Source organism: Alligator mississippiensis, chromosome 1, assembly GCF_030867095.1.
Source record: "Alligator mississippiensis isolate rAllMis1 chromosome 1, rAllMis1, whole genome shotgun sequence".
Taxonomy (NCBI): domain Eukaryota; kingdom Metazoa; phylum Chordata; order Crocodylia; family Alligatoridae; genus Alligator; species Alligator mississippiensis.
Window position 1 is genome coordinate 346,239,206 of NC_081824.1, and position 72,089 is coordinate 346,311,294.

At 40.5% G+C, this 72,089-nt stretch overlaps 2 long non-coding RNA genes across 2 annotated transcripts; one reads left to right on the forward strand and one right to left on the reverse strand.

The window, feature by feature from the left end:
• The first annotated feature begins 9,767 nt into the window (after nt 1-9,767).
• Nucleotides 9,768-44,703, forward strand: LOC132250181 (uncharacterized). The gene is made up of 3 exons (XR_009461812.1): nt 9,768-9,844; nt 11,071-11,167; nt 44,565-44,703. It is a non-coding gene; the product is annotated as an uncharacterized LOC132250181 (long non-coding RNA).
• LOC132250177 (uncharacterized) lies at nt 40,837-49,987 on the reverse strand. Its single transcript, XR_009461807.1, has 3 exons — nt 49,592-49,987; nt 44,437-44,597; nt 40,837-42,737 (listed from the first exon to the last, which is right to left on the reverse strand). It is a non-coding gene; the product is annotated as an uncharacterized LOC132250177 (long non-coding RNA).
• Between the last annotated feature and the right edge of the window lie 22,102 nt (nt 49,988-72,089).

The following is a 72,089-nucleotide window of genomic DNA, read 5'->3' on the forward strand; positions in this document are numbered from 1 at the left end:
TAACTTTTGTCAAGACAGATGTTCCAAAATATCACAGATTAGTTTTATTGGCAGACTAAAGACCTTGTTACATGGTAATTATAGGTAGCTCTTGAAACTCTTAACCCCCAGTTTGTCCACCATTAACACCTTAAAGTGGTTTTAAGTACTTGTTATGCAGCTCAAAGTTATATCACTCCAGTGCAGGACATCTCTGATCCGTACTACTCAGTTCCTGTTCCATTAAGGTGTGGCCACTCCCTACAGATGTGCCGCCCAAGTTGAAATCCTCCAGTAGTCCGGGATCTCTCGCACCCCCACCCTTAGAGCAGGGATATAAGCTTGCCCTGGCTCACCAGCCTTCTAGTGGCAGGTCACAGCTACAGCTGTCCTGCACAGCTGTGACTCCCCAGGCCTCTAGTGGTGAGTCACAGCTGTGCAGGCAGGTGACACTCAGAGAAGGTTTTTAGACTAAGGGTATGACTGCTCCAAACTCCAAGCTAGCATTTACACCCATCAACATTTGCGCAGCACATGGTGTAAGGTGGGACAAGGTCCTAAAGCCTTTACTATATTTAGAAAAACCATTTACAAAATGTTGCAGTGAAGAAATATGGGGTCTGATTCTGCATTAATCGATGCCATTTTTACACTAGGCTACCTCTACTGATTTCACAGTTACTCTTTTTGTGCAAGAAAAACCAGGCCCGTTCTGTTAAACTCTGATTCTCTTTACTCCACTGAAACCTATGAAGTTACTTCAGATTTACACTGCTGTACCTGAGAGAAGCTGTGGATGTTTATACATACACTCTAGGGCTCAGATTCTGAGATGTGGCCATACATTTAGCTTGTGTAAATTGGTTAAGTTACATTAATGTCAGTGGAACTGAGAAGTTGTATACCAGCTATGAATTTGTCTCATGGCTCCATAGTGGTGTAACCTGGACTATCTGCACAAAGAGACTGTAACTCCCAAAAGGAAATCTGAGGCCTGGCTGGACATTAGACTATATGACCAGACTGTTGCTGAGCTGCTGGTCATAGACTGTAGAGGGCCATTACAGCTAAGTTAGAGCAGCCCTAAGGGTGCTTTAATTTATGCTGGGAGTTTACACTAGTCTTCTTAATAAGGGAAGAGTATAGACTTATTACTATGAAGTCTACCCCCTTTCAGATATCTTTGGTCAAGCACAGTGCAGGCAAGACTAAACTATTGGAACCTACATTATTTTTACACTAATTTTAATGTATTTGCTTTGAAGGCATTGCACCTTATCTATTTGAGTCTAACTAAGCTCAAAAGCAGGACCTTTATATGGAAAGTGTTCTGAGCAAGAGTTTTCATACTAGGGCGGAAAACAATGCTGCTTTTTAATTAATGAATGGGGAGATTTTCAGTGGCACAAATGGAGCTGCCCTTTGTGCATTTCAAAAAGTCCTTCCATGTAGCATTTGATGTGAGAGAAAAGGAAAGAGAAAAAATGGAAATTTTCTTAATTTATATACTAACATTGTAGCAAGCTTACTAAATCAGTATGCAGTTAACTAAACAGATGTAGTTAAATCACTGCACTTATTTTGTAGGGACACCATTCATTCAATCAAAGGTGCTTGATAACATTTTAGCTTTCAGATTGCTTCTCTTCTGGTTTAAGATAGCTCAAATGGGGGTCTTGATTGACCACAAGATGAACATGAACCACCAGTGTGATGATGTGGCTGGCAAAGCAAACCAAACTCTGCCATGCATCCACTAATGCATCTCAAGCAAAACCAGGGATGTCAGCCTCCCACTTTACTTAACCTTGGTGAGGCCACAACTGGAGTACTGTGTCCAGTTTTGGGCCCCCCACTTCAGGAGGGATGTGGATAAGCTCAAGAGAGTCCAGAGGAGAGCCATTCATATGATCAAAGGCCAAGAGAGCAAGCCTTACGAGGAGAGGCTGAGGAACATGGGATTTTTCAGCCAGGTGAAGAGAAGGTTCAGGGGGAACTTGGTGGCTGCCTATAAGTATATAGGGGGGTGCATCAAGATCTGGGAGAACAGTTGTTCACTAGGGCTCCGCATGAGATAACTAGGTCTAATGGCCACAAACGTCTAGAAGGCCGATTCAGACTTGATATAAGGAAAAACTTCTTCACAGTTCAAGTGTCCAAGGTCTGGGACAGACTCCCCACCAGAGGTGGTGCAAACATCTACTCTGGACTCATTCAAAAGGCATTTGGAAGTTTATCTTTCTGGGATCACTTGATCCCAGCTGACTTCCTACCTCTGGCAGGGGGGGTGGATTCGATGATCTCATAAGATCCCTTCCAGCTCCTAATGTCTATTAAATCTATGAAATTTAGACAGAAAAAGGTGGCAACAATTTAATGACATCAGTTTTTAAAGCAACTTAGTTAAATGCTTCAACTTTAATGTGTAGTCAAGGAGAGACAAAAAGAAACTCCACTCTGGAAAAGTCATGGAAAAACTGGCAGTGGCCTACCTAACTTAACCCTACAGCAGAGTTTATTTTACTTCGCTGGGGGCACAGCAAAGTTGTATCTTGTAGTGGAATTCTCCAGTTGCATTGTATCGTCAATCCAGACCTGACTCAACAATTGATTGATCAATCGATCAAATCTACTGGAGTGTGGGAATTACTGCACTCCAGCAGCCTCCTGCATCTCGCGTATCAGCATCCCCATGCTTCAAAATGGTGGCAGAGGTGCTTGCATTGAAGTTCATTTAATGAGCTTTAGGTCAAGCACCCCCACCACCATTTTGAAGGGTGGGGACACTGATACATGAGATGCTGCAGCGCTTTAATTAGAGCAGCTCTTGGAGCCATTCTAATTAACGGGCTACCCCCCCCCCCCCGCCCCTGGAGCACATGTAAAAGTGTCCTCTGTCTCTAGTATACTTGAAAGCTTCAACTGGAAGAGCCCAAAGCATTGCTTTAGTGCTTCATTTCTGGGTGTAGCATGTGCAAATTTGGAGCAGGTAGGGGGAGGAGTACTTGACAGTAAGGCCCTCAGGGATTGAGGAAAGTAGTATGTACCCTAATACATGTCTTTTTATTAACAAAACAAATTTGCAGGAAATTCTTTATTTTGGTTTATGACAAAGTAGGCTAACAACATTGGATCAGAAATTAATGTTGAAGAATGGGAGATCATCTGGAACAATGGTCCTTACACATCTATCTTCACAATAATAAAGGAAAATTATTTTGAAATCCTATATTGATAGTATCTCACCTCACTTAAAATTAATTTATGGTATAGGAACAGGCAAATGTTGGAGGGAACATGGTCAGCTGGGAGGATTCTACTACATGTGGTGGGCGTATCCCAGTATTAAACTATTTTGGAAGAAGGTTGGAGACATAGTGAGGGAAATAACAGGATGCCAATTATCAGACAACTCTTTAGCATAAAGGAATTGTCAGAGACTGAAAGGAAAAAAAGCCTCATTTTGACACAAAGTGGAGCTGAGTAGTTTTGTTCTATTTGTGGATATATATTCCCTGGAAAGGAAACTCTTTTGTGTAAGCATTATGTGAAACTTTCATGAATAGAACTTTAAAGGATAGAATATGTAATATTGTCTGTATTCTAGAATCTAAAGATAATTAAATAAAATAATTAAATAATTAAAATTAAAATAATAAATAAATAATTAAATAATGGAGTTAAATAAGTATGATGAACCTGTACTGGTATGTAGAACTAGGCACACTTTGGTTTGGTTTGGTTTGAAGGTGAATAACTTAGAAACTTACAGTATTTTCTAAATGAAACATTTTTCACTCCTTATTTGAAAAGAACAGTTTCATTTTGGAATTTACCTATATTTAACTATGACGAGTTTAAAAGCCAGAATGTTTCATTTTGGTTTGAACAAAATATTTCAGTATGTTAAAAGAATGTTTTTTTTCCCTAGTTTTTTATTTCACTGGAAAAATTTTGTTTCAGGTCAACCTTAAACTTTTTTTTTTTTCTTTTTCAGTTGAGCCAGTGAACTGAAAAATCAATTATTCACACAGCTCGAGTTGTATGCTACACTTTCTATCCTGCCCCTCAATTTCCTTTTTGCTTCATCTTGACAGAAAATTATTTTGCAGTCCCTAAAGACTGAAAACTGTGAAATATATTTTAGTTCTTGCCACAGAATCTGATCTTTTGCATAATATCTTGTGTTAACAAAGGAAACAGATTGATAAAAGTTGCCTTAAAGCAAGTGAACATTTTTGTGTTTTTGAGATTAAGCTTATTACTAATATTTTATATAAATTACTGGAAACTGTAAAATGTAAGGAGCCTTCTATAACTGCAATTGTAACAAAGTATTATTTATTTATAGACTTTCCCATGGCACTCAGCACTGTGTGTGTTTGAGTACTGTCAGTAAGGTCACCTCTTAATTAGCGACTTAAATTTAAAAACCAGGGAGTGAAACCCTCAAAACATTCTTAGGTAAATCCAGGAATCTTCAGATCCAATTACTTTAAAAAGGGAAAGCAATATTTAAGGAATCGTTAGTTAAATATAAAAGTTCACCTCTAAAGCTTACTTAAAGTTAAATAATGAAACACTTACCTGATTAACTGTTACTTTGAATCATTTCCCCCCTATCTCTTGAGGTAGAGGTCATTATGAAAGTATCCTGGAGAGGAAGAACAGAAATCTGAGGTTAGCTGCACTTTCATTCCTAGATATCTGATTATACTTTGATATTCAAGTGGCTGGCATTAAGAATTATCACCTAATGTAACAGAAAATGGTTGGGTATGACCCAAACTGCATGGGCAAGCAAGGTCAAACTAATTAGTGCATGGGGGGTGAAATCCTGGCACTTGAAATCAGTGACACAGCTTAGGTTCACTCCAGTAGGACCAGCTTCCCATCTATGGTGTGCAACTGAAAAAGTCAGTACAATACCACCCCATGCCATAAGCATAGGCACATGTTCCTCAGTCATCCAGGTGAGCAGTTTGTCTTGTCAAACAGAAACACTACAAGTTTCCATTAGATAGAAAGGAGAAACTTTTTATGAGGGAAAGAGGGCAGAGAAAAGCATGAAAATGTTTAGAAGCCAAGGCCTTTGGAAAAAGTATATAGTGTTTGGAACTGGAGGCAGATAAAGAAATGAAGAAGAAAAGTGAGAATCATAGAAAAATATAGGTGGTATGAACCTCAAGAGGTCATCTAAATCAACCCACTGCTTCAAACAGGATTATCCCTATCTAAACCATCCAAAACCAGTATTTGTACATCCTGCTCTTCAAACTTACAAGGATGCAAATTCTAAATCCTAGCTTGGTAATATCTTCCATTGCTTAACTGTCCTCATAGTTGAAAATATTTTCTAATATCCACTTTGATTTATTTTTTTGCAATTTAAGACCATTACTTTGAGTCCTGTCCCCTACAGTCACAGAGAATAATTCTATCACCATCTTCTTTATAACAGCCTTCAGGTTTTTGAAAACTGTTATCAAATCCCTCCCTCAATCATCTCTTCTCTAGACTAAATAATTCTATTTTAAGATTAGTGGTCTCCAATTTTGACCAAAAATTAATATAATTATTTTAGAAAGCATCTATTCTAAATATTGGAATGAATATATAATATCCCCAACCTTTTAAAATGGTAACAAGAGAGATCCTGCAGCATATCATCCCATTAGTTGTATGTGTATTCCAGCCAGAATATTTGGGAGAGACTTTTTCATCTACAAACACGTATCACTGAAAATAATGTTCTCTGAGAAGAGTGGGCTGGTTTCAGAGAAGACATTTCTCATATGGACCACTGCTTAGTGTTGTATTGTCTGGCATCAAATATGTGAAAAGGCAAAAGCATTTATATGTAGCTTTTGTAGATTTAAAGGGAGCCTTTGATTCCACAGAACTATTAAAATTGTGGAAGGAACTGGCAGTAACTTCAAGGGACAAAGCTCTTCTACAGTTAATCATTGCTTATTATCAAATAGTGTTCAAATAGTAGCTTCACTACTTTTTAATATATTCTCTAATGATCTAAAACACGGGCTAACAGGATATCAGTTCCATGAAATCACAGTTTTTTCTGATTCTATCCCTGCCTTGCTTTATGTAGATGATTCACTATTAATGTCACTAAATAATTCAGGTTCTTCCAACTTTTTCTCAGAGGTGATGTTTACAAAACCTCTAATCTTTCTTACCCTTCCTCTGAACTTTTTCCAGTGGATCTATGTCTTTCCTAATGCGTGGTGCCCAAACTGGATAGTGATCTTGCTACTTCTAAACAGAGCAGAAAAATCACTTCCCCTGGCCTGCAGGGCACACTCCTGTTGATACAACCCATTATGCTCTTGGCATTTTTTTGCAACAAGAGCACACTGATCGTTCATGTGCACCTTGCAGTCCACTACACCCCCCCCCCCCAATCCTTTTCTGTAGTACTGTAACCTAGCTGTCCATTTCCAAATCTGTATTTGTGTATGGGATTCTTCAAAGTGTAAGATTTGCACTCCTTTAATTAATCTCATTAGATTGATGTTTGGACAATTTTTCCAGTATGTCAAGTTCTGAAACTTTCTGAAACCCGTGGAAAGAAAAAGGAATATAAGAGAGGCCTGTTATCATTCTAGGTGTAAGTTTATTGTTGGAAATGTCAAGCACTTTATCAGGTGCATAATCAAATGCTTTAGTAAAGTTTTTGCTGAACTGTTCTGAACTGTTTTTTTAACATTTGCAGTGGCAAATCTAAACAAATCACCTGACTTCTAATAGAAATTGCCATCATGTCAATCTGTGCTTTGTTTTGAATGTTCGCATTAGTTCCTCAATCAATAAACAAAGACAATGTTTTCAAATGCATTGTTAGGAATAAGATCCAACAAATATCTATCCAAATTCTCTAAACGGGTCAATACAGTGACATTTTAAAAACCAGATGTAACAATTTTAATATTAAGGAGTATCTCTACTCTGTGCATAGTATTTTCATGCCAATACAATATACAGTTTAGAGTTCAAACTGATCATGAGGACTGTGGTTCCTGCAGACAACTGCTGGAGTTTGGAAATAGCTATCTCACATCAAGTCCCTACACAACTACAGTTTTAGATAGAAACAGACATCAAATAGGAATGATTTGGCTAAAGGAGATTTTGAGTATCGACTATGAGAAACTAGAACAAAGAACTAGCCCACCTTGGAAGCTATTTGAACTCACTTATTTTGTGCTTAATTCACCTCTGAAATAAGTTCCTAAAATATGTACCCAAACTATGCTTTTGAGGGAAAAGGCATAACAAGATGGGAAGCACACATTTGTAAAAACATTCCCAATCACAGTGGAGGCTTCACCATAAAATGCCAAGCATTTTCAATGAAAATGAAAGCTGATTGCTAGGGAAATCATGCTTTTAAATTTATTTGTGGTTTGGTGCAACCTGAGGCTTCCATAAAATACATTTGTCATAATTCTTATACTTCATTCCATGGCACCTATTTCATGCCTTCCTGGACTAATTTTAGGAAGAGGATTTAGGAACGCCTGAAATGGCGACCTCTTGGTCAGACAGAAGAAAATGGGTATACGTAGTCTCCAGCTTGGAGGAAGGGCAGACAGTAGCAGAGTCCTCATTTCAATTCTCATATCACTTTCAGTGTACCAGTTGTACAGCATACTCTAAGGAAAGCCTTGTCTATCTTATAAGTCCTCAATGCCCCTTGGCTATCAGCCAGAACTACACTTTGCACAAGCAGGAAGGAATGAAATTTCAGAAGCATTAGGTTCCAGATGGGTGCCTTGTGATGCATAGTAGCAGGAGCAACAGTGGCTAACAATGGATACTATCTTTGCTAAAGGTAGAAGCAGCTTGAGGAAGGGTGGCCTGTTTGCATTCCCAGTTCATTAATATGTATCTATATCCACAGTTAGTAGAGCATCATACTCCAGTCAATACAAGTCGCAGGTAAACATCATCATCTCTTGGTGCAATACAGACCTACATCATGACCAGTCTGGCCTATATTTGGACTAGCGATCAAGAGGTGAAAAGCCACTTATTCCATTACTATTCTCTTGAGTCATCCAGTCTCCAACCAAAACATGCATTCAAAACAATACTTACTCAACTTCTTTTTACCTTCATAAATGCTCTGACCTTTCTCTATTTTGTAAAATATCCCCAAGTGTAATTTACTGTACATTGATTTTAATAAGCATTCTCTACAGACCAATATGTATAATGTTGGAAATTGTATAATACAATTTTTCACTACTAAAATGCTATAGAAAATTGCACATTTTATACTGACATGTGCCACATCAATAATACAGTTTTTATATCTTATTTGTAGCTATTGATCTCAACAACATAATGAAAAATTGATTGCAATGAAGTTCACCACTTCTTAAGTGTAAATTTCAGTGTCAAATTATTTTTATCTATGCTTCCCAATTATGGATGAAACTTATACATTTATATATGTTTGCTTTTACAAAACTCTGCTTCAGTAAATTAGATATGACAAGAATCCAGTGGGTCAATAGAAACCTTGTTGCTTTTGCTAAAATATGATTCCAAAATTAAATACACTAGTTCCACTTCTTCATTATAAAGAGAATTAAAGTCCCTCTATGTGGTATCACCTTCCTGGGCAATTTAACAATTTGAAATAGGGTCTTAAATCTTAAGGGGATATGGGCACACAAAGTATTTTATTGTACAGGAAACCACTGAAATTCATACACTCATCCTGGAACCTACATGACAATGTAAACAAGGAACAGCCTATTCTTTGTTATCTCTTGAGACCTTATTATTTTAGTAGGAAAAAAATCTGTGCTGGGGAAAACCTGTTATTAGAACCGACAAAGTGTGAGAATGGCTTCCATATTTACTCAGCAATGGGATGCGTCAAGCCCAGTTTTTCCTATTCCTATAAGTAAAGATGAGCTGACTAAATTTCTGTATCTCCTATACTACCTGGTTAGACACCTACATACAGTGTTTGGCAGTTCAGATGACTTTCCCACAGATGAAATACAAGACATGGAGACTGCATGAGGGGAGACAGAGCCCCCTCATTATATTTTAGTTTGGTAAGCTATGAACGTGGAAATGCTCGCTTTTGAACTACTTATGAAGCTGCTTTTAAAAAAGTGAAAAGAAATACTGAGGACCTAACCAATCCATGGATTTAATAATCAACACAAAACATGTATACTTCCCACCACTTCTCAGTAAAGATCAATGGGTGAAATCTCATTAAAGTGATAGGCACTTTGCCATTATTTTCATTCAGGCCAGAATTTCACTTCATATTGCTAAAGCTTCATTATTGGTACAAACTATGTTACATGAACTTGATTAACACAATGTGACATGTTACTTTAATAATTAAACTTGACCCTAACTGTTCACATACACATGGCTAAAATATAACTTTTGATACTTTAGCACCATTTGGCTCCCGGTTACTCGTTTGCAAAATCTGTAATTTGTCCCACTGTCATTAGTGTGAATTTTGCAAGCTTTCATTGAATGTAACAGATGTATGTTGCTTATTGAGATGACTTTGAGGTAGGTGGCTTCTTTTGTGGATGTTCTATAGAATCCACTTGGATATTTGACAACAAAATCCCCTATCCTCAGTTTCTGGATAGTAAAAGAAAATTATTATCCTCTCTGAGCCCTTTGGCAAGTCATTTATCTTGTCTCTCTCTCAGTCTTCATCTGTAAAACAATAATAATATTAACCTACTACATAGAAGTGCTGCAAGGGTTATTTCATTAGATTGTTACTTGCCTCTGCACAGGTATGGGAAGAGAAGAATGAACAAACAATGGCATGAACACCAACATGCAGGCACAGGTACAGCTACTGAATATTTATGGAGTGCAACTACAGCTTATTGTCCAGAGTGGGGGCTGGCTTATCTGCTGATATTCATGTAGGGATCAGCTTCTCCCTCGGTTGTATCAGTAAAGATGGGCAGGTGCCTAGGGAAGCACATGCTGAATGTTGTAACGAGATTGTTGTAACTAACAAGTTTTGCACCTGGGGCAAAACCCTGCCAGAAAGCAAGGTGGGGGGGGGGGGGGGGAACAAGGGCACAGATTCCCCAGGGGACAGCCACTCTGAAGCCCCCTTTAAGTTGGCTAGTGCCACAGCTACTTACCCTTTGTTACATTACTTCTAAGAGTTCAAATCTGCCTCTAAGGTAATAACTACTTGGGAGCATGGTGAAAGGGCATCACCCTTACGCCTTCCAATGAAGCTACTCCAGAAAACCTAAGTGTAATACTTCTTTTCATTCTGTCCATGTCATCTTGTTACAACATTCAGCATGTGCTCCCCAGGCATACATTTATATCTATATCTATATCTATAGAAAGAGATATAGATATATGTACATATTAGTGGCATTTCAATTTAATCATGGAAAAATGTGGATTTGGGGCTACTTTTTTAACCCCCAAAATTGGGATTTTTTTTTTTAATCAGAGAAAACCAGGATCCCTGATTACTATTTTCTGTAGGCAATCAGTAAGGGTCAGCACATGAGCTGAGCTGTATGGACATGAAGCAAATAAATAGGATTGCTTCCCCAAGCACAGTTGTGTACTACTTCTGACTAGATCTAGATGCAGAGGAATAAACAAGCACAGTGTACCTAGGACTCTTTTTTTCCCAGGCCCCCTTGAACTGGATGCTGCTTAACTTTGCTTCTACTAACTCTCATGCCAAGCAAAAGAGCTAAGCCAGTGCAAAGGTGAAAAGTAAAACCAAACCCTCAATGACTAAGCAGTGAAATATAAAATTATTTCTTTGTGCATCTTTGAAACCAAAGTGCATTTCATTAAGACCACGGCTGAATTACTGTTTGACCACCCCAATTTGTTTACTGAGGTGTCGAAGACATGAATGCTTCAACACAAATCTATGATGAGATGTGCATAAATGAACTGTATAATGAAATGTAAAATATTAAAAGCAAGGAATGCTAGGTGGACACTGAAATGCTAGAGAAGATGCATGTCAGAAAACTAGCAAATTTGACTGAAGAAGTATTATTTGCAACATGTTTCTATTGACAGATGGAGGTCCAGAAGGTAACTCAAAGTAAAAATGGAACACAAAGCACGGAAATAACTGCTGAAATAATAGATGTGATGAAATTATGTTTTTAAAAAGGTAATTACTGAAATAGATGCCCCTCAATTAAGGAAGGTTAAGAACAGCAATTGTATTTAACAATATGGTTAACTTGTACACTAAGCTTTGAGAGAGACAGTGTCAATTTTCTCAACGTTAGTAGTCCAGCTGAGAACAACAAAAACAACCACAGTATCATGAAACTGTTCCTGAGAATGACTGTCTATTATGTGAAAGGTGAGAAAATGAAGAGGAGGTAATTATTGACATCCTGGAGCTGTTGAACTTATAGGGTGCAGAATACACTGTCAGAACCCACAAATACTGGGATTCGATTGTAATCAGTTAGAGAAAGGAACTACAGATTTGTGCTTTTAGGAGAAAAAGGCATTTCTTTGATTCTCTTCTAACAGAAGACAGTATTCCCCTGGCTCTTACAATGTAACTGCTTATCACATGTCTCTTACTATAACCCCAAAACTTCTGGTTTATGCTAACAGTTTTCACAGAGCTGTCAGAAGCAGGTGGGGAAACTTTAACCAGCTCATCTCCAACTTATATAAAATATATTGGTGCATTTATTCTCTTTTCATTGATTGTTAACACCAAAAGTATGTCATTAAACTAGCAATGGGCAAATTACAACAGTTTCAGGGGGTTGTGACAGATGCATTAGGGTGGCAAGTACAATATTTGAAAAGTTTGCAGTATAATTTGTTGAATTGTGATAAAGGCAATGTGTATAAATTTAGGGGCTGACAAAAGAAAAGTAGTAGGCTAACATTTTCAAGTCATGACTTAGTTCAAAAAGATTTCTGGGTTATGGTGTTTATCTGCATTTTTCTATAATATTTCTACTATTCCATAAGGTGTCCTGCAACTAGTGAGTACCCTAACCAGTCAGATAGTGGACCTAAATTAACGGGGGTGGGGGGCTGCTCTGAGTTCTTGCTGGGCAGAATTATGTGAGTTATATACAATCCAGCATGAACTGCATACCTGCCTGGCCAGTGCATAGCCTACCCAGAAGCCACGTGGATACTTACACAACCACATTGCATGAGTAATAGAATCATGAACTGTGTGCAGGTGCCAAAAATGCCTCTTACATGACAAGAAACGTGCTACTTGGGCTCATACAATGAATTAGAATTCTGTTGCATGTATGTTCTCTTGCCTAAAGAGACCAGAATTTTACTCAGTAAAAATTGTTTTGAGCCATTATTTTTATGTAAATTGTATCTTCCTGAAAAACATTCAGCTTGATTTGAGGAAATTAAGAGATGCGGAATCCAGCATTTCCCTTGGCAGTTGGAATTCTTACTGCATCTGCTCCTGGAAGAGGAGGGCCAGCCTCCATTGTGCTGGGGCTATGGAGTGAAAAAGCCAGAAGAGAGGGTGGCCCAATTGTGTAAGCACAATAGAATCTTCAGCAAAAAAACCTTCCTACCCTGTTCCTTTTCTGAAAGTATGGTCTAAGAAAAGCTACTTGTTCATGTAATACCACTCATCTCTCCTTAAACAAGTAAGAGTATCACTCCACTGACATTGTGGAATAGAACAGAGCTCAGAATTACCCCTGATTAAGATTTAGGAAAACACTTTCAGGCAATTTTGCATAGTACTTTCATTCAATTTGTTTTGCATGTTGTACAAACCCTTATAACTATTCTCCATGAGATATTCGAACCATCCATACAAAATGGAAAATCCATTCCTTTTCCCCACTTTAAATAAAAAGATGTGGCTTGACAAAATGGCAGCAACAAGCTCCTTCAGGCTCCATACACAATGAAACTACTCCAAGATCTTTCCCAGTGAACATTCTTAAATAGGCCAAAACTGAGATCTCAAGAATGGCTCTAGAGGGACACCACAGAGATGCCTCACTGGCACACTTTGGAGTTTGGATGATATGGGCAAGCTGTAGTGGGAATGTCCTGACCAGAACACCCTGCTGTTACAGAGCATACATGCCAAGAAAGGATGCCCTCTTGCTGGTTTCCATCCTTTGTTTTAGTGCAGCATAGGATCAATGCTATCTTAATCCCCATTATAATAACAAGACACCTGAGGATGCCACCTCCATCTCAGCAGCATAGAGACTTAACTGTGACATGGTATTCCTAGATTGTTAAATGGGAAATGTGCCATTGCATACACTGACCTTGCATTACCACTTGCTTTTGCTTTTTTGTAAATTAGTAAATGTTGACTGTACTGTCTCATACATCATTGGTGCCTAGTGAAAACTTCTGGCTGTTGTAATGCTGAAGAACTTTGTTTTATCCTGGCTTTTTATTTAAATCAGGCAGCAGTGCCTCAAAGATATATACCTGTATCTCTGCTGCATTATCTTCCCACATCCCCAAAGATAGCAAGTTGGCAGGTCTGGGAAAATATATAATCTAGTGATCTGAGATCAGACTGGGGAGGCTGGACCTCCTGAGTTCTTGCATTAACTTGCAGTGTTGCTTTTTACCAATCTCTTAGCCTTATTTTCTTCAATTGTAAAATGGGAGACAATAACATTATATTTCTTAAAGGCTTGTTATAAAGATTAATTCATATTTTACAGTGCTTTTTGCCAAAGTCTTAGTTTCACTACTACAACTATCATATAGTTGGCTGTATATTATTATCTTTGTCTTGCAGAACAAATATATGGCCAAAAACAACAGCACTTTATAAGCTGTGTTGCTGCAGAATGTTTTAGGCCTCTTTTAACTTAAGGTTCTCATGTATTTCAATGTAGCAAATCTCATGTAAATAACAGAAAATGTGCCTTTCATGCAGATTATCCAAGAGTATGATCTGCTACTTACTGGAGCCGCACCTGGGATTTTCAAAAACCTCCAGGAACTCAAAACCCACTTTTTCTCCCTTTGGGAATCCTCTTTAGCACCATTTTGTTTAATTTGTATATGTTTAAGTTCCATCAAAGTACTATTTATTTATGTAAAACTATACACCAGATGTTCACAACCATGAAGTCTATACACTTTTTTCTTGCCAATGTGACCCTGGTGGTTTCAACAATTATAAACTGAAAGCAGGGCTGTTTATGTAAGGCTTTAATGTTAAACTGTATGCAAACATGAGTATATGGACTCATGGGTCCAAAAGATAGACACATTCAATTTCACAAATATCCCAGCAATAGAAATTTTAGAACTTGTAAATTGCTAAGTATAGTACAAAGAACATGAAAAACACAATGCAATAGTACTTAGCACTTATATATATAGCATTTTGCATCTTCAAAGCACTGTGCTAACAATATCTAATTAATCCTCCTTAACTAATTAATCTTTTTCAGATCAGGAAGCTAAGCCACATTAATCACTATTATTATTTATGTACTTATGTAGCACCATAGGTGTTCATGGCACTTTACAGACTTACAGACTGGTCTTTCCTCATTATAATCAGTTGAAGTTTGTCATTATCTTCAATAAGATCAGGCTCCATAATATGTGAAAAAACGGTACCTGCACTGAAGAATTTACAACTGAGCCCCAGATTCTGCTTTGTCTGTATGCAGATGCATGGGATGGGTAAGGAAGTTTCCCTTTTTCATATATATAAACAATAGATCTATTATGTGCAGCTGTATGCTGTTTTGCTTCAGTGTTTGGCCTGGACCATTGGAACAAGACTCTAAGCACATGGGCTAATGAAGCAACACTACTACTACACTACTACAAGATGGTGGGAATAGGCTGATCTCTCCTGTGAATCAGATACTGGGGAAAAAGCAAAATAACCTGAAGTAATAAGTAGCACCATCCTGCAGCTGGCATAGACAGGGGGTTATATTTGGCAGATTCTTCCTGACACAGTGTTGCTAGGTAGCTGCTTTAGGTCTGTTTTATCAGAGCGCTTCTCCCAATGTGTCCCACTGAATATGAGCTCTATTCACTTCCCCCATAACATACATGACATGTTTTGGGTTCAGCCTGCAAGGCTATACTTAACCCTTCTTTCTGAAGATCCTTACATCAGGAACATGGGATACAATTCTGTTGTCCTAACTCATTTTTTTCCTGGTTTCTGGAAGGCTGGAAAGGGTAAATGGTAATGAGGGAAAAAATTATAGGAAAGGTATAATTTAAAAAATGTGTCCTTTTCAGTGTGTGACTTGTCTGTGAACAGCTTATGATTTCCTTATATGTATTCAATACTCTAAACTATTCACTACAATTCTTGGCCTGTCAACTATTCATAGACAGTTTATTGCAAATATTTGATATCTGACACTCATCATTTGAGCCTTCTTGGTTATCTCTGAATGGGGGACTTGGGTCCTACATAACAGTTTAGGACCAGAAGTGAAGAATTCTTTTTTCCCCAGCTGAAACTGTAGGGGTTATTTAGGTAGGCAGGATATAATTTCCTGAGTTGGCATTTTTCCAGGATATGTGGTTTGACCGCCTTCTAATGGAGATCTGTTCATTTAAAGTAGCAAGTCACAATCAAAGAGCAAGTGTATTTTCAGGGAAGGAAAAGAGGAAGTTAAATCAGGGAGTATTGGTAAAGAATTCTAATCAGGAATGAAACACCTCGAAGTGGACTGAAACAATGGTCTATAGTACTTTGATTAATCCCAGGCTACTTTAAGTTGTGCAACTAGTACTTACATAAGAAATAATATGAGGTGACTCCAACCAGTATCATATTTTCCTTAGGATAAATTATTATTCCACAGCACTTAAGATGCATTCAGTGCCATTAAGATGCATTCAGTGCCATTAAATTCCCCTTTTCACCCTCCCAAGAAGTCCATTCTGTGTTTCTGTGCCCACCAGTTTCCAAACTGCAGCCTCAAGATCCTTGCATGAAAACTATCTTCCTGCAATCAAGAGGGGCTGTTCAGGATCTCTTTCACAAACCAGTAACGAACACTTTGACAAAAATTAAATTTCTGAATAGACAAAGCAAACACTGCAGAACAGTGAAGGAGTGGACTGTCTTTTTAGCGCCACCAGATGCATTTACCTTCATCACCAGAAATCAGTGACTGTATTTTCTATTTTCTTAATTGTAACAATATATATGCTGCTCACAAGCAAAATCACATTTTCCATGAATATGGATATCATATCTATCATGCCCTATCATGGAGCTATGTGTGAATGCAGGAACTTATTTTCTACCAGTCCTAATCACAGAGGAGAAAAATCAGGCCATGGAGTTACTCTTAGTTTGACTTCTAACTCTTCAGGGAAAAAATTCATTAATTTTAATAATGGGTTCCATTTTTAAAACATTAACAGAGGAAAAGCTGATGATGAGTCAGAAGTATGGAGCTAGGGTAGCATCTCTTAAGCCTTGTCTGGCTTCAGCCAACTGCTTTCATGGGTTTGGTGTGTGGTGTGAAGTAGAATGTGCAAAAGGAAAGGGTGCTATTAACCATGGCATCGTAAAGTCAGTTGCTGTCCAGAGTTTTTAGGAAGACTTGGATTACAAAAAGGGAATTTTGGGGTGAACTATGTAACTGAAAATGATATGGGGGAGCCACTGGGGAGGCTAACAAATATCTTCAAGGTGATATGGGTTAGATGGAACTCTTATGTATGAATGAAAGGAAGGGAAGGGAAGGGAATATTCAAGTGTGCTTCTGGCACTACAGGAGAGCCATGTGCAAGAAGGTGATGAATACATATTAGATGACTAGGATCAGGTTAAATGATGGGACAAGTAGAAAAAATGGAGGAGGAATATCTAGGTATGTAGAGTACAGTCTCTTCAGGGCAAGAAGCAACTATAAGATAATTGTGTCTCTGTGATGGATATTTGTTGGGGGCTGGTTTTAGGTTGGCTTTCCTTTGCTTCTGGCATGGGGAAAGAGTGTGAGGAGAGGGATTCTCAGCTATTGCAAATATGGGCAGGAACCTTAATAGGAAGCCTGTTTGAGGGCCAGATCCTTTTGCAAAGGGAGGTGCAAGGAAGAGTGATGTTGAGGAAGAGGTAGCAAACATGAAAAAGAAATTAATCCTAGGTCACAGCTGGCCTTTTTCTCTAATTTGGTTTGTATTCTTACTCACTCATTTTCATATATTGAAAGCCTGTGTCACATTTAAACCTCAACAGATTCAGAGTTGTTTCATAGATTTCATAGACATTAGGGCTGGAAGGGACCTCGGAAGATCATCGAGTCCAGCCCCCCGCCCAAAGGGCAGGAAGTCAGCTGGGGTCATAGGATCCCAGCAAGATAAGCATCCAGTTTCATCTTGAAGGTGTTCAATGAAGGCGCTTGAACAACCTCCGGTGGCAGGCTGTTCCAGACCTTGGGGGCTCGGACGGTAAAGAAATTCTTCCTTATGTCCAGCCTGAAATGGTCTTGAAGTAGTTTATTACCATTCGACCTAGTCGTCATCCCTTGGGGTGCTCTGGTGAACAAACGTTCCCCCAGATACTGGTGGTCACCCCTGATAAACTTATAGGTAGCCATCAGATCACCCCTGAGCCTGCGCTTTTCCAGGCTAAAGAGCCCCAGGGCTCTCAGCCTGTCATCGTAGGGTCTGCTTCCCTGACCTCTGATCATGCGCGTGGCTCTTCTCTGGACTCTCTCAAGCTTCTCCTTTTTGAATTGTGGAGCCCAAAACTGGACGCAGTGCTCCAGCAGCGGCCTCACCAAGGCCGAGTACAGGGGGAGAATGACGTCCTGGGATTTGCTTGAGAAGCATCTATGGATGCAAGCCAGCATTTTGGTCGCTTTACTAGCCGCAGCATCGCAATGCAGGCTCATGTTCATCTTGTGGTCAATGATGACCCCCAAGTCTCTTTCTTCCATAGTGCTAGCCAACATAGCACTGCCGAGCCTATAAGGATGCTGCAGGTTTTTTTTCCCAAGGTGGAGAACCTTGCATTTATCGGCGTTGAACAACATCAGATTCTCATGCGCCCACTTGCTGAGCCTGTCCAGGTCAGTCTGGATCATCCGCCTGTCTTCTGGTGTGGATGCTTTGCCCCAAAGTTTGGTGTCATCTGCGAACATGGCCAGTCCGCTTCTGACTCCAGTGTCCACATCATTAATGAAGATGTTGAACAGTATGGGTCCAAGAACAGAGCCCTGGGGGACCCCACTGGTCACAGGACACCACGATGAGTGACTTCCATCAATTACTACCCTCTGGGTCCGACCCCGGAGCCAATTTTCCAGCCAGTGGATCGTGGAGGACCCAAGGCGACAATTGGCCAGTTTCTCCAAGAGACGATCATGGGACACCAGATCGAAGGCTTTTTTGAAGTCAAGATATATGACATCAATCTCATCTCCCTTGTCCAGGTGATAGGTCACCTGGTCGTAGAAGGAAATGAGATTGGTCAAGCAAGACCTACCCGCAACAAACCCGTGCTGGCTATTCCTTAAGATGTTGGCGTCGGCCAGTCCATTAAGGATGGCCTCTTTAATAAACTTTTCTAAGATCTTCCCCGGGATAGAAGTCAGGCTGATGGGCCTATAGTTAGCCGGATCCACTTTCCTCCCTTTCTTGAAGATAGGCACCACATTGGCCTTCTTCCAGTCTTCGGGCACTACACCAGAGCGCCAAGAGTTTTCAAAGATCCGTGCTAGAGTCTGGGCTATGATGCTCGCCAGCTCCTTGAGTACCCTGGGGTGAAGATTGTCAGGGCCGGCTGACTTGAAGGTATCCAGCTTCTCAAGATGTTCCTTCACGAAGTCAGCATTAATGGAGGGCAGGGGATCACCCTCACCCGGACGTCCCGGCCCTGTAGTGGGCATGGGTGTCCCATGGGGCTGATGAAAGACCGATGCAAAGTACCTATTTAATAGGTTGGCTTTTTCCTGGGCGTCAGTTGTCAGTTGCCCCATCTGGTTCAGCAGGGGTCCAATGTTCCCCCTGCTTTTCCTGCGGCTCCCCACGTATCTGAAAAAGGACTTTTTATTGTCCTTGATGCTCAAAGCTAGCTGGAGTTCAGTTGCAGCCTTGGCTTTCCTGGTCAGCTCCCTACAAGACCGGACCAGTGCAGAATAATCCTCCTTGGAGGTGACTCCCATCCTCCATCCTTTGTAGGCCTTTCTTTTTAGCCTCAGAAGGTCTGCTAGGTCCCTGGAGAGCCAGGGGGGCTGCTGTGCCCTCTTGCTGCCTTTCCTCCGAGATAGAATAGACTTAGTTTGTGCATTGAGGATCGCTCCCTTGAGGAGCAACCACTCTTCTTGAACTCCCCTCTCCCTGCGGTCATAGTCCCTTAGGGCCTCACTGACAAGCCTCCTGAGCTTGTCAAAGTCAGCTTTCCTGAAGTCAAGGACTTCCGTGTTGCTGACTGACTTGCCAGCTTTTCGGCGGATGGTGAAGGTGATCAGCTCGTGGTCGCTGTCACCCAGCTTCCCATCGATCACTAGGTCGCCGACTAGGTCCTCCCCAGTAGCCAGCACCAGGTCGAGCAGCGCTTTGCCTCTCGTTGGCCCATAGACTTCTTGAGTCAGGTAGAGGTCATCCACGCACGAGAGGAAGCTCTGCGACCGCTCAGATTTTGCTGAGCGATCCTCCCACGAGATGTCTGGGTAATTGAAGTCACCCATGACAACCATGGTCCTGGAGCAAGCTGCCTCAGCCAGTTCCTGGGCAAACTCCTGGTCTAGCTCAGGACTTTGGGTGGGAGGTCTGTAATAGACTCCCACCATTGTGTCCGCTGTGCCGTGTTCCCCACGGATTTTAACCCAGAGGGTCTCCAGCCGTCCACCCTGGTCGCCAATATCAGCTTGCAGGGACGCGTAGCTTTCCTTAACATAGAGAGCTACACCCCCGCCCCTTTTCTCTACACGATCCCTCCTGTACAGGGTATAGCCATACCAGTGGTCCAGTCATGGGTGGAGTCCCACCAGGTCTCCGTTATCCCTATGACATCGTAATTGTTTTCACTGAGCAGGAGAATGAGTTCCTCCTGCTTATTCCCCAGGCTCCTGATATTAGTGTACAGGCAGGCAAGTGCCCCCTGGGGGGCTCCTTCCTTGCCCACAGATTTTACCAGGGCTGGGGCTGGGGTGGGCTCCCTTAAGTGCCTTGACCTGCTGGCTTTGCAAGGATTGCTCAGCAGGCCAGCAGTGGCGGTAGTCCCCCCGTCCCCCAACGGGTTTAGTTTAAAGCCTGGTGGAGCAGGTCAGCCAGTCTGGCTGAGAAGAACCTCCTCCCTCGGGGAGAGAGGTGGAGACCATCTCTTCCCAGCATCTCACTGCCTCTCTTGCCAAAGAGCGGGCTGTGGTCATGAAAGCCAAAGCCTTCCTGATGACACCAGCGCCTCAGTCTTTGGTTGACCACATAGATCCTCCTGTCCCTTCTCAGCCCATGGCCTGAGACTGGGAGGATTGATGAGAACACCACCTGTGCCCCCAGACCCTTAAGCCCCGCTCCCAAATCCCTGTAGCACCTCATGATCTGGCTGGGAGTGCTCTGAGCCGTGTCATTGGTGCCCACATGAATAAGGAGCATGAGATAGTGGTCTGTGGGTTTGAGGAGCTTGGGGATCCTCTCCACAATGTCCCAGATGCGGGCCCCTGGGAAGCAGCAGACTTGCCGGGCTAAGGGGTCGGGGTGGCAGATTGGCCCCTCCGTCCCTCTCAGGAGGGAATCTCCCACAACAAACACCTTACGTTTTGTCTTGGGGAGAGCAGGGGTGGGAGCTGCAGTTGGGCCCATGTTGCCTGTGGGGGCCGGCAACTCAACAGGCTCTGCTGGGGCAGCAAGAGGTGCGTACCTGTTGCTCAGTTCTGGTGGGGGAGGGGCCTTGGTGCGGCGGGCCTTAGGGCCCTTGACCACCTTGGTCCATGCCCCTGGCTGGACACAGCAGGAGGTCCCAGAGTCCTCCTTTGGCGTGGAGGGAGACTGTGATCTACCCTCTGCCTCCCGGGGGAGAAGGGCCTGGCAGTAGGAGTCTATCTCCTGCTCGCAGTCCCTGATGGCACACAGTCTCTGGACTGTGGCCTGGAGCTCCTCCAGCTGGTGCACCAGAGACCCCAAAAGGGAGCAGACCCCGCAAGGGGAGGTCGCCATGCTCCCAGGCCCCAGAGCCTGAAAAAGGGACAGGCAGCCCCCGCAGCCGAGAGCCAGGGTCTCCGTCTGCGTGGAGCCCGGAACCAGGGGCTCCGTCTGGGTGGCCGTCTCTGAGGTGCCAGAGGGGGGGGCCGTGGAGCCCGAGGGGACCCTCGGGGTGCGGCGCGTGCCCATCCGTGTCATGCCTCTGGTAGGCTGGCTACGGCTGGGGCTGTCTACCCTGGGGGGTGCGCAGGCAGGGTCCGGCGCCCTCCCGTGCGCCCTCCCACGTGAACTCCGCGCTAACTCACGCGCCGGCAGAGAAGCGCGCCTGTTTGCGCAGCCTGTTCGTGCGGCTCCGGTCGCGTGGCTCCCTGGGGGGCTGGGCGAAGTAGGGGCCTGGGCGGGGCTTGTTAGTTAGGGGGTTTCATTTATTTATTTTATTTTTATACTTTGGGCTCTCAGTATGGAGTTACTTGAGTACAGTGATGACACATAATCAAAAGCAGCAGCATCTGAGATGATGTGGCAGTCATTCCCTTACACTCCCCAACCTGTTCAACAAAACTTACCATTTTTGGGCCACTACTTGTTGACAGAAGCTAGGCCATTGTTGATAAGTAAGAGTCAATATATATAATCAGATTTGTGTTACTCCTTGACATGATCAAAAGAAGGAGATTCTCTCTGCCTTCATTTGTAAAACATACCAAAATACTCAGCTAACCCACCTTTTAAGTACTCTTCCATTTGTTATGTTTCTGGGGATTTTTTTCCTGGATAAAAACTGTAGCCATTGGCTCCCATATGACTTCATTCAGGAACTAAGTAAAAAAGAAGAAACTCATTCTGCATAATTCAAATACTGATGAATACTAAGGCCTAAAGTGCCCTTTCATATTTCAAAAAACATTCAGCGTCCACATTTAAATCGAGATTAGCTCCATCAAGAAGCAGTAAATTCAGCAATAAGATTTAATCTCTGTAGCACTCAAAAGAGAAGATTCAATTATATTCTGTGATCTTAATTGAATTACAAAAAAAACCCCTAAAATAATGATATTATTTTATATTTTCCCCAAGCCCAGCTTACTTGGATTGAAAAGAATTAAACAAACCATGGTCTGAGAAAAATGTGTTTGTTTTTGCTGCCTAATAATTTACAGCTTTGTGGAGAAACTAATATCCTTTAAGTAAAGACTAATATCTATCTATGGAAGTGCTTTTTTTGACCCATCTGGTTTGTCAAAAAAGTCTCCTACCTCTGATATTTATACAATATCATGCAAATGTCAAAATCTGAATGTCATCTTCAAAGACCCTTTTATGTCAGGCAACCCCTTTATAGGGAAAAAATAAACAATTTTATGTATGCATGCTTGATGCCAGTCCAATTAATAAAAGCCTTTTTTGCTATGCTTGGCTACAAGCAAGTTTCTCTTTTGAAAATGAACAGAGGGAGAATGAGATAAAAGGTCTGTATTGTTTCCTTGCAAATTTTACAGTTTCATTTTTAATTTGTGTTTGGATGTGAGGATCTTGGTGCAGATGGTGTGATAGTCCACAGTATGTTCTGAGAACCTGAAATGATAACAAAGATATGCAAATTGAGAGGGTGCTTTGGATGAAAGCCAGGATATCCAATTTCACAATAGCTGAAAACAAATTGATGTGCCCAGCAAACTACTCAGAGTAGCACTAGGAAATGTAACTGTGCCAAAACAAATTATATTAATGACCTGAACAGTTTGTTGAATTCTATTGGCTAACTTAATGTTGGTTACATTTGTCTGCTTTGGCACTTCATTTACCGCACAAAACAACTTTTCTAAATGAAAAAAAAAAAAACACTTAATGAAAAATCAATCTTCGTAATTGCAAAATAAAGTTATACAAGTATTATTTGTGCACCTGAGAAATGTCCGGTATATTTCACTTGAAACAAATTGAAAAATGTATTCTATTGAAATTCAGAAAAAGGAGTTGAAATTATTGTGCAGAGGAAACAGAAACCTAAGCCTCTCTTTAATGTTTCAATCTACTTCAGCATTGCATTTAATATTAACAAAACAAGTGATGACATTTCTATTACTTCCTGAAGAAATCTGGAAAACTTAAGGGCAAAGCCATACTCTGAGATAATTCCAAATCAATGATGCTATTCACATTTACACCACTATTGGAGAGAGAAGAATTTGACCCACTGACTATTATTTCTTCCTTTGTAGGAAAGTTTCCTGTCTTGGGCTGAATCACTTAAAACAGATTCATTGTATTGTTCCTTCCCTAAACTGTATTCACACGGATTGAGGGAAAGAAAAAAGACAAAGATCTGCAAATAATATTTGTAGTTTAAGAATCCTTTTAACATTTTAGATAGTTTTACATGAATAGCTTCTTTTGATTTAGAATGAGAAAATAAGTAACACTTCCATTTTTTACAAAATCATATCAACAATGTTGTACCTTTCAAATGTTTAAGATATCTAACACCTGATATTGGAGAACACAATATAAAACTACAAGATCTGTAGTCTTAACCTATTGAGGAAATGGTCTATTGAAGTTAACAGAAAAAAATCCCAGTGACTGAGGGCATTGTTACATGATAATTTTGGGCAGCTCCTGGAGCTCTCAACACCTGCACTGTCCACACATTAACACCTGAAACTAGTTTTAAGCACTTGTTGGGCGGCTCAAAGTTACACCCCTCCAAGGTAGGATTATTTCTGATCTGTTACCCAGCTCATGTTAAAGTAAGGTGCAGCCTAGAGTAGCTAAGAACCCAACTGACCCCACCCTCACCCCCACCCATGCTGACCTGAATTAGGCCCACTGCCCCAACACCCCAGATCCCCATTCACTGTATAGTTGTGGGTGCTATGCTGTCTGTCTTGCAGTGGGGGGAAAGTAGGGAAGAGTTAACCTGGTATCTTGTCTGCCTGGCCCCCACTGCTGCTGCAGCAGTATGGGAAGCCACAAGTAAATACTGGTGGGAGTCCTAGGGGTGGGGAAACTGAGATTGGAGGGGTGGTCTCTTACCTTTCAGTCCTCCAAGCCCCTGTTGGCCTGAGTATGTGACTGCTCCATACTCTAGCACTAACATGGCAGCTCACAGTATAACATGTAACAAGGCCCTGAAACTGTCAAGACTGGACACAACCAGCAGAGACCATAAATAGAGATTTGATCCTGTTCTCAGAGAGAAATGAGCCAGATTCTCACTTGGATCTTCATTGCTTCACTGACTTCAGTGGAGTTACACCATTTAAATTAATGAAGGATCTGTTCAAATGTGAGGCTTACCATAGTTAATTGTTATGGAAGTGCATTTAAGCCTTTTCTGATTAAAAAACAAACAAACAAACAAGAAAATTTGACTGGACTAAACAACAAAGAAAGAAACAACCACCTCCCACACATACTGTGTAATAATTATCAGCAAAAAAAATAAAATAATGTAAGGCTATATTTTTAAGATGCCTAATGTTTTGTATCTTGGTCACAAGCATCAAATCCTGTTACTTGTAAAATTATTTTAATATGACCTAATGAAAGGAGATACAATCAATTGTTCAGTATTGAAAATTTTCTTAAATACTTTTAAGAAAGGGGGGGTTGGTTGTTGTTTTTTGTTTTGTTTTATATGCTTTGTGGTTCAACTAAATGATGAGTGTGAAAAAAATGACACGCGTTGGGCAGAATTTTATTTCTCTTTATGTGTCTGAAGTTTTCTAGCTGTCTACTTGACTGTTTTCGGACCAAAAAACTGTTCACAGGGGGTTTCTCTCTGGCTACATTTTCACAATTCAGTCACTTACACACAGCTGCACATGTGCCTGACCAATGAATAGCCTACTGTGCATGCCCAGTCTAAAAGCTGACCCTTACACATCCACACTGCAGGGAAAGTAGAATCAGTACCTGTTTGTAGGTTGCTAAAATGCCACTTATCCAGCTACAAATCAGTCATTTGGACACACAAAGGGAAAGAGAATTCTCCCCTTATTTCTATACTTTGAGGGAATTAACCTGCTTGATATAAGATATGCAGTAAAAATACCACACAAATGTATGTGTACAAGACAATACTGCTCAAGTAATTGCAACCAGGATAATTTCATATAGGTTTAAGGTAATTTTGCAAAAACTACAGAAAAATTACTAACCTATGTACATGTCAGTTTTCCATCATATTGGGTTGACAACTTGCTGGTCAGTTTGCATGTAGAAGAGATGTCCTCTACGAATTATGTGTCCTCAGCCTGTACCAAACAAAATCTCAACTCTCTCTGGAGCACCATCGCATAAAAATTCTGGAGAAGGTGAACCATAATAGGGAAGCCTGGTCAAAGGAAGAGGATGGAGACTAAGAGCTTCTCTATACTGTGGCAGTGGCAGGTCTTAAAAGGATGGTACTGAGCACAGCCCATCCGCACCTTGCCCACACAGCTCCACTGATGTGCTGCAAAGTCAGAAGCTCACCAGTGGGGCTGCTTCAGCCTCATACCAGAGCTCATTCTAAGAACAACTAGAGATTTAAGTCTCAAGAAAAAGTGCTGGGGACAAGTCTAGAGCAGCTTTGATGATGGGACTTCTACATCAGGAGAGCATCAGCAGACTGAGGCAGGAAGGGCATGAGTTGGGCATGTTCAGCCCCATCCTCCTGAGACCAGTGACAGATGCAGTATAGATCAGCCTTATGCGACTCAACAAGAGTCACATAAGATAGATTTCATATAGGAGAGAAACAGATATTCTTCTGGCACTATTTGTGCACATGCATTCTGAGTGCCGCTCTAATTCAAGTGCCAGAGTGTCTTGTATATCAGCATCCCTGTGCTTCAAAATGGTGGTAGGGCCACTTGAACTAAAGCTTATTGAGTGGACTTCAGTTCAAGTGCCCCCACCACCATTTTGAAGTGCGGGGACAGTGATACACGAAATGCAGGAGGCTGCAGGAGCACGGTAATTTCCAGGTTATACTTACAGCACATTGGAGCATCCCCCATGCTCATGTACAGCTACCCTCCATTGTGAGGTACTAGGAAAATGCCCATTAGCCTGTCTTAGACTGCATTCACTAAAGAGTATGTTTTTTTAAGTGACGCTTTAACGTGCATTAAAATAGGCTAAAGTGCATTAAAGCACACATATAGACATGGCCTATTTATATCTAGTTTGGTTAGCCTATCAGGTGCAAATCCAACCTTCCTTCTGCTACGGAGCGTATCTGTAAAAAGACAACATAGGTTTTGTAGCTTCTGCTTCTGGAGCTGTTCTGCAAGGGAGCCAAAGGCTGGTGCAAACACCCAGGGTCTCTGGGCAAATGGCCTGAAACTCATGCAAATCCCTGAGAATTCTTGCGGGGTGCATGACTTTTCCCAAATGCCAACCCTCTGGCAGGACAATGCTGAGAATCTCCCTAAAGAGACTGCTAAGGATTTCCTCACTTCAACCCTGAAAATACTCCTGTGGCTATGGTAGCACTCAACAAACCAAATGATTCATCCCAGTCAAAAAAGTGAGTAGGTTCTTGCAAAGTAAAAGTTTTGAGTGTACATTTTTTTGGTATTTCTTTAAAACAGATTTGAGTACTGAAAAGGCATAGCATGTTAGACAATGATACAGGAGGAAGGCAAGTCAGGGTGCCACCTTATAGGCTAGTTCGTTCAGAAATGCATGAGCTTCCTTAGGTAGCAACCTACTTCATCAGATGCTATTAATGGTACAGGAAGAAAAACACTAGTCAGATGAGAAACTCCCTTAAGTTAATGCTTTTCATAGATATCTTTTAGTATTATTTCTTTTTTTTTTTTTTTAAAAGATGGGAATACAAATATATGCTAGTCTGGCCTTTGAGGGTGAGTTTTTTCCTTAAGATCAGCTTCTCCATTTATGCTGCTTTCTCTTCTTATTGTGTTAAATCCTGGTTCCCTCCTGGGTGCATCAGTCCAAGGGAAGCAGTAGAATAAAGCGAATGTAGAGATAAGAAACCTGTGCAGTTTACAAGGTTTTACATTCTCCACTTTTCAGGCAAATCCCAGTTTTTTATAGTGCCTCATATTTTAATCAACTAGGCCCTAAGTGGTAAATCCATTGCTTCCTATTCCAACCAAGACAGTTCCATGGCAGTGGATCCTGGTATATCATTGCAAAAGTGATGGGAGGATTTGTAAGGAGTTACACAAGGAATGTGTGTATTGCCCAGAGATTTGAACTGAGATCACTTCCTGTACTTGAGGCCATCAATCTGGGGTCACAAGAAGCTTCACCTCTTGTGGAAGGTGCATGTTGGGGCCTGGATACCACTAATTAGATGTAGTGGGCATTTGATTAGATCTTGGGGCAACAAGAGCAACCATGAAGTAGCTTTGTGGAGGAACCTTTTTTTTCCACACTGCTAAGCCAAGCTCTTTAAGAGGGATGTCAGGAGTGACTTTCCTTCTAAAATGATTGTGAATTTGGTATGAAACTATTTGGTGTCCTTTTTACCCCAAATGTATAGAACCTGGTTTTCTACATACCTTTTCCAAGATGCTGACTGCTCTCATCTCCCACTGATTTAATCATTATATGTTAAAACCAGACTATCATCACTAGGTTTGTGGTGTGATAGCATTTATATGTTGCATACAGTGCAGCTGGGAGCCAAAGTATATCTTATTTAATTAGGCACTATGCTATTTTTAAAATCCTTTTATACTAAGAATAGAGGTATAGCTGTAAACTTAGTGTACATTTATCAAATAGAAAACCCTTCACAAAACAATGAATAATAGCATTTATTAGCCAGTGCATCTAGGTAACACCAAAATATAGGTTTTAGACAAGCCCAGAAAATGACCCCTGGTAAAAAAACCTTGCTAAAAGGAATACCTTGGAGCTGTCCATCAGTTGCACAGACACACACAAATCCTGAGCAGTGAGGCAATGTACTCTCTGTCTTCATGCATAATACATACAAAATAGGTGAAGTAGTATGTAAAGTGAATTTTAATTGGTTATAATTGTCATTTCATTTAGTAAAGTATTGTCTGGAGACCAGGATATCAATTAGCACTCTATGGACTCTGTTACTTATGAAAATATGCATATATAGAGATGATGTGCTCTAGCAGTAGATATACTTTAATTAAGAAAGTGGTACAGTAAATTAAAGACCTTTAAAGTATTAATTAATTGCTGTATAGATCAGTTTGGAGTATCAACTTAGTAAAGTTAAAATCACTGTATCTGATTTTAATGAGATAAGAAAATACATGTTCTGTGTTGCCACTAGATTCTCATAAGTGTTCCCTGTTAAAGCAACATTAGCTTATGAATCAAAGAATCTATTTTCTGTGCATAGCCAAAGTTTTATTTCAAGTTGGAACAGTTTAAAGTCACCATTTGCTCTTACTTAAATATGAAACAAAAATGCTTTGTCAGTAGCTTTTATGTTGCTCTTTTTATATATGTCCTTCATTTTCTCTGGTATTAATAAACATTCAGGCATGAATAAGGTTAAAAAGAAAGATTGATATATTCCACTTTATTACTGAATTGTTGGTAACCAAGACATTTTTCTCTTTCCCCCCCTTTTTTCCATGGGGGATGAAGAGGGACCTGTCCCTTTTTAACCACTTGCTCTGAATGACTTTTATACCCAATATAAGTGAGAGAAGAGGATGAATGTCACCTCTCTTCTCTTCCTCCTCCTGCCATGCATACTCCTTCCTTTGATTGACAGCTACTAATAACCTTCCTGCCCTAAGTGCCATGGAGACACTTTATTAGGACAAACAGCCAAGGAAATCTAGGAATGAAGCCAAGTCTGCAGTGAGTTATTATCGGGCTTGTATTTATCTCAGCTTTGTAATTTTTTTCAGTGATATGCAAATCCTGAAATAGATCTTCTTCTGTTGAAGGACAGGTCCCTCTGTTAATTGATCCACTGAGATTCAGTCTAACCTCTTTTAGCTATCAGCCAGGGAAACATGCTACATAAAAGAGTCTCAGTGCTGTATACAGCTCACATAAATTCTCTGTGCATTCTACAAGGGGAGCTTCCACACAGAAAATGCATTTTTGGTTCCTGGACGTATTTTACACAGCAGTATTATCTGCATAACAGATCAAACTGATTTGTTTGTTTATTTGCCATGTATAAAAGTATACTCTTACAGTCAAATGGAACTCTCTTTTTTTGTCTGGAATGATATACCAAAAACATGTATTGTAAAAACATATTAAATGGAATTCAGGCATAATGAAAATGGATTTGTGCAAGAAATCCTTGAAAAATATGATACATTACGGAAACCAGTTTATTACTGAGCGATTTGACTATTTTGGAATCAGAAATACAGGTGCATTTTCTACATTTACATGCCTTGAGATTATGCAAGTATACTTTTTTCCTTGTTGCCTTATGGAAATATGCTACAGAGAGGTAACAGTATTGTACATAGATCCTTTAATCATATATTAATAAGATGAGCAGAAATGATTTGGCTTTGCATTACCAGTCTATGCTAAGTGGTCTGTTTAACAAGCAATTTACTTGAAATCGAGCAGGATTGCCAACACACGGAAATAGGCAAATTCAGATAAAAATAATATTCCACAATGGAAAGGGATTTTACAAAATGATATTTGTAATATTTAACATTTATATAGCATATTTCAGGGAGGCCCCAACGTGCTTCATTGACTATGTGGCGGGGGGGTGTGTATGCATGTGTATCAGGGCCATTGAAATGCAACCATGTTGGGAGCAGAAATACTCAGCAGTGAGGAAAATGGATGAAGATTCCAGTACCAAACCTTTCAAGTGTCTCAGTTTGAGAGCCATAACGGTAATGAGGTGTGAGAGAGGAAAGTGTGAGTTCTAATCCCAGTTCTGCTCACTAAATGCCTGTATGGTCTTGGGCAAGTCATTTCACCTTTGCTTCTGTAAAATAAGGATGATAATCCTTACTGGCTCAGCCTCTGATTATTAGTGAACATCTGTGTAATGCTTCTAACATGTAAAGCATTAATAAACAGGCATTAATATTATTACCAGGACTGATTTACTAACAATAGAAAAATGAATGGGAGAATCCTTGAAAGGAGGAATTCAATCAATTCTGCAAGGAAACAAGGATACCTGCATTTCTGTCTAGATCTGAACCTCTCTCTTCCTAGGCTCTGGTGATGGCCAAAGTTATATTCTTGTGGTGTAACTGGTGTCTAGCCCTATAATAATGATGGGAAACTGAAGCTCATCACTACTAAATTGGGGATAAGCTCAGATCCAGAACTCAGGTCCAAATCAGGACACCATTTCATATGCTTAAGTGCTGTCAGATCTGATTACTGTAAGAATGGTGCAAGCTATAAATAGTTGAGCTCCTAAATCCCTCAGACACATTTAAAAAATCAGAACATGTTCCTAAATCACTCCACAGCTGTTGAAAATTTCATTTACCCAGACTGCAGATATTTTCCTGAGTCAGGGTCTTGATTTCATGCTGAACTTAATAACACGAGTACATCTCCACTCCAACTTTGTAATCTTTCCATATTTTTCATGAATTATTTTTTTATGAATTTTTTATGCATGGTAAGGTGTATTCATCACTTTACCATGCAAAACATAACTTTAAAAAGTTCAGTACTGTGTGATTTATAGCCAACATTCAGTGGCATCTCTACGTAAATATTTTAAGGCATGGCATCTTGATGGGGACAATGTTAACTGTATTGCAGTAAAAGTAGTTTTCATCTACTTTTTCTTTCTTCTTCATTTGATAGCTTATGGAGAAGTAATGCATGAGTGATGATACTGAAAAAAGTCACCACTTACGTTCCCCCTTAACTCTTTCTCCTATTTTTTTCTTCTTTTCAGTTTGTCACATTTATTCTCCTTCCAATTCTTCTTAAGTTATTGGCATACTACCATACTGGTTGAAAAGAAATAGCCAACAAATGACATAATGTCAGAAACTAGGACACTGTGCAGGTAGTGAATAAGTCAACATAAAATTTCTAGACCTTTACTGAAATGACAGGCTTGTCTTTTTTTCTTTTTTTTTTCATCAAAAGATGACATTTTGCATATATCATTGTTAAAACTGAGCTTGGTTATAAAAGAATTTTGAAATTGAATACGTCAAAGCTTTAGAGGTTTTTCACTCACTTGCAAGTAGGACCATTTTAAAATTGCAGTGTATAAAACTACAAAACGCACTGCATGGCAAAGACAATAGGAGGATTATAGAGTGCTCATTTTGTGTTGGCCATTAGCATGTGTAGTGGGTCCAATTTCAGTCAAACAAGGTCAAGTTTTCAAATGAAAAAACACACTGAAACTTCACAGGGATTTTGCGGGTGGGAAGATTTTTTTTTGAAACAGAAATGAAATGCAAACCTTAAATTCTGATGATTTTTTAATGATATTAAAATTACTTTTTGATAGATACAATAGAACAAGCAGTCAAGTTAGTTATCTATTGATTAGGGCTTTTTCAGTCCATCTGTACTTCAGCTGAATAGAACAAATAGCAAGAGATGTCCCCAATAAATTACTAGAATTCAGTTCTTATTTTACATAGCTACTACAACGAATTCAGAGTCAACCTTGTGTGCTGGATGCTACGCAAACATTGAGGTAATCATAGTTTGTGCCCCACAGAACTTGCTGTCTGAGAGGATGAAAAAGATACAAAAGGTAAGAGGAGCAAGAGGCAAATATATCGAGTTCTCCAAACATGTTAGAACTAGGCAAGGCCTCCCAGGTCAAAATGCGTAACAGGGAACCTATGGAAGGTTTTAATTATACCAGGTTCTCCATTATCATCCAGTAGAGGGAGATGATTTACTTGGTTCCTGACCCTATGAAAAAGGGTGGGGCATTTTATCATCCTTCTCAATCTGTAAGTAACTATTAACAGCCTGTATAATCTGTGCAATCTCCAAAGCCATAGGCAAGTATCTACTTCTTTCATGTCTCATAGATATAAAACATAGCACATTTTCAGATCCATGTCTGCTTCTACTGAATTTAATATTACAACTCCCACTAATATGAAAAGAACAGGGGAGAGGGCTTCTTGTATAGTTAAACAGGCAAGATGCATTTATTGTGTATGTGTGTGATATATATTACTTTTTCTTTATACAGCATTTATCACAAATGAACACAAGTCTTTGTGAGGCTGCTAGTAATTACCCCAGTGCCAATGCTAATGTTGAATCAAATCTCCTTTTTGAGGTAGGAGTTTTAAAAGTGCTTGGCAAAGTGCTTATGACTTCAGTAGGATCAGAATTAGGCCAAAACTAAGTGCTTTTGAAATTTGTACCTTTAGCTAATTAAAAACTGAAGGAACGATATGGAGAACTGGCATTGCCTTTAGAAAGGTACATAGGAAATGTTAATAAATGAGATGTGCTAATTTTAATTAATCAGATATGCCAGAGGTTATAAACATCCAAAAACTTTCAGAAGTTATAAATATCTGAACCCACCCCCCCCCTACACACACATCTTCTAGAAGCAATAAACACCAGTGATTTCATATTTACATTGGTTGGTATTTGAAGAGATAGAGAGGAACACTGTGTAATGCTTGCATAGTTGGTCTGCAGGGGAAAATAGTTTTATTACTGTTGATTTCAAACCTAAGGCACTGTGGATGAAACAGGTAGGGCAATTTAATCCTAGGGAAGCAAACTAAATTGCAGTGTTTTTATTGATGCAGTCTTTTATTTTGTATCTACCCACCCTAATGTAAGAACAAAGAAAACTGTCAGAAAAGTCTCTTTTAAAAGCAGGGACATCAGAATAAAGCTAGTCAGCTTTCCTTATTGGACAAAGTGAGAGCAAACTGTTCAGATCCTTAAAGAGAGAGGGAGTAAAGGTTTCTCAAAGTCAGGGCAATACAGCAGGTGACAGAGAGCACATAGCCTAGGGGCACTTCTACAGGCCATTGCAGCTTTCCTCACACATACTGTTAAAAGGATGGTTTTATCCTGAGGCAAAGCTACATTGAAGGAGTTAAAAACCACTTTAGAACATCAGATGACATGTCATAATGCTTCAGACACACTGCTGCAGTGTTGCAATGAATATAATCATTTTTCTCCTCTTCACTTACCTTACCTAAAATTTGCATTCAGGGCCTGATCCAAAGCCCATTAAAATCCCTGACCATTTATTTTCTAGTAAAATCAATGAATGTTTGATTAAGCCCTCAAACTGACCTATGTTAAAAATATTATAATAGCCTTCCAGGTTAAAAAAAAATAAGGCCGGTTCTTCAGCTGGTAGAAACTGGCATGGGTCCACAGAAATCAATGAGCTACTATGATTTATACCACTAGACAGCTGGGACCCTTGTTTTCAAAATATATTTAAAAGAAATAATGGAGTCAACAAAATAAAATCAAGTGATGGCCAACTTCTTTTGCAAAACTCTAGTAAATAAAAATTAATGTACCACCGCTTAACAGGATCCACAATAGATGTTAACTAATAAACATCAGTTTAAGAGTTGAAGTGACACAATTGTGGATGGTGCCAACATTAAAAAGTGAATGAAAAATATTTGCATATTTCAAGGTAATTTGGCCTAAAACATTTAATTGTCCTTGGAGACTATCTTTTTGTCATAGCCAGTTGGGAAACAGGTTAAGAGGGGAAGTAATGAACAGGCTGGTAATGTAGACCAATGACTTTCACAGATAGGCAGGAAGAAGTTAGGGCTATACAGTAAAATACAGTCACTTTGAAGAAAATTGAGCTTATTCATTGTGTACACAGCCAGTTTCCATTTTCTTAAGGGTTAATGGAAAATAGGGAAAGGAATGTTTATAACAGTACTAGTCTGAGAATAGAGTAGAGCAGGAGTATCAAAGCCATGTTATTAAGCTTGTGTGGGTCTCCATGCTATTGTCCATTTGATCACATTAAAGTCAATCATTCCTACATCTGCATTTTAGTTGCGTGTTAATTCTGCTATTTATACAAACCAGCCATTTTGGAAAATGGCATATTTACAGAGGATATTGTAATTGTAGGGGTAAGTCCTTCAATCTTTGTAATATTTCCATTTCACAGTTTGCGTTGAAGACTTTGGCAGTGAAGTCCTCCAGTTACCTAGAGAAAGAGATGTAGCCTGAACAGTGCCATCTTCAGAAGTTTCTCCACCCTGACACCTATCCAGGAATGACCAAATGTACTGTTAGAGGCTATTTCAATTGATATGCAAATTCAGTAATTGTATTCTCTGTTGAGATTGCCATCAATATTGCTAGTTAATGCCAGGTGTGTTGGTGGTTCCATTTAAGGTGAACACTTTTCTACTAGGACGGGTTACTAAAGTGAGACCATCATGAACAGCACTCACAAACTGCTGATCAGCTATCAACGTTTCATCTCAACTCTTCCCAGGTTGCTTTTAAACTGGTGTTCTACTCAGATATCCAGTCTCTTCAGCCTATCTAGTTCCCAAGAGTATGCCTTCTACATATGACATGCCTTGTTTGCTTTCTACCCTTCAAACGTATGTAGCTCTCTCATTTACTGCTGCACCCCCCACATTCATCTCAGAGGCTGGAAAGAGCACAAACTGAAATACAAGACTGTTTCTACAAAAAGGCTAGAAGTCCTCTGGATAATCTGACACATTCCATGTTGGATCATCCTAGACATCATATACCCAACCTGTCAGAAATCATAATAAGGCCAAATGTGTATAGTAGCAGCTCTTTTGCTGGACCCCCCATCAAGCCATGATTACTGTCACCAAGTGGATGAGTTGTACATGAAAGTAAGGGTTGTTGGCTTTTGTTGCAGATAACATGCCTGTCAATGAAGTAAAAGGCATGCCACATCCAAAAAGTGTTATATGACATGCCTTTCACTTCACTGGGGAAAACAACAACAATACATATTCCTCAAATGCAGCATCATTCCTGTATATTTTGCATGATCAGGTGCCTTTCTATCATCACACATGTAGTATTCTGACCAGCAAAGGAAGGGTATTGAACTTGGATTATTTTTTAAATAAAATACATTATAAATAGTTTGACTGCCACATATGAAAAGGATGTGTGGATGGATATAATCTGATCATATTTCTTATGGGTCCAGAGCCCAATAATGAAGACCACAGCTCTTCATGATGTCTCTGGGCTAGATTCTTGGATGCCCCATGGTCCAGCATCAACAGGAGGGTTGGAAGGTCCTCCTGCCTAATCTATTCTATAGCCTGGGAAGTGGGCTATATGGTTAGAATCCCCTCAGGTTGAGGACAGTGTAGAAATAAGGTCTCTCACTTCCTGAGCAAATGGTATAACCACTAGGCTATAGCACAAATAAGGGTTATACCCTATTTATGCAATGGGACTACCACCATTGTGATTTCAATACCTAAATTCTGCTGAAGTCCTATTGTGGCACCTATGAGAATGATATGGACCTGGCCCTTTGTGTCAAAATTTCTTTACTTATAAAATGAAAATAAAAATAATACTTACCTGCCAGATATACCTCAGAAGTAGAGCTGCTGGGGGTGTAGCTGGGGTGGGGTAATTTGTGCAGCTGTCCCAGGTGCCAACTTGAGGGATGTGGAGGAAAAAAATGACTCTTATTGAATCTGCACTATTGCACTGGTGGAGGTGGAAGCAACTAGACATCACCATTGTCCCTGTGGGTGGCAGCTGCCCCAGGCACCCAGCTGCATCATTATGCCTCTGGGAGATGTTAACTTTTTTCACCATAGCCCAGGACATGCTTGTAAGAAATAACAAGTTAATGTTTTGAAAATGTTTTATAAGCAGAAAATTTCCCCAGAATTCCCCAGAACACCAGGTATGGGATTACCCACCTTTTTTTCAAGTAAAATGTTCATTCATGATCAAGGCATGCCCAGGGTATCATTTCAACTAATCTTTCCCTAAGAAATCCAGCTGCATTCATAGTGGGGACATCTACATATGCCCCTATGGTGATGTTGTTACTGCGCAGTTAACAGTGCTGTCCTGCACCATGCCAGGGGCACATGTTTATTTTTAGCTGCCACACTGCTGTAGCACTGTGCTATAATGAGGGAGCATGCTGCTACAGTGACATAGCTGAGGCATCATGGTTTTTGCCTGCTGATGCTTCGCTGCCGTAGTATGTTGCTACAGCAATGTTGCATCGTGTATATACGTGCCTAATGTTTGCATAGTTCCAGAAGCTAGTTTTATTTGTAGGTAATAACAACAAATACCTTGTTTTTATGCTTTCTCAGAAATGCTAATTCTGGCTGTAGGTAGGAAACTACAATGCAGCAGACGAAGGAGCAGGGTTCAGGTCTCATGTTCATATATTCTCTTTGGTAATTGTATTGCTTGCTTGTTTTGGCAGTGGATTAATTCAGCAAGTGATATAATGGTTTCAAGTTACAGGAAGTTATAAAATGAGCTGCAATATGCAACCACATCATAATAAATGGTGCAAGTTGGTTCCATTATAAGCCACTCTTCCTATGACTTTGAACAGGAAAAGGATTTTATGATTACTTTCAGGGTACAAAGAAAACAAAGATTTTGGAAATATACAGGACATATGTCAAACAATATTTAGGTTATGAATGCTCAAAAAATATGGCAGAAAGGTAGGCTTATAAGGTTCTGAATGTCACAACCCAAGGGTGTGATTTTTGTTTTGTGTGCGCTTTGGCACCACTGAATTATTTTCCCGCCAATTTGTAGCTTTCTTTGCAGTGTGCATTTCTTCTTTGCAGCTAAGAAATGCTTGTTGCAAAGAGTTCCCGCCATTTGTATTCTAATTCGAGCCCCATTATTGGCTTGTGTGAAATTATTCACACGTGGCGGCTAGTGATTGGCTTGCTAGCCGTATAAAAAGCTTGAGTGGTTTCCGCCCAAGTTGGAGGACTCCATGAACACCAGGAGGAGGGATCTTCATGCTGTGTGAAGATCTCTAAGCGCTGCGGAGCCTACCGGACCCAGCGCATTTCAAGCAGGCAGCAGAGGTCTGATCAGCCTCTCGCCTCTCCCCGTCTCCGTTCGCAATCCTCAACGTATCCCTCTCCCTGCGCGCAAAAGGATCCACGGAGCCTCAACCACTCTGTGGGAGAGACCCGAGCTTGTCGTAGTCCTCAAACGAGGATTTAATTGGAGCTGTGCCTGGAAAACTGTCCAGCCTACACCGCGACCATCTTCGGTGTAAGTAAACAATCTTGAATCAACCACTACGCGTCCGTGACTAATTCTAGCATGTCGCCCGTTTTCTCCGATCCAGCGTGCCTGGGCTGTTGGCCACAGCCCGCGCGGTTCGAAAAGGGCCCGGATTGCACCCGGCCCGCACACTGAATACTGCTAAGAAAGTTTTTCCTGATTTGTCAGAGTATGTTTTAACTGATTTTCAAATGGAACTGTTTTAAAGCATATCAACCACCAGGAAACTTCTTATAGCATTATGAATGTTCAATGTACAGAAGATGCAAGTGCTATACATTGACTTTTATATTAATCTCCCAAATAACAGGATACACTCAAGTTTAGGAGCTATTAAAATAAAACAACTTACAAGGTACAGGAAAGATCTCCATCTTCATCAGAGTAGTGTTCACTGTACCTATTCAAGATGGGGAACACAGATATCTTTAGACCAAGGGTATCAAACTAATCTAGCCCTGCTAAATTAGTGGCAAGGGGGCAAGAGAGTCTGCAGGCTGGATCAGGCCCATAGACCTTCCTCTTTCCCCCTGTCCAGCCAGGTTAGGTGCCACATGTAGCCCAATGCAAATCCCAGAGTGCCCATAATGGGTGCTACATGCAGCACATGTTCCAGGCCCTGCCCTTGAGGCTAACCTGGCATGTGCAGGTCATCTTGTACCTAAGGCCAGCACCAGCAGCTGGACAATGAGGCTGTGGGAGCCGGATGGGACACACGGGCTATATGTTTGACACCCCTGTATTAGACTAATTGTTCACCCTTCCATCCCAATTTTGCAGGCTGCTGGCGACCAAACTGATTGCAGTGCAAACTAGAGCAGCTTTATGATTGAGATATTCTGACTTACATGGGTGGGTTCAAAATCATTGCCATACCAGATAAAATAGGCCTACTACACTATACTCTGATTCTGCCAACTCTACCACTAAGAAGTTCACTCACCATGCCAAACCATCCCCTGTGCAAAAGACTGTGGACTGTTCTCTATGTGAAAGAGAACCAGGGACATCTGGCATAGGTTTGTGGGTTTACAATAGAAACTACTGCTGCTGTTGCTCCTTCTTTTTTCTTCTTTCTTTCTTCTTCTTCTTCTTCTTCGTGTCTTTGTCATAGACTAGATGTTTTTCCAGAATCATGTCTAAGAGATGGCTCTTTCCACTGCTGCAGTCAGGTCCTCTTTTGTACAGGTCTCACCACAATGTTGGCAAACAAACAGGTGCTCTATAGTCTGCACTTCAGCGCACACACATGTATTTATGTCATTTGAGTAGCCCCATTTGATCATTTTTGTTTTTGATCTTCCAGTTTGCATGTGCAGGCAGTTCAGGCATCACCATGTTGACCAGTCTGTATCAACCCCTCTAGGAAGGTCCTCCTGGGGTTCCAGGTCTATTAAAGGGCACCTGATTGTGCATAATCTTTCTTTCCATAACCTCAGTTGTGCCCTGTCAACCACTGTGTCCAATGGTACAACGCTGATCACAAAACTCTTTCACACTTTAAGCCATTTGCTTACTTCTGTGTGACCACAGAGTGGATGTATGGGGTCTTCTATCTGCCATTATCTTTCTTGCTGGCTCACTACCTTTCTTCTGATATCAAGTAGTGCAATGCCAGCCAGTAAGTACAGGCTATCCTTTGATGTTGGGTTTAGATATCCTATTATTTTACTATAGCTGTCATTTAAAACTGGGTCTAGTTTCTTGGCATGGACTGATTGTTCCCATATTGGATATACATACTCTGAAATGGAGTGACAAGCACAAAGCAATAGCAGTGGTTTGTAATGTAGCTGGATTCGCTCCCCACTTTGAGGTGACTAACTTTTGAAGCATGTTGTTACAGGCACTGGTTTTCCCTTTCATTTTCTCTACATGTGCTTTGAAGGAAAGTGTTTGGTCCAATGTAACCCTGAAGTACACAGGGTTCAAGTGATTAGTCAGTGGGATTCCATCCCAGGTGATGTTTAATTTCCACTTGGCTTCTCTATGGCATAAATGAAAGGCTGTGACCTACATCTTGGGTTGGTGCAAAAGCTGGTTCTTATTGTAATCTGAGAGATTGCTCAGTGCGTGTCAGTCTGTTCTTGACAGTGGCAAAGTCCTTCTCTTGCAATGTCATGCATAGATCATCAGCATATATGAAGCTTCTCATATTGCTCTGTATGGGCTGATCATTGGTATATATGTTAAAGAGGATTGGTGCAAACACACTGCCCTGTGGAAGATCATTTTGTTGTTGTCTCCAGATGCTCCATTTCTGGTGTAGTTCTACATAAAATTGCCTGTTCTCCAAAAAAAGATTGGATGAGCTGCTCTAAGTGGTATTTGTTTATCATATCATAGACTCTGGCAAATGGTTTCAGTAGTTGACTGTATCATATAGTGCTGATAGATCTACAAACACAGAACCTATTACCATCTCTTTTGCAAATCCATCTTCTGTATACTGGGTTATGTTTAGTATTTGACCAGTGTAAGATTTGCCTAATCTGAATCTGGCTTGTTCTGGTATTCGATATTGTTCGATATGTGGTGAGTAGTGACTGAGAATAAGGTATTTGTAAAGCTTATAAAGATGGTACATGGGTGACACTGAAGTTCTCTGGGCCAGAGGCATCATTCCCTGGCTTACAAGTAGGTAGCAAATTAGGGACTTAATGAGGAGCCAAGGATTGAGTCTTTTGTTTCTGTTCTCTTTTACCATAGCAAGATTTTAACAACCCTACAGAATTCAGGAATTCCCCAAAGTTGCCACACCAGGATAGCTAAAAATCACTCGTGTTCCCCTGCCAGAGGGATAATAAGTAACTGGTGTAGCTCTGATGCCACTCTTAAAAACTGCTGACCGTTTAATGGTGATCTCAAGATTTAAATCTGAATTTCTACTGTGTGCACAGACTATCCCATTCTGGTGTTTATAAGTGATAATGGTTTGAGTATGAAGTGACAGTTTTCTTTCTGAAATCAATGAGAGTTATGCTTATGCATGAAAGGAAGAGGAAGGTGCACTTTAAGCCTTAATTATTAATAAAGGCTAGAAGCCAGATGCTCAGCTGGTGTAATCTGTATTTTATCTCTTCTAAGATTTTGTTCACGATTTTGCGATTTTTGTGGAAACTGTGAATTTTGTAAGTCTGTCATGGAAATTCCCAGACCCCATGAAAAAGCCCCTGGGGACTGTGATAAAGCTAGAAAACAGCTAGCAAGTTGTGGGGGGGAGGGAAGAGAGGGAGTTGCAAAGACAGGCAGGAAGCCTTAGCATCCTGAAGCATGGGGGGCAAAGGAGAAGGTGGGGTGGGGAGCAGTCACTGGAGTACGGAGACATCCCCCCACCACACACACATGCTTCCAATTGGCCAAGGGGCCCTTAAAGTTCCTCCCCTCCCTGGAAACTGGTCATCTCTTACTTTCCAGGAGGACCTCCCATGCCTCTGATTGTCTGAAAAAAAAACAAGGGCAAAAGTAGAGACAAATGCAATATTTTAATTTGCTGATTTAAAGTGAATTTGCATATTCATTTTTGCATTATAATTTTAAATTTTATTTAATCGAAGTAGGTATTACATACATTATCTATGTCAAAATCTTTTATATCTTTTGGGTGTGTTCCAGCACAAAAAAATTACAAAATATGCAGGTTTCCTTCCTATATCAAGGTCATAGTCGCACACCTTCATATCCTTTGCCAAATGGCACTTCCCTGTCTCACAGTTCTAGCAACAATATGACCTAAGATACAGTGCTAAGATTTCCTTCATATGCCACTGCCAGAAAAATCAGTATTGGTGCAGAAAAGACAGAAACACTAGTACAGAATGTCACTAACCTTGTGCTATATGGGAATGAAATCCAAAGGAAGAAATGAATGCAAAAGATCACAGTGGGCACATCTCTATGTGCTATTAATGTACTTTAAGCTTACTGAACAGTAAAATAAGGCATAGTATGCTTGCCCTGGGAATGCATTTACACATGCGCCAGGGAATGCTTCTACACTGTCAGGCTCAGATTGTCTCTCAATCAGAATAGGCAGATCCAAGCCTACTCCTGCCCTGTTCTGCCCCCACTACAGCAGCCAGGGGGCAGCTGCAGGCTCCAGTTACACCTGCTCGAGTGCCAGGGGCTCTAGGGGAAGGCTCAGCCTGGGACAGGGATCTGGGGGCAGGCTCATCCTGGCAGGGGATACTGTCCTGAGAGCCTGTGGCCAGCACACCATGGGCGCTCCCTGCCCTACCCACTGGTAGTGACAGACAGGGCACTGTGTCCATAAGGCACTTGTAGACCACCTCTTTCTCCACCCCCCCTGCACCTGGTTGGCTGGCTTTGGACCCCAGGCCCTCAGGGGAACCCAAGACCATGCGCACTATGGACAGTTTGCAACAAATATCAAACTTTATTTCCCTCCACCACACAATAACAGACTCCCTTCCCTCCTCAACAATAGACTCCCTCCTTCCCTCCTCAACAGCACTTTCCCTCTCTCCCTCCTGGCAACACACTCCTCCCTAACTCCAACGTGCACCAACAATAAAAGTCCTGCTTCCCATGCAACTATGTACAATGCACTTTCTGAACTGTAAGGGAAGTATAGGGGGATGGAGGTGAATATGGCATGGAGCCCAAGGAGAATTACCTTGGAAGCCAGGCAGGCCAGAGGCTCATACTGGGGTGAGGATGGGCACTGTCCAGCATGCTTGGCTTGCTTCCCTTACTTCACCACAGGGCCAGGACCAGCAGTTTTGTAGTTGGCTCAACCATGGGCAGCTGCTGCTCATGGTGGCTGGGCAAGTGGCCCAGGTGACCCAGGTTGGGGACTAGGCTACTGGGGGACCTAACTCAGAAGCAGGGCAGGTGGTGCTGTGCCTTGTCCAAGGCCCACTGAGGGTTTGGCACTGGATCATGAGCAGCTGCCAGGGGGCAGGCAAGGACAGAGCTGGGGACTGGGCTGCCAAGGGCTAGGTGGGATCACGGCTGAGGGTTGGTCACTGTGCAGCATGAAGCTGACCACCAAGGCAAGGATGGTGTCCAGCACCCAGTGGTCCTCCTCCACTGCATCTACAACTCAGGCCACTATGGCAGCCTGCTACTCCTGGGCCTCAAGCATCCTCTCGAGGAGGGTGATGTGCCTCTCCTGGAGGGTGAGGAGCCTGTCCTGGAAGGCACGGTCCTCCTGGTCCTGCTCCTGCATCCACTTTGGGTTCTGGGCTCACCAGGCCCATGAGTCCACAAGCCTCTCCTCAGCCACTGTGACCAGCCTGTCCAGCAGGGGAGTGTGGTCCTGTGTGTCCTGCTGGTGAAGGTGGTGCATGTGAAGGGTGCTGGCCAACAGTGGTGGCATCTTAAAGTTGGATCCCCACTGGTGGCTGGTGTTTCTCCCCTGAGAGCAGCTGCTGGACCTGCAGAGCAAGGATAGAGAGGCTCTTTGTGAGAGTTTGAAACATTTCAGAGATAACATTCACTGTACCGAGGGGTTGTGCACAGCTGAGGGGTCATGTGTGCACAGGTACCCAGGGACCTTGGTAAATTGGTCAGATGGGCCATGCCACAGGTGGCTGCTGGCTCAGCCCTTTGACCCCAATCCCACCCCAGCAGCAGGTGGGCTGCTTGCTGCCTGCAGCAGGCAGCTTGCTTTCCCTATCCCCTACCAAGGCTGGGCCAGGGCTGACTCCTGCCAGCAAGTGCCATGGCAGCTGTTTCCCTGCTTCTCCTCCCTGCAGGCCAGGCAGTTTTTTCCTGTGCCACCAGGCCTGTGGTCAGGGGCTAAGAGGCTCCTACCCAGCTGGGATGTGGAACTGGTAATATCCACCTCATCTCTGTAATGGCCCTTTCTGGAGAGGCATCCTGGGCCAGCGACCTTGCTGTGTGTGGCCTGCACCCCAAACATACCCCTGCTGAAAGGTCTGCTGGGCACACAACAATGAGCCATTTGAGTGCATAGAGGGGTGCCCAACCCACTATGCCCTACTGCTGCTGATCACCATTGTGCCATGAGAGCAGCTGAAAATGTGGTGTGGGGCCCTGATATTTGATGGCACCCCAGGCAAGCCAGTGCTTCACTGCAACATGCACCTCTGCCTGGAGAGGTATCTCTGCCTATACTACTTGCATATACAAGTACTAAATAACTACACAGTACTGGAGTTACTGCACAGTAGTGTCCCTGAATGGCTCTTTGGTCATGCTGACTGCACAGTAACTCATTACTACTATGCGGTAGCTTGTTACTACTGCGCAGTAGCATCACATCATGCTCCATGCCATGCAACACTATTGCACAGTAGTAACAAGCTCTTGCACGCTAGTAATGAGTTACTGCGCTGTTGGTGTCTCATGTCAACACAGACACTGTGAGGTTAATCTAGTATTTGTATCTACAGGTACCAGCTAACCAAGCAGTAGACTAATTCACTGTGAAGAAAATGCTGTATACATGTAGACTATGATGCTTTATTGTGCATTAGATTAGACTAATGCTCAGTACAGCATCTCATTTAGACTTGCTCAGTGTGGAGGATAAATGCCTTAGTATAGCAAGTCCTTTTGAGTACCAAAAGGAAGCAGAGGATTCCTAAGTGCTCCACTGGTCCTTGTAGTATGTTCTCAATAAACATATAGGTGCAATGAAAACCTGCTTTTAATCAAAATGTAACCACCTAATCTGGCTGAGGTTAGCATCAGTTTGTTTTAACACATTAGCTGGTTGGAAAAGTGAATCCAACATGAGCACCTCAAGTTTTCAAAAAAGTTGAATGGGTGTATTTGTTGACAATTCTGAATTGTTAACTGTTTCTCACTTGTGCCATTTTCATATTTTATTTCTTCATTTACAACTCTTTCCTTGTTTGCATTCTCTTTCTTCCCTGCAACAGAGGAGTTTTTCATTTACTGGCTGACACCTGTGGTTTTGAATAGCACCTTTTAATATAAGTTATATGAATGAGATGTGCTGCATGATTTTTCAGTGTATCTTATACAATAATTGACCTCAGATAGACTATCAGTTATTCATGGCCCCTTGCCTCAAAGAGGATCCTAAACAGCCAATCACAATTTAAAGGCATATTATCTTGCCTTAAACACATTTATTCATAGTACCTTTCACAAGTTATTGGCCATTTTCTTTCCCAGAATTAAGGATTATTGAAGCTTGTGCAACAAGAACTTTGTTCTTCATAACTCATCCCCTGTTACTTGCTTATGCAATGAAGCATTATAATTTGCAGAGAGTTGCTTCAGAGGACTTATGACTTCGCTGCCTGTACAAAGAAGAGGACAAAGACAAGTCAAGAGGAAGGAAAACATTTACAACTTAATGAGAAGGTAAATCAACTTACATTTACTGCAAATAGGTTGATAGAAAATACTGCTAATGTTCCCTTTTAACTCAGAAGATGGGGCACCTCTCCAAGTTTCTTTTAAATTATGGAGCAGTATTTTATCCAGCCTTTTATTTAAGATGGAATAACTGAGGAGGTATGTACCTAACCCTTAAATCTGAGATTTGGACTAAGGATAGAGGCTCAAGGATATGAAGTGGCAGAGTGGATTAAATCAGAGCAACTCAGCCTTCTTGATAACTTTTATAAAGCCAGGATAGTCTAATGAAGAGAACTGTGGACTAAGGGCTAGACCAGCTCAGTCATTTGCTGCGTGACCAAAGGCTAGTCAGTGCAATGCTCTATGCCTTATCAGCTGGGGAAATCAGATTTATCTCTTGCAAGATATGAGATATACAGAAGGAAAACAGTAAGAGTGGGTGACTTGTCTTACAGGACAGATCCAAATATCACTGAAGTCAATGGAAGTTTCAATTGCCTGAACAAGCTTCCAGCTCTGAAGTTATCAAAATATTTGTTCCCTCTGTTTACCGCACTGAGGACACGTGCATTTAAAAACAAAACAACAATGAGAGAGGTATCAAAACAAACCTGAACAAAACATCAGCCTCTCTGGTTTCTGATTTTCACTTTCTTGCTTGTTTTTGTTTAAGTGACCCTTGTGTGGTAGGATCAGAAAGAATAATATATGATTAATTTCTGTTCTGAAGCCTTGTTTGAAAGGTGCTTTATTTGCATTAGCATTCATAATTACTTAATGACAAATCAGATATGGTTCATTGCTAGTAAGTGTAGAAACATGTTGTCTGAAGGATGTAGTTTAATTAGTATACTCCTAAAAACACGTCCCTCATGACCATTGGATATAATCATTATTTTATGTATTTAACTGTGAAATTTATATTTACTCAGCAGGCTAGAGAACATCTTTTTTTCTCCAAAGCTATTTTATGCAGCACATTTAGACTTTAGAGAAACCCACAACATTTCCTAAACAGCAGGTACTAAATAAAAAAAATTAAAACAACTATTATTGCAATGATGCAAATGTACTTTTAAAAGATATATATATAACCAACATGATATTGCACCCATAAAACACAGAGGGAGGAATAAATATGTAGGGAAACTCATTTTAATTCCTCAGTTAATAACTTAGATGTAGGAGATGTACATTCTCCTAGATCAATGAGACAATTTGGGTATTCTTTTATTGTTGATTAGTGAATCTGAAGATGACCTTATTTCAAGGGCATCCAGTGATTTCCCTTTTCTTTATGCTGGCATAATTCATGCTTACTTGTGAACACTTTTTACCAGTGCTGCAATGGAATCCATGTCTGCCCTTTCCTCCCTCACACAGTACACATTGAAAGGAATGAAAAATCATCACGACTTCTGGAGGATGATCTCTGTGATGCTAAATGTTCAGAGGTGCATTTTCCAGCCTTTTATGTGGCAAGTCCATCCTCGTTTAAAACTTCTCTCAGATTAAGAGTCCCTTGCTGATTGAGTGTTCCCAGTGAAATCAGTAGAGCTATTCATGGATAAGATGCTGGTCAACCTGTGTAATGGGTGTTAGACCTAATGCTCAATTCCACTGACCTGTTATAAGTTTCCTACACAGAAAAACAAAAGTGATGTGTCAGCATTTTCCTTCTATATTTATTCAATTCACTTTTCTTAAGAACATAAGAGCAAAAGGAGTACAATTTAGTGAGTCAAACCACAGGACCATCTAGCCCAACATTTTGTCTCAAACAGGGTGCATCTACAGAAGACATTTACTGCATAGTTGACCAATTAACTGCACAGTAAACGTCTGGGTGTCTACACATGCTCCCCTATCAGGGCCCATAAAACTAATAAACTCAGCAGCAGAGTAGTATAGCACTTGTATTTACTATTTACAAGTACTACCATGCTGAGGAGTATTTTTGTGCACAGAAGCACATGAAGATGCTGCCCTGGCTGGATGGGGCACAACCTCAGCACAGGGCTAGCAGGTAGGCAGGCAGACAGGCCCCATGCTGAAGTACCCTGCACCCCAGCCGATCAGGGAGCAGCACATGGAGATGGGGAAGCAGGCATCCCAGGGCTGCTCCCCCATCTCTGCATGCTATGGATCCCTTAGGCTGCCTGCTCCCCCATCTCCATGTGTCTCAGTGGGGACTTCACATCACACACAGACTGGGGAGAAGCCAGCCCTGGGCTGGCTGTTCCTCTGTCTTCACATGCTGTTCCCCAGCTGGCTAGCACACAGGGTGCCTCAACATGGGGGCTGCATGCTGGCACAGCCAGCCCCCATTAAGCACAAGGAGACTGGTTGGAGCAGCTCTGGCCTGACAGGTTGACCCCCTGGGTCTGCTGCCAGCGCAGACTGCTCTGACTGGGATCCATATGGTGTGCACGAATAAACTGGGCACGTCTACATGAGCTGCTATGTCATCGGAGCTCATCGCTACAGCGATGTAGCATCAGTGGGCATGAACAGTGATGCTGCTGCTACTGTGCAGTAGCTCTTTGCTACTGTGTAGCAGGGTTGGAAGTGACCCATGCAGTGTCGAGACTGTGCAGTACTGGCGGTTACTGTGGAATATTCCACCCACAGCTCCTTTCCCACTGCACCATTCAAGCTTGCTATAACTAGAATAGGAAGTAGGGTATAATACGCTTGAGAGATTTTTTTTTGTTTGTTTGATATTTCCTTCTCTTTATTCTGCATGTATTTCTGACTTCGGTCATAGGAATTCAGAATGGGTTCTCAGTACCTCTCAGGATCAGGAACTTAGATTTTAAAATCGTTTTTTTATAATGAATATAGCTGTAAGTATACTGTAAAGTGTATTCATGGTGCCATATAAATCATCATCATCTAGATTAATTATACAAAGACTTAAGCACTTAAGCTCTTGATACTGATGATGATGATATCTGTTGTTATTTTGATTTTGTGTGGTGACTGAAGATAAATTTCAACTTCTAAACCCATCATTTCACATGGAAATTACTGGATATCATTTAGTACTGGGCTGTGCAGTTATGATCTAATTCTTTTCTAGAAAATGCTGAGTGACTTCTAATTTTATTTGCTGAGTGGGTCTTGTGTGATACTTCTGTGTGATAATTCTAGAGATTATTTTGCTTCAATAAGTAAACTGACACAATAAATGAAATATAAATTAAAGCTAACACTGCATGTTGAATCAGGTATCTCCTCAAACTATAACCATTTACGGTACCCTTAACCATGCATGGTTATATAATCTTCATAATCCAAGTAAAGATGTCAGTTTATTTCCATAAACATGCAGAATATATATTCCATCACATCCCTTACAATTTACATCTGAGGAACTGTGTATCAAGATATATACACGAGACAGAAAGAAGATTGCAAGTTGCTCTTACACAGATATCCCCAAAGAAACCTCTTCAGGGAACAAGCATTAAGGATACTATATTTGGGATATTTCTTTTTGTTAATACTATAATTATGAATACTATAATTATGATAACAGAAGTTACTATATTATGGGTATGCAAAAATGACATTCACCTAACTGAAAACAGATTTCTCAGGAGCAAGACTGTACGGATGAGGAAATTAGTGAGAGAAAGACTCAGAAATACATAGAGAGCCTGTTGCAGGGGTGGAGGGCAGGTGGTAAGGATTGGCAAGCTTCTTGGGTGTGGGTTGTTAGAAACCTGTACTGGGAATAGTTATGGGGAAAAGAGGAAGTGTTCATGTCACAAAGAACTTGTTGAGGCAGATACTGGGAGTAAAGAAGGAGGAACATCTTAAAAGCTCAGAGAAACATTCTGCATCAAAACTTTTGGTGTTTATCCAAACTGAATCAAACATCAGGATATTTGGATGTTCATCCACCCTCATGTCCTGATTTTAAACTGTTCTGTCTGTTGCAGAGAACAAGAAATAGAAAATGGAACAGCACTGAATGCATCTAACCTTGTTTTGCTGTTACATTCTTCCTTATACTGAATGAAAGAGTACAGATCCCTCCCATAATTTCAAGAAATATGCATTAAAACTAAAATGTCTATGCATGCCCGATGAGTTCATTGGATCTAAACTTGTAATTGGAAAGGTCAGCTTCCTCAACACAGACAGTTTCAGGTTGTTAGAGCTACAGATTTTATGTTGTTAATGGAAAAAAAGGATTGCTTTTCCAGCTTCAAGTACGCCACTTAGAACAAAGACAATATCTAAAACACATAGACCAACACCATTATAATCATTATAACCTAATTTATAAATATATATTAAATGTGTATGTATACGTGTATGCATGCACTCATATGCACCGACTCTCTCATGTGCTGACTCAGAGAGAGAGAGAGATTTTTTCCAAAGAAAAAATGTAACGCTTGTTAAGATTTTGTTAACTATTTTAGAGCTGTGAGTACGTTATCTAAAATGTTCTCTATAAAATAAGTACTATAGTTAGAATTATAATTAATATTACAGGAAAAAATGCCTAAAATTAGGGCTGTGTTCAGCTTCTGGTGGTGATTCAATTTGGAGGAGATTCGGCCCAATTCGGTGGCCGAATCTCTAAATCCGAATTGAATCAGGGGTCCAATTTAAAGGTCCGAATCGATTCAAAGCTCTCCAAATCTTTGGAAAATATTCAAAGAGCTTTGATGATTTGGACAGTCCCTGGTGGCTGCAGCTCCCTGTGGCAGCTGACTTCGAACTGGTAAGTAGTAGGAGTAGCGGAGGGGGGGCTGGGGGAGGGGGAAGGGGGGAGAGGACCATGGGGAGACCCCTGCCAGCCCCCCCCAAGCCCCTCTGCTCCCCCAGCCCCCCTGACCTCCGCCTGCTTCCCCATCCCGCCCCCATGGCCGCCCCACCTGCCCAAGCTCTTTAAAAAAACAGCCCCGGTGCTCACCAGATGCTGCCGGGCGGTGGAAAGGGGGCAATCCCTGGTGCCTCACAGTGGCTCACGCTGTAAAAAAAGCTGAGAAAAGCCCCGGGACTCACCACTCCTGCAGCAGCCTTGGGGCTTTGGGGGCTCGTGCAGACCTCCCACGTGGTGTGGGGCAACGGGGGCAGTGGGAATCGCCTCCCACTGGCAGAAGCAGTGAGTCCTGGGGTTTTTTCGTTCTTTTTTTTTCTTAAAGGGCCGGAGCCAGCCTGGGTGAGGCACCCACGTGGGGGCTGGGGGCACAAGGAGGGAGGTTAGGGGGGGTAGTGGGGGGACAACTGTGTGGGGCAGTGGGGGACAGCAGGGATTGCCCCCTCCCCAGCAGCACCTGGTGAGCACTGGGGCTTTTTTTTAACAAGTGCTGGGAGCTGGGGCAGCCATTGCTGGGCTGGGAGAGGGGAGGGGGATGGGCCTTACTGATTCAGGGATTCAGCCAAATTGAATCAGGACACTGATTCAAATTACCGAATTAAATCACTGTTCCCCAAATTGGCTGAATCTGAATCCGAAGCGAATACTAGCCACTTCACACAGGCCTACCTAAAATTAAACTGCCAGACAGAGGGGACATTACACAAATTAAACATTTGTACCAATATTATTGACCACTGAATATCCTGTCCAATTAAACCAAGACTTTCATTAGACAGTTAACAGCTGTAAAGGAAGCTGCAATGTACCTTTCATTTATGCAGATAAAGAGCTAGATACTCATCACCTTAAGCTAAGAGAGCTATACTCGTTTACATGAATACTGAATCTAGTCTATTGTAGGCACATCTATGCATGCCATTAATGCGCAGCAGTAAACTATTGAGCATAATGCTCTACATTTTATTGCCCCTGGGAAGCTCCTAGGCATGTGGTTTACACATGCACATTGAGCTGGGTCACAGCAGCCTTAGCTGGCAGAGGGCTTGGGGGGTTAGCCTGCCAGCCTGGGGCTCCTCTGACTGGACTCAGTGGGCAGTGACAGACATTTCACATAAACCAGTTAAAGTGACCAGAAATGGGTTTAAACCTGTAACAGAACATAAATTCAGTGCACATAAACTAGTTTCAAAATGGCTGAAACTGGTTTAAGATAAACCTGGTTGAATGTAGTATCAGACTTAACTGATTTGGATCAAACTGACTTATACAATGTCTGTCCCAGACCTCTTCCTAGTTTAAATTAAACCAGAGTCCCCTAGCATCCCAGATGCTTTGCATCCCTGGGCTGGGCTTGGCTGTGCTCTCTGCTCCAGAAAACAGGGCTGGCCCCACCCCTCTGCTTCCTACCTAGAGCTCCGGTGGAGATTGCAGGCACAAGAAGGTCTGCCTAGATCCCTCCCCCTCCCCTTGCTGCTCAAACAGGGATCCTTCCTTCCCTCCCCTTTCCCACAGCATGGATCCCAGCCCCACAGGCCCTAAGCATGTGGTATGCTAACTAATACAGAGAAGTGTCTGTGTCTCCAATTTCACTGGAACAGGCAGACAGAACTGCTTAAGGCTTTTTGGAGCTAATAAACAGGTCAGCTGATAATGTCCTTCTGTTCCTTCCTTGGAAAAAGCTGTTTAAGAAGAGCTTGAACTAATGAGAGAGGCTTTTGTTTTGTTGATGGGCTGATAAATGCTGTCATCAGCTCCCTGCTGGCTTCTTTGCCTGTCAGGTTTGCAAACAGCTTGAAGAAGCAGGGAGAGGGAGATTGAAAAGCTCAGTATTGTCAACAGATGCATGCACTCCACACCCACCATCCCCCTTTGGCTCAGAGTGCTAGCTGGGGGCTGGCAACACTCCCACCCCTTGAGGAGCCAGCAGGGAAATGACTGGGACTGTAGGCAGGGTGGGGGGTTACACCCCTCCCTAATCAGAGGTCCTGCTGGGGCTTGGCTATGCACCCCCTCAGCCAGCTCAGCACTATAGAAGGGAAGGGAGAGCTGCTTTAACCCTGCCTGCCTGCCTGCCTGCCCCCCTGCTTCTGGCCTGAGCCACTGCAGGCATGTGCTGCATTTCTTCAGTTCTGAGGGAACGTCTGTACAGTTGCAAATTTATTTAATCTAGCCAGGTTAGACTAACCTGCAAAGATTGAATCAATTCAGGCTCAGGCTTTTTGAATGTATGTCCCTAGCTGAAGTGCTGCAGAGAGGCTGGCTGGGGCATGAGGGTGCTTCAGTGCAGGGCTAGCCAGCAGGCAGCCCCCACGCTGAAGCACCCTCATGCCCCAGGCAGCCAGAGCAGCATCTACACATGTGCTGCTGCACATGAAAAACTCTGCAGCAGGGTAGTACTTGTACTTATAAATACTACTTTGTTGAGAATTTATAAGTTTTATGCACCCTAATAGGGGCACACATGTAGGTGCTGAGATGTGCAGGTAATTAGACAACTGCACAGTAAACATCTTGTGTAGATGTACCCTGTGGGTAATATATTGTTCCCCTGAACTTAGCAGTTTTCCATTGCTTGGAATGGAGCTACTTTGTCAGAGTCCTATTTCACTTTCTATGTCCAAATAGCAAGTATCTAGCTATGAAATTGCCATGTTTTAAACAGTTTATAATATTACTCCCCATTCAGTGTGGACATATATGCATCCATGTGATACAGAAGATGCAAAGGAGGATTCTAAGTGTTACATCTATGATAAAAAAAATGAAAATATTGGCCAACACTTGTTGCACAAAATGGATAGTGGTATTCACTCTTATCAGTAGCTCTGTTGCCCTGGGTATGCAAAGTCAGTATTCTTAAAAACATACATTTTCTGCCAGCACTACTAGTGTTAACTCATATAAATTATAATGTCTTTTATGCTATCACATACTTATTAGGAAAATAGCACTCTATGCTATTGATCTTCTAGAATAACCTGTGTTATTTATTGTTGGAGTCCTTCATCATGCATTTGTGGGTGCACATCATACGGAACTTCACTCACTTCTGTGGAGCTTCACATGGACAGAAAGATATATCAGTATGGGGTTTTTTGCAGTCAGGGCCTCATATGGTAGACTGCATGATGTAAGGCTTTTCATACAGTAACAAATACTCATCTGGTGCCTAATAACAATAACCAACAATACCCTTCCCTACTCATGATCATATTATGCTCCTAAGGATAAATACTGATATCCATTACAGTCTTATCCTACCTACTGTAACTATAGCTTCTCCTCTTCTTCATATAATTACCTACTCCTTTTTTGAAATTTCCTAAGCAGTTCTCAATTATTACTCAATAATAACATGCAGCAGTTGGTTCAACAGGTTAATTACATGATACATTGCAATAAAAAGTATTTCATTTTTATCACTTCTACATTTGTTGCCTTTTCCTTTCATCATATGCCCTCTGAGTCTTCTTGTAGAACAGGCTAGATAGGAGTGCCCACATAGCCTTCTCTGTACCAATCATTATTACATATATGTCATCTCTTATTCTTTTTCCTTCACACTAAATGATCTGAATCTTTTTAGTTTCTTTTCATGCAATTGTTTCCCACCCAACTAATAAGTTGTGTTGCCCTTCCTTGGACCTTTCTGCTTCTGCTATATCTTTCTGAAATGTGACTAAAACAGAATGCAGTATTCAACATGAGGATGTAACCTCTGTTTATAGAATGGCATTCTAATAATTCCTGTATTATTCTCTATACCCTTAATACAGCCTAACATCTGAGAACCTTATCAAGAAGTGAAATGTGAAGCAATTAAATTTACAGTATATAAATCTGAACCTGACAGTCAGGCTGATAAGAATGATGTTCATTAGGTACAAAAAAACCCAAACACACTCAGAATTAAGGGAGCAAACAAAAGATGATGCATGTGAAATGATAAAGAGGATTAATAACAAGAAACAGCAGCGGGACCTTCATCATAAAATTCCACAAGCCAAATACTACTCTTGATTATACTTGCACAGCCCTGACAGATATCATAAGCAACAGTAACCTACAATTATGTGGCATAAAGGCTGCCCTGTTGTGTTGCAATTAATGTCTTTCAGAGTGACCACAGTAATTTTAAAAGTTACTATTACATGTGTTGTTTGGATGGAAGTGGAAGGTGTTAAATATTTATAGTCACATTGAAGCTCCTGTGCTTTTTTATTTTTATTTTTGCACACCATATTGTGCCAGGCAGGCCACCATGAAAAGTTGTTTTCCCCCAGGAATTTTTAGTCAGTTACAACTTTATTATTATCCACACTGCGTTCTCCAGACTTGAGCAGAAATCTACACCTCCCTTGAATTTTAATTAGTTAGAAGTTTACTAGTTTCCACATTTTTGTGTGGTCTCTGGAAATGTGTGACAATGCTCAACTAAAATTATAGTGACACATAACCATTCTAGTTTTTTGTTTGCAAAACCCCCCAAAACACATAATTAATAGAAAATAAAATTGCTAGGCAGATAGTGGGGACAAGGTTTCATTCCCACTAGCTTTCATGCCCAAATGGACAGTGATAATGACTTGCATTTATATAATTCTCTTCTGATAACAATGCCAATGCATGCTTTGCCAAACTCTCATAAAAGAAAACTAAGTGACAAGTGTCTATTTTCCTCACTGCTCTCCCTCAAGTAACCCAGAAGCTTTTGATTTAGTATTTGTTGATCTGCTTATACTGTTTTCTTCTTTTCCTTCCTTTACTAGCCACCTCTTTCGTTCTTCTTGTAGACAGGAGCTGTGGTTGAACCTTATTGCTTGCTTGTGTGTCATTTTTAGGTAAATGCATCCATGAACTTTGTGAAAACCAGTGAGAAGCAAAGGTTTTTTGTGATATCTTTTATCAGACCAACTATATAGTTCGGGAAACTGTGGGACAACTTTTGGACATCAAGCACATTTTCTCAAGTCTGAAAAAGCTGCCTAACACATTGCTTTACCCATGACATCTCTGCTGTAGTACAGCAAACCGTTACAGGCAGAATTCTGTTTCTATTTGTGCATCTAAATGACAGTTTTTTAGGCTATTTATCCAGCCATTTCTGTCCATGGTTTTGTGCTGTGACCACATACGCAAATGCACATAACGTGAGCATGTATAGTAAGGCTATGAACTGCCTTGGTAGGTACCCAGCCATGTGCACGTGTACCCGAGTATCAGGCCCTTGGAAAACCTTAAAATAATGGCATGATGGGACCTGATTTTCCAGTCCCAACAATCACATCTCCTGTCATGCCATTCATGCATACAAGATGTGCGATTGTTGGAATCAGGGACAAATCCTAATTAAATCATTTGGGGTTAGCAAGGTTCCCATTCAGGGAAGTCCAGGGGCTTCCCCCACTGTGGAATTTAACCTTCCCCTGCAACTCTCAGCTCACCTGGACACAGCTGGTTGGTTGCCTGGCTCCACAGCTCCCTCAGAGCTGCAGAGCAAGCCATGTTCAGGTGCTAGGTCAAGGTGAGCCCAATGGCTTACTCCAACCCAGCACAGTGCTCCTCTTGCCCAACAGCTTCTTCAGGAGCTGGAGAGTAAGGCATATTTAGGTGTTGGGTTGGGATGAATGCTGTAAATTGCCTCAAACCAGCACCCAGGTCCAGCTGATGTGCTCCCCACACCGTGCCACTCTGAAAATTGTGGGTGCAGGGCTGCACCATGAGGCTGCCAGCTTGCCAACACTGAGTGAGCTCATCAGCTGATGGGCTCCCAGCTCCACTCCTAAAGCCACGAGGTGCAGTTCCATGCAAGGCTATACCACATGGATGTAAACCAGGCCCCTCAGTGCAGTGTCATCTTGCCACACATTCAATTTACGGTGTGATAGAAACCAACACCAAAAATGTTCTGCAGATTTTGTGGGACATTTATTGTGGCTGGTTTCTCATTTTGTCATTCCATTAATTCCCTGAACATGTGACAGCATTGCTATTTATGGTGTGATTAAAAGGCTAATCACGTCCTAAGTGTAATATCTGCCCTCAGAGGCATAAGTGGGATTTTGGTACCCTAGAAAGCCTGCTGCTACAGCATAGGCTCCCTAAGAGTTGGCATTGTGGCTCCCTCTTAATTGTTGTCCACTTGTCCACACCTAGTTATGCTACTGCTGAGCAAAAGTTCTGGAGACATGATAAGCATTCACCTATATTTTAGCCCCATTATCTGAGTGATTAGGATACTATTTCCAGGTTACAGAGCCCCTTTAACCAGAGGAACTTTGAACCCACATACTTTTGACTTTCTAGTATAGGGAATCTAATCATCATGCCACAGGCCACACATTACTCAGACTCTCTAACATTCCTTTTGAAGCTGAGCCACTACTCCTTGGATTTAATAGTTATTGGCTAAAAAGCAGTGCTGTGGGGAACTTTCTGCCCAGTGTAAGCAAGAATGCCTATTCAAATTCAGAGCTTGCTCCTAGCCTAGTCAGCAGTTATATCACTGAGCTCAGCACCTTTTGGCTTGTGTTCTTTCTTTTGACCTTGCATATCTCCTAGATGGGAAGGGGGAATACTGAAGATGTGTCAAGCTAATGTCTGACCTGTGGAGGGGTGGTGGTTAGAGCATAGTGTGGGAATGTTAAAATTATACACATTTAAAACCCTCTGGACTAGAGGCACCTAGAACCTGGGTATCTGGCTTTCTAGATTAGTGTCATAACCAATCAAATATTGGGGTTAAAGCATGGGTGGAGCCCTAGATGCATAATAGTGAGTTGGGGAGGTACTGACCATTTCTATGCCTAATGTAAAACAGGTCAGAAAGTGAACACTGTAAAAGGTGGATGAATTGTAGAAAAAAAGAATGTAGCTTTCTGAATTAGCATTTGGCGTGGATACATGGTCTGGTGTTCCAAAGCTTGTAAAAAATACCACTGGACCTTTAATATACTCAGACAGTCAGGAGAACTTTTCAACTTTTGACCCAAACATGAAGCCTTTGTCTAGTTCATTGGCCAGATGAAGGTGAAATTAGGCCACAAAGCACTTAAATGTGTGCTCAGCTCTAAGTAACCCCACTGAAAACGAAACTACTCATAAATCAGTAATCCCAGGCTACAATGCTTTTCTGAATTTGGGCTCTGATTCTGGCTAACTCTCTTGCTTTCCTTCCCAGGTATTTGAAAAGACAGGCGCACACACACACACACACACACACACACACACACACACAATTACTTCCTCTCATTAAAAGAAACAGGATTACTTGTTTATGAACCAAAAGGTTTGTTTACTGCAATGGAATGAGAATGAATCTTTTAGTTTCAAATGAAGGCATAATGCCTTATAGCATTTGAATAAAACTGCTGACATTTTGGATTGATAATGCTTTAAATTAATGGTACATTAAATAAATAGCTAAATTGCAGTGGAATTCCATGTTACATCTACATTAATAATTTCAAATGAATTAGTCATGATTAGTGTTATGAAGAATACCAAATGAATTAATAATGATTGGCTACTTTATTGCAAAATGGGCAACACTTTATAATAAGTGGCAAATCATTCTTACTTCCTTTGGTATTTCTTGCAATAACTTTAATCATGATGAATTCTTTTGGTATTCAGGTGCATGTAATACATGATTCCATAGGAACTCCAGTGTAATTTAACATAATGTTACTGAAATGATTCTCATTTAAAGCCTACCAAAAGATGTGATAGCCATTTCTAAAAACAGGACAGTGGACTGAGAGAAACAAAAAAGACAGTTAGACCCTAAACTAAAACTCTCATGACAACAATTCTTTCATTTGTTTTTTTAATTTGAAAGTTGTAATGCAGTATTCACATAGTGCCTGGTGTATACTTATAGTGTAAATGTGTCCTTCCATTATGGAATCCTATTTTATAGGGTCCCTGCTTTTTTAATTAAAAATATGCCCTACGCTGAAAGCTGGCCTTTGCAGCCATATCATTAGCAGAACATTTTAATACATTTAAAGAATACATGTATAGCCATTAGGACTTGATCCTGTGGTGTACCGCATAGCATAAAATAGGGTGAAAATGGGACTTATTATCTGGGCCTTCTACACATGGGTGAATTTTACTCAATTCAAGAAGTATAAAGTATAAAGGAAACTACGTCAATTATATGCTATATTTTTCTCAATACTAGTGCATGTACAAATGTATTGAAATACAGGTATTACCCATTGTGGAGTGACTATCTCCCATACAGGTGATCCTAGCAAAGAGCCAAACCAACACATGACAAGAGCCTTAAATTACAGAGCTTGCATTTTGTCAGTTCATTCAGTGAGAAATACATCTGTTTCAGCCTTTATAATGCACTCCACATCATGGTCTCCAAGAATCAAAATATACATGCATAAAAAAATATTCAACAGGTACCATCAACATATGAATTGTCATCCATTTAAAATGCTTTCAGTCATTCATGGCAGGCATTCATGGCAGGGGACGTAGCTTATATAAAACATAACAGAAGAAGTAAGAAAATTATGCTGGAATTCATACACGCTTGCAAGATCCTTAGCATTGTAATAAAGATATTTTGGTTAAATTAACATCCTGTAGTTAAAATATAAAAACAAAAACACCTATGATTTTTAATTTCAACTTTTTGAACCTGGAAGTTTTTCAGTCAAGTTTTTCAGACCTTTAATTGAACTTTATGGCTTTTATAAATATTTTCAGAATGGGTTTCACAGTCACATGACAAAAAACCCCAAAGAAAATTAAAATTGAATCATTTGAAATTATAGAAGCATATCACAGGGGGGGAAATACTGATTCTAGGTCAGCCTCTGTTTATTCAGGGTTTGCAGTAAACCAAAAATTATTTCCATAGTTGCTGGCCCACCTACTTAAATAATGTTGCAACCATGACAGTATACCTTGCTTCAAGAGATACATCCTCCTCCAAAATATCATTTTAATACTGATTTTGGCTTTCTGTTGCTAATTCTCCCTGTCTCTATCACAGATTCTTCCTAGTCCAATTGGCATGGATGATTTTTTAATGAACTTCTCATGCCTTGCACAGTTTTATAACTTCCTGCTGCTAGACGTAATTTTTCTTTGGACCTTTGCTTTCACAAAAGCTTGTCTAAGTCTATCCTCACTAGGTAGTTGGTCCAATAAAAGATATTACCCATGAAAAATCCTTGACTTTTGCAGACTTATTTCTCCTTACTCTGACTTTTCACAGCCAGCTGAACTTGCTTCAGCATAGGCAGTCTCATTGCATCAATGTCATACTTAGCCCAATTAGGGGCTTCCTTGCCTTAAAAGGTCACACCTGGATCAGAACATAAATGACCACATCCCACATCCTGGTTGTCAAGAATTTCCTCCAGTCGTCTGCTTCTTTATGGAATCCTTTGAAGAGAAGGAGAAGACAAAAACTAAAGTAGATGACTCATATTTAATACTGGATAAGATGAAACTATTTGAGACTGTTTCATACAGAAAGTCTATAATTTCCTTAAAGGCATTTTGATCTCTTTACTTTCCCAAGAGACAAATTTCCTATAAATTCTATCGTAAGATCTTGGAGTTGCAGGTTTAATACATTTTGAAAGTCAGTCAATAGTTTGTTCTTAAAAACCTCATGAAGGAAAAAGGAAAAAAAAAAGACAAAAAGAAAAAAGCAGCAGCAGATTTACTTTCCTGACACTGATACTATAATCAGGTTTACATTTGCTGTGGAGTAGTTCCCATATCAGGGTTTCAAGAATTGCTCTTTGGGGAGAAAAAAAAATCAGTTTATTTTTTCAGAGATCAAATATGACTCTGCCAGTGATATAACTAGAATGCAACTGTTCTAATCAGCTAATGGAGTTTCCTAATTATATACAGAAGCCTCCAAAGTTTTTATGTTGGATCTGCATTAAAAATGCAAGCATTACCTTCTTGAGGGTGTTTCTTGAGCTGAGGAATCAAAGAGGTAATAACAGATCATTAGCAGGTTATGTGTTATTTTATCTTTTTCTTAAGGACACAGTAATCATTTAACCTAAATAAAATTGACATTCTTAATGCTTCTCCTCTTTATAAATGCAGGCTATTATTAATTTTTAAAAGCCATTGATTAAAATGAGGCCCTTAAAATAAACTATCTGGCTCTGCGAATAACAGCACCATGACAAAATACATATGGTTCGTATGCACATCTATGTCAAATTTTTGGTAGCAGAAGTGGCAGAAACTGGTCATCTGGATTTGAGAACAATGGCTTATTTAGGCACATAACCATCCCAGAAGAATTCTGTCTGCTAAACACAGTCTGCATGAGCTAGGAGTGGGCAAGCGGGGCACTAGCACCAAGACTGATTCAGAATGATGGGACCCTGGAGAGTTCATGGTGTGGCACCAGTATTAGCCAGGCACAGGGACCCCATGACACTGTAGAAGCAACTTCAGCATCAGCCAAGAGCTGACAGACTATGCCACAGTAGCAATAGTCGAGGCAGGTAGGACTTGCGCACACACACACTCCCTGCACTTTCTAACAGGGTTTTACCTAGGATAAAACTTGTTAGTTATTCCTTTGGGTTCTATACTTCCATGTGGGCCCATCTGGTGCAGCAAGAACAAGCCAGGCATGTTGCAGCCCCATGGGGTCTGCTACTGCCCTGTGCTTTGCAAGCACTTCCCCACTGCCCCCACAAGCACTCCCTACCCCTGCTGCACTGCACACTGTGGGTGCCTCTCTGCTGCAACACCATCCCCACTCTCAGTTCTCCAGCTGTAGGCTCCTCTAGCCTTGCAGGCTGCACCACCCTGCCTCTTAGGGCAGGGTAAGGCAGTGGAGGGGAAGCCCAAGATGCTGGGGGCCAGAGCAATTAGGGAGAGCAGTGGCTAGTATTGTAGGGACACAGTTGCGCAGTTAGAGTAGTTGCCACCAGAAATGCAATCACTTTTTTTCCAGCCCCACAGAGCTGGTGGCCAGGGCACCCTTTCCCCTAGTTACACCACTGGGAGCTGCAAATTAACCCTTCATGGGCTAGCAGTTGGATAGCCCTCATCTAAAAGGAAGCTGCTGGGTCAAAAATGAAACCATAGGCAGACTTCAAATGCAAATACCTATGCATTCAATAGCTTATTCCAATATACATGTTGGCTGGGGTGATATTCTCTTATCTAAATATATGACAGTTGCTTCTGCCTTTCAGATTACGAAAGTTTTATTCTGATTGCATTATAGTCTATGGCAATGTTCCCGATAACTTCAATGGTGCAGGATAAAACCCTAACCTTTCCCCTTAATTGTTTACCATGTTTTCTACAGATAATCTGGTTATATTCTGAATATCAACCCTTTTTTGTCAAATTGAATCCTGCTTATCCCCTCCTGTAGCCAACACATGGGATTATGGCATTTAAAACTCTTGCCTTCTTATGAGAGATCCTAATAGCACTGTAACACAGTCATTATTTTCCAGTAATAACTGTCATATTCAGCCATTTAAGGCACTCAGTCATTTATTATTCATAAAAATACAGTGATTTAAAACACATGGCATTGACTGAGACAGTGTTCATCAAATGCAAGTTCAACAGATACTATTTCTTTTTCCAGATCATAAAATGTTTTGGGTGACATCATGGCTTCCCAGAAGTCATGATGTCTTTCTGTTGGCTTGAATGGTGTCCACAATTTCATTCTCTTCCTCCACGGAAGCCATTCTTTGGGGAGGGAAAGGTTAATATAGAAAAGCAGAAACATAAATACTTGTATCTTTAGGAATCAAGTAAATAAATGGTAACCAATTATATTTAATTAAGCTGAATGTAGTCTGCAATTTGTTATGTGGTCAGGACACAAGGTTGATATTCATAAATTAACAAAAAGTGCAAGTAGATTTTTAAAATTAACAAAGAATCAGAACTTTTTATATTTAATCTAGAAAAATGGGACCTCCAAACACGCAGCATCCTTCACAATATGCTGAGCTTTGGGGATGGAACTGGTTCAGTTGGAAGAATGAGACTCTATCACCACTTTTTGTGACCAACTACATAATACCACTTTAATCTCCTGGAGGTTTTCACACTTAATGATTTTGCTACATAAAAGAGCTTTATGAATTTGTGAAAAAGCCATCATCTCTTCAGATTTTTTTGAAAATAAATAGTTTTTGGGTATGTAAAATGAAGATGGGCAGATTTACAAAGCCAAATGTATGAAGTGCTTGTTTTTCAAAGCAAAGCAACTACTTTGTTGGTACTGCTTTTATATTCAGTGTGTTTTTCTTTTATACTTACACTCAACAGAAAATATACTTTTTGCCATTTTACAAAGTCCAATTCAAGGCTAAAGATGAGAAATTGTTCTTCTGCATCACTTAAGCAAAAGAGGGTTCAGCTTCAATGGAACTTATGTGACCTGGCAGGGGCAGCAGAATAATTTAGAATGCAGATTTTAGAGAGGACTTCTTAAAGGGAATATACCTAGGAACTCTAAAAATGTTAATGACAGGTTCTTCAATCCAAACCACGAGTGACATTGTGAGGCAAAACCTTTGCATTTTGATCCAGCAAGGTCAGCATATACAGTCTCTTTATACCATGCATTTTTCCCCCTTTCTGGAAGTAGAGTCTGAGAAATTATTATGCTCTTATGGATATAGCTTTTAAAAAAATTCTTATTGCAGTTCTTATGTAAAAAAGAATCTTTCCTAATAATTCACTTTGTCCAGTTCTGAGAAACCAACTCTTAATATCTAGTTATTGTTCTGCAGTCTGCAAAGCTTTTCAGTCTGTATGCCTTTATATTTATCGTCCAAGAGTGATTAGGGCTATTCATTAAGAGAAGTGTCTATATTGCTTTGACAAAAAGGTGATAACCTTGCCTTCCTCTGGCCCAGCTATTTATTAATGACTCCCAGATACCATTTTCCAGCTCTATGCACTGCAGTATTTTAATTTGATGATACAAATTAGATGATACAAGTGTCCTCACTCCATGCTCACACCTCTTATTCATATCAATGTCAGCCTGAATTCTGCATGTGATCTCAGGGTCTAAACTATCAGTAGCCACTTCTATTATAATATTTGCAGTTCAGCAGAATGGCAAGCTCTTTGAGGGTTGCTGGTAGAGGGATAACCTTTGGGCTTGATTCCAAAAATTGCTGACTTTCATGTAAGATGCTCAGCTTTGGACATTCAGTAACTTCTAGGAATTGCTCAATAGCCTTTTCAGTGAGACCCTCTGTTTTCTGTTTTCTAAGCTTGGGTCTTTCAGCCCTCTGGGGATGAAGTTCTGTGGAATTAACCTTGTCTTCATCAGTGTTGGAGATATGCAGAGGAAAACACTACCACCTAAGGCAATTTTAAAAAATAATTACAGATGGTCAAAGATGTTCAGTTGAAAGTATGATTGGACAGAAAACTGGGTTTAAAACTGAACAGCATTTTTCATAAAAAGTGTCTGATTCCCATAGTAAATTTCTGAATTTTATTAAAATGCCAAATGCCGGAACACTGCAATTTTTTTCTGGTTTGGGAGGAGAAACAGCATATTTCCAATGAGAACAAAACTATTGCCATAAGAGACCATGACTAAAAATTTTGTCACGGTCTCTTATGCTCCCATGCTCATATACGGGGTAGGTTCTGTGGACAAACTGCATCTCCTATGATATATCATGGACAGGGACTCCTAAGGTATAATGCTTTTCCTTACTGAGAGGGCAGAGAGCTTTGTACTGTGTTAGATGTTTTGATCAAAGTGCACTGGAGCATGTATAAAGTGCCCTCTGGCCAAAATATTCTGGAAAATGTGAGCAGAGGAAACTGAACTGCAATGATTACAGTAACATTTTAAACAAAAATATTCTATTTTTGTCCTAATATTTTGGTTTTCAGATAGATATATAGATATAGATCTGGCCTAATAATAGATCTCTCTCTATACATATATATATATATCTATGTATCTATATATCTATATCTCTATATATATGTGTATATCTATATATATATATATATACAGAGAGAGAGAGAGAGAGAGAGAGATCTATTATTAGGCCAGATCTATATCTATCTAGATATAGATCTAGATAGATAAATATCTAGATATCTAGATCTAGATATCTCTCTCACTAGAAAAGTCAACATTTTAATGAAGGATTTACATAAATATGAAAAAAATGTTTTTTTGTTTAAATAGTCTTCAGGAATAAACGTTTAACTAAATTAATAGACTTAAATGTAAATGATTAAACAAAATATACTTCATTAATGCTGTGCATAGATGAAAGCGATATTTTACAGTAACTTTGTTCTGCCATTATGGGTGCAAAGTATTGCCAATAATATTGCTCTGCCCCTGTCTGGCTTAATAATTAGTAAAATTCTAAAACAACTTCAGAATCATGCCCTATCACTGCTCAAAGTCTTTCTGATTATTTTGCTTTGAAGAAAACTTTCTTTTTTTGTCTGAGGAACCTAAAGGCCATGGGAGCATACACTAAGTACAGTTATGCTGGGCAGTGTCAGCTGCAGTGAATGAAGAATTTCTTCCCACATTTTACCAAAGCCCTGCAATGACAAGCTGGTGATTGTATTACATTCTCTTTGAATGAGAAAAATATCAGTTGAGGATCCTTTCTCTCTTGGTTCATCCGGCACCAGATTGAGACAAGCTAAGTGAGCTTCCACTTAGGGCCTCACATTATGAGGGGCCTCTAAACCGACTCCCGGGCCGCGAAAGGTTGGCTGCCAGACTGGAAGTGACCGCAGACCGGCAAACCGTGACCCTGCAAAGTCGGGCAGAGAGACCATGACTCCTTCTGCAGGGCCCGTGGCAGCCATGGTTCCTCTAGAGCTGAAGGTGTTTTTCCCATATCTCATAACAGCTCACTTGAATTGGCTCACTGCTGTTGAATCTACATAGTGCTTTCCTTTTACAAATATGTCAGAATGCTAATTTACAATGATAGAACAAAGACAAAGAGTTATAACAACATGATAAAAGAAGCAGATCTTAGGACTACAGGTTACTAGGTAACTGTAGATAATAGAAATGTATTCCTTTCTTCCAAAGGTACAATTCAGGTATGGACCTTAAGATGGGAACTCACATATAACTTGCATAGTTAAGTATTAAACTTATTTTTTCACTGCTGTTTTGCTTTTGCTCAGTTTTCAGAACTGAAATCTGGTAGACATTTGCAGTGATGGGACTAGAATCTATGAACACTGATGTTACAGTTATCTTAAAGTCAATCATCAATTATGAAAACAAATATTGTTGGAGGTTAGTCTTGCCCAGCTGTAAGCAACCTATAACCAGGGTTTTTTTTAATTATTCTCTCTTGATTCTTAGATTAGATAATTTTTTCTTCAAAAACAGACTGGCATTTCAGGCCACAGAATACTACCACTGAAGTCAGCAATTTGCTTTACTAAGGCTCATGGTATTATACAACCTTCTACAACAATGGGAATGAATTAAATATTAAAGCATAAGAAACAGATTGACAAGAAAAGATTTGCAGAGAATACAAATGTGAGTGTCTTTCTTTCTTTGGATGAGTAGTGCAAGTGATTTGGGACAGAAAATTATCTGTATATATGTCTTTAAAGACCCGTATACCCTTCTGAGTAGAACTGGGTGCCCTTTTTGGTTAACAGGAAGTTTGTAAATTAGTTAGAGTGGTTCCCAGGAGATTCTGGGTATCTCTATCCCAGCACCATGAGAAGTGCAGAACCACCATCAAGGATATAAGCGCCACCCACCTGCACCTCCTTAACATACAACCAAACCTAGAGATTAGGCACCATAGATAGCATGGAGCAGTTTGAGAGCAGTCTGAGGCCAAAGAAGTGCGCACACAGAATTCCACTAAACCATCTAGGTCTGAGTGGGACTGAGTAGGTGGGGCAGTCCTTGTTGGCAGTCCTAAACTCATGATGGAGGCAATATAGACAAACCCTGAATGGCCATACTAAAGTAGTACTTAAATGACATACATTTTATGTAGATCTTCATAATATTTAGTAAAATATATATGCTATGAATAGATCACTATAATATGCTAATTGGATACTTGTGATCTTTACATAGGATGAGCATATCTCACAATAAAGAAAAGGAAAAGGAAAAAAATGGAAAGGTATTCACAAACGATAACACTTTATCATTTCAGGTCAGTGGAAATACATTTTTACATTTTGAGTTAAAACTATTTTTCAAACCATTGCTAACAGTCTCCAAGCAAATAAAACGTTTTAAAAGTTAATGATTTCTTATGCAAAAGTGAACCCAGGAATAGCTGGAATAAGTTTGATAATGAAGAATAAAAATATCATCTGATGGCAAGTTTCCCTCACTGATGAAATGGATACAGAAATTCAAATTAATGTGCTTAACACATAGGCTTTTAGTCACAAAGACTGTTTGCTTTTTGTGATCACCTTTGCGAATAGAGAACGTGGGCTTATATGCCATATAGAGGTGAGCTATCTGCTATTGGCAAGTTTCTGGAATGAGATTAGTAAGAATGTAACATTATTTTTACAATAATTAATATAAAATAGTATAAAATAGAATTTTGCTGTGATTTCTACTCAATTATACAGTGGTATTAAGTATACATTGTCTGCACAGAAAATACTTTCTGCACAATTTGGTATCCCTCACTACGGTTGATGAATAATTGATCAGTGACATTGCCTATTCCATACACAGTGGTACTTTGATTGTTTTAAAAGTCACTTTTTACATTATGTGTTTTCATGATACTACCAACAACCTTTTAGGGTGAAGTTACATGTTATACTTAGACCACACTAAAGGTACCTAAAATGTGAGCGTCTGCACATTATAGCTCATTAAGTCATGCTGAATGCCTTTTCAGCATTTCAAAGTTATGCCACTTCACGCAAGGGCTAACTCCACCTAGCTTGTGTTAAGATAACCTCAGTCTACTCCACTGAGATAAAATGAACAATTTGCAGTCCTCCAGCATCCCAGGATGCACTGCTCCCAGCCCTCCTCTGTACCCTGGAGCACAGAGACAAGTGTCCTACCACCTAGCCACACACCCCCTTGCTAATCCTCTAGTGGCAAGTCAGTTGTGCAAGCAAGAAACAGTATTAACCCTTAACATGTCACTGCTAACGGCACATTGTAACTTTAACACCACTTAACTTTTCACAGATTTAATATGGTCTAAGTGTAACCTGTAACTTCATCCTTTGTTTTAGTGCAAACGCCAAATCATTGAAGTGCTGGATTCTGCTAAGTGTGAAACAACCAACAACTTTAACCTCCATGGGTGTCTTTACATATGCTCTGGGCTTGTGGGGGTGGGGATGTGGGGGAGGGACTTTGATTAGAGCAGATCTGAGAGTCACTCTAATTAAAGTGCCCACAGCATATTGTGTATTCAATGTGCTGTGCTTCAAAATGGCAGTGCAGGCACTTTAACTAAAGATCATAGACAAGTTAAAGCACCCCACTGTCATTTTGAAGCACAGGAATGCTGAATACATGAGATGCGGAGGCTGCTAGAGCATGCTACTTACCACATGCTAGTTACAACACATCACAGCAGTGTCCCCACACGTCTACAGGCACCCCATAGCACTATTGTGAGTATCTGTCATGTGGAAGGACTCAGGTAAAGGAAGTACGTTTGTATGAGGGACATATGTGACCGATCCTATGTCTATGTTGTATATTACAGTCTATGTTGTATATGTGGCAGGTCCTATCTTGTTTGGGATTATACCACCCCTTCAGAGCTCAAAAAATAAGTCTCTGTGACCTGAGCTGAAGGAATGTCTCTTCTATCTGAGACTTGAAGATTTTCATATCGTCTAAGGAAGCAACATAAAGTGTCCACATAACATGTAATGCCTGATGTGCAGGGATCCTGGTTTTCTTTGATAAAAAGAAATCCCCAATTTACAGGTTATAAAAGTAACCCAAATCCACATTTTTCTGTGATCAAAATGAAACACCTATATATATATATATATATATATGTCTATATGTTAATGGCGTTTCATTTTAATCACAGAAATATGTGGATTTTGGGTTACTTTTTGTATCCCCAAAATTGGGGATTTTTTTTATCACAGAAAACCTTGACCCCTGCTGATGTGTTATGTATAGAACTTCAGTAACAGCTTTGGGAAGGGGAGGATTGGGATACAAAAATAAAATGAGCATGTGTGGAAAAAGACTTTTTCTCAACAATAAAGGGCCTTATTCTGCTTTCATACTGGTTTAACTCCAGTGGTTTCACTGGTATTATCTGTGATTTATGATGGTGTGCCCTCCAAAACAGGCTGATTTTAAGAAAGTATACATATGCAAAGTGCCCATTTGACAGGAATTCATAATTGGGTGTAATCTGTAAAAGAAGAGTCTCTGGATGGGGAAATAGATGTTACCTAAATATTGAAATACAATCCAAAATTGTGTAGTTGGTACTGAACTACTAATTATTTAAGAATAAATCTAAAAATTTAATGTATGCATCACTCCTCTCATGTATGCATAAAGAAAGGAAGGAAGAATCCAAATTTATAAACAGTGAGAAGACTCACTTCTTTGAAACATTCTTTCTAAATCTCATTGGGCCGAATCTTGGCTGTAACCATAGCCAGATAGTTCAAACACATGGGAAGTAAACAAAAACACTGGTGTCACATCTCCACTTATCACTTAGGTTAAGAACCCATCATATGGTATTCCACCAACACGCGCAGAGATGAAGACAGAAACGTATGTAAATCTTTGCAAAACACAACCTCAAGTAACATTCATTTTCTATTTTACTTGTATTCTTTCCTATACACTCAGTTTCCATGGACCTTCTTCAGCCCAGTGGGGAACTGAAACTGAATATTGAATATACAAGTCATATTTCTTTGTATATTAGGGCTGTCGGAATACCTGATTATGTCAGCATTTTCAGTTTGGTTTTTTCAGCATCCTAATTTCTGTTCATCATTTTGTACAACATTGTAACTACCGAACATTGTGGATGATGTACAATTCTTTGGAAGTATGTGCAGTACTTAAGGAATTAAGTGATCTTCCGTAATAATAATAAAAAACTATTGGGAAAGAATTAAAGAGTGTACAAATATGTTTATTAACTTTTAAATAAATCTAATTTTAGCTGATACAGATGCAAACTGAGAAAGCTAGTGCAATACCATGTTATCATCTGTGAAACAAAGTTAAAGCTGATACTAAGCAAAATTGAGCTTTTTTGTTGTTGCTCTCCATTCAGCTGCACTCATCTATAAAACAGCTATTAAAAACATCCATTAGCTGTTAATTTAGAATACTTCAGACAGTGATCCCTAAACCTCCATTGATATCTTTCCAACAGCCGCTTAATCTCTGCAAATTGTTGGCAAGAGCTACATTGAATCAGTCAGTCATCAATCCTAGCTTTCATTATTTTAGCGAACACAGGCACATTACCTGCAAAATCTTAGAAGAAACTACCGTGTTTTTAAGATATACTTAGAAGCAAAATTTGCAGTATCATTCCCTGAGCAAAACTATTTCTGTTCTTTATGTCTTCTCAAATTAACACCACAAGTATAACCCTTAATGGTAACTGTAGTAAAACCAGCAGCAATCAAAACACTTGAGAAGTCAAAAGTCTGCTCCTGTTGTTAAGAAGTCATCTAAAACCTATAGTTGAATATTTCAACACTCTAGACCGCTCCCTTGCTGATCTCAATATCCTCTCAAGCACAACTGTAACAACCTAAATATCCCCATTAAAAATAATCCTTACTCTGTATTCTGAATATACTAATATGTCAATTCCATTTGTTTCATTCATAAATTCCTCCATGTAAACTAATATCAGTGAAGTATTGACTACTTTATTAATTAATTGTCTTTTTTTTCTTTTGTTATATTACAGTATTTACAAAAATCCATGTAAGAATATTATGACATAATTTAACAAATACATGACGAAGTGCATTCCATGTTCAGTAAATGTAATAGTTATTAAACAGGCCAAGACAGTTGACTTCTGTGCTGCTAAAGATGCGCAGGAGCTTGATTTGTAATGGGTTATTTAATGGTTTCTGCAACTGCTTTAAAAAAAACAATAGAAACAGGGGATTAATTACAGCACTAAACAAATACTGTAATTAATTAATTGCTAGTATTTGGGAGGGTTGTTTCCAAAGTTTTATATGCATTAATCTTGGTAAAAGAATAGGAAAGGGCACTGAATCTGTTGGACTTCAGTGCAACAAAGTGCATTGGTGTTATTTCTACTACTTTTCCATTGTTGTGATGATCGGGTTTTTAAAATTATTTTAAAATTAATTTTAGGATAAAATCTCCTTGGTCATTCCATTTTAGGAGTTTCCATAGTTGCTGGAGTTTTCACAGCTTCCTGATTGCAGAGACCAAGTTTAGAGTACTTTTTATTGCCTCTCAATATCGATCTTAACCCCTTGCAAAGAGTCTCTGAACTCATCACCAAATTAATTTAATTTCTTATCTGCAAATGCAATCCCACATGAAAAAAATCCTTTGTCCTCAATGGGCTTTAGTTCAGGCCTTACGTGATGAGCTCTAGTTTTGGAGCAACATATGGTCCAGTCTTTCTATACATTTCTTTTCTTCCTCACTCCAGTTCCAGTTTTGAATTTAGATAATGTTTTACTTCTCAGCACACCCAGGAGACTGGGTATTATCCAGTGCCTCAATATGGCATTTTTGGGCCATAGACATTTACAAATAGTCAAGATTTATACTGAAGGGGCATTCAACATTCTTATCAAGTTGACCTAAAGCTTCAGTTATATATGGCATTATGATGTCATTAAAATAATTAAATTAGTCTTCAGGGTGGTGTTGGAGCACTTTTCACTGCCAATAATCACTAACAACTCCTTTTCTATCTCATTTGAGATTTCTTTGAAGGCTTTCAGGTTTACCTGCTTCTGACAATGTCAAACCCTTCTTCATGACTGCTAGTTTTCTTCCTTTTTGTTTGGAATGTTTATTTCTCTTTATATTGATATTCTTTTGGAGGCAAGGAAGGAGATAAATAAATGGGTAGCCAGGAGGTAGACATTGGAAAGCAGGGTAAATGTGGAAGGGAAAACACAGGATGAGAGTACAGGTGGTACTGTTTTTTCACAGACAATAGATGAAAGAAATAGGAAGAGGCAAGGGAGATAATAGAGAAAGAAAACACAAGATACAAAACACAAGGTATGGGATACTGGTCAAAGCTGGGTTATTGTAGAGAAAATAATTCACAATTCATCAGGCTACAGGGAGATCACCATAAAGAAGGAGCATGACTCTGTACCCTAGTGCAGTGGAGGTCAACTTTTTTGGCAGGCATGTCACAAGGTAAACTCCATACCCACCCCAAATGCCTCTCTTACCCTCTTTCATTGTCCAATCCATTGCTCTGCTTTTTGGTCCCTGCCCTATGCTCCCTGTCTGATCAGTTTTTCTGCACTCAGCTCTGTTTCTACTGTTTTCCTTGTTCCCTCCCTGATCCACTATGTGCTACACACAGAGGCTGTGTGCAACACTTGTGGCCAATTTCTTAGGTTGAGGGAGTTCTGGGTTCTTGCAACAAACTGTATCTGATCTTTATCCAATAAGTGTTTACTATAAAAATACTATAAAAATACAGAAAAGTCCTGAAATCAGGTGAAGGCTTCAAGGCAGCCATAAATGAGGGTAGTGCTAGAGTAATGCTCTAGCCATGATGATCCAGGAGTTATGTAAGAGGCAAAGACTGAAGAATATCTTGCATTTGAAAGCTTATCTAACTCTATCCCAATTATGCAGTTGGTCCAATAAGATATCACTCTGAGAAATCCTTTCCTCTTGCATAAATAAGAGGGAGAATAACTGTTCTTCCTTGCTGCAGTGGGAAGGACATGAAACAATGGTTTTAAACTGCAACAAAGTAGATTTTTTTTTGTAGGAAAAGTTTTCATATCCCAAGTCAAATCAGCCAAATTAATTCCAGATCCATGAGAGTCATTCAAGAACCATATGTGACCCTGCTACCGGCAAGAATCCTTCTCCCCCACCTGGGCCTTCAGATATTTCCAAATACTTTGTCAGGCATCCTATCAAACAAAGTAGATGTATGTTAGATCTCAGGATAAACTTCCTTATTGTTAGAAGAGTAAGGCAATGGAATAGACTTCCCAGGGCAGATGGAGAATATCCTTATTGCGGGTTTTCAAGAGGAAGCTGGATAAGCATTTGTTAGGAGTTGTTTAGGAATGACATTTTTGCATGTGTGCAGGAGTTTGGACTAGATTCCTCTCCCTGCTGCCAGTTGAGCCCATGTACCAAATCAGGTTCTTCAGGGGTCTTAGTTACCTCTCCCCATGGGATTTTGGAAGGAGCTAGGCTCCTAGCTACTTATGCATGCACAGAACTGCAGCATCAGAAGTGTAGCAGGGCAGCTCCGCACCCATGGAAGCCATGATGCATGGGGCAGCATACACCATTGTGGTGCCAATGGTAGTAATGCAGTCAGCTGCCACTGTGGTAGCAGCAGTTTTTGTG